At 38.6% G+C, this 70,962-nt stretch overlaps 3 protein-coding genes and 1 non-coding gene across 4 annotated transcripts; 2 read left to right on the top strand and 2 right to left on the bottom strand.

Annotated features, from left to right (window-relative positions):
* Positions 1-22,871: 22,871 nt before the first annotated feature.
* Positions 22,872-25,888, top strand: LOC130975252 (protein MAIN-LIKE 1-like). The gene is made up of 4 exons (XM_057900069.1): positions 22,872-22,943; positions 23,615-24,357; positions 24,441-24,528; positions 24,623-25,888. The coding sequence occupies exons 1-4, from the start codon at positions 22,872-22,874 to the stop codon at positions 25,886-25,888; spliced, it is 2,169 nt and encodes a 722-aa protein (XP_057756052.1).
* A 401-nt stretch (positions 25,889-26,289) lies between these two features.
* On the bottom strand, positions 26,290-28,947 carry LOC130975251 (uncharacterized). Its single transcript, XM_057900068.1, has one exon. The coding sequence runs from the start codon at positions 28,945-28,947 to the stop codon at positions 26,290-26,292; it is 2,658 nt and encodes an 885-aa protein (XP_057756051.1).
* Positions 28,948-30,345: 1,398 nt separating this feature from the next.
* On the bottom strand, positions 30,346-32,562 carry LOC130975250 (L-type lectin-domain containing receptor kinase S.4-like; the record flags this gene model as incomplete). Its single annotated transcript, XM_057900067.1, has 1 exon — positions 30,346-32,562. A coding segment is annotated over one exon (2,028 nt), but the record flags the coding sequence as incomplete, so codon positions are not given.
* A 23,810-nt stretch (positions 32,563-56,372) lies between these two features.
* LOC130977944 (small nucleolar RNA R71) lies at positions 56,373-56,475 on the top strand. Its single transcript, XR_009085613.1, has one exon. It is a non-coding gene; the product is annotated as a small nucleolar RNA R71 (small nucleolar RNA).
* Positions 56,476-70,962: the final 14,487 nt, after the last annotated feature.

The following is a 70,962-nucleotide window of genomic DNA, read 5'->3' as shown; positions in this document are numbered from 1 at the left end:
TGAACACCAAGAACACTTTGAAGATCATGATGAACATCAAGAACATATTTTTGAAAAATTTTTGATGCAAAGAAAACATGCAAGACACCAAACTTAGAAATCTTTAATGCATGGACTCTAACAAACGAAAAATGCACATGAAAAACAATAAACAACACAAAATAAGAAAACATCAAGATCAAACAAGAGGACTTGTCAAGAACAACTTGAAGATCATGAAGAACACCATGAATGCATGAATTTTTCGAAAAATGCAAGAAAAATTTTTAAAGCATGCAATTGACACCAAACTTAAAAGTTGACTCAAGACTCAAACAAGAAACACAAAATATTTTTGATTTTTATGTTTTTCTATTTTTTTGTATTTTTATTAATTTTTTTCGAAAATAAGGTTTGGAAAAAAAATGAAAAATAAAGAAAAATTTTGAAAAATATTTTTGAAAAGAAAATTACCTAATCTGAGCAACAAGATGAACCGTTAGTTGTCCAAACTCGAACAATCCCCGACAACGGTGCCATAAACTTGGTGGACGAAATTGTGATCACATCAATGTAGTATTCTTTGTTGTTGTATGGAATCATTATTATGGCACTTATGTGTGGACACAACTCCATTCAACTTAACCAGCAAGTGTACTAGGTCATCCAAGTAATACCTTACGTGAGTAAGGGTTGATCCCACAGAGATTGTTGGTATGAAGCAAGCTATGGTCACCTTGTAAATCTCAGTTAGGCAGATAAAATGGTTATGGGTTTTGAAAATTAATAATAAATAGAAAATAAAAAGGGATAGAAATACTTATGTAAATCAATAGTGGGAATTTCAGATAGGCGTATGGAGATGCTGTGCTCCTCTCGTATCTCTACTTTTTTTATTTCATTCATCCAATCCTTCTTACTCCTTTCCATGGCAAGCTGTATGTAGGGCATCACCATCATCAATGGCTAATTTTCATCCTCTCGGGAAAATGGTCCTATGCGCTGTCACTGCACGGCTAATCGTGTAGAGGCATCACCCTTGACAATGGCTACATCCCATCCTCTCAGTGAAAATGGTCCAAATGCTCTGTCACAGCACGGCTAATCAGCTGTTGGTTCTCGATCATGCTGGAATAAGATCCATTGATCCTTTTGCATTTGTCATCACGCCCAGCAATCGCGAGTTTGAAGCCCGTCACAGTCATTCAATACCGGAATCCTACTCGGAATACCACAGACAAGGTTAGACTTTCCGGATTTCCGGGATCCTACTCGGAATACCACAGACAAGGTTAGACTTTCCGGATCCCCATGAATGCCGCCATCTATCTAGCTTATACCACGAAGATTCTGTTGGGGAATCCAAGAGAGATATACGCCCGGCCTAAGGTAGAACGGAAGTGGTTGTCAGTCACGCGCGTTCATAGGTGAGAATGATGATGAGTGTCACAGATCATCACATTCATCAAAGTGTTGTGCAACGTATATCTTGGAATAAGAATAAAAGAGAATTGAATAGAAAGTAATAGTAATTGTATTGAAACTTGAGGTACAGCAGAGCTCCACACCCTTAATCTATAGTGTGCAGAAACTCCACCGTTGAAAATACATAAGTGAAAGGTTCAGGCATGGCCGAATGGCCAGCCCCCTGAATGATCAAAAGACCGAATGATCAAAGACTAAACAGTCAAGAGATTAAACTGTCAAAAGATGTCTAATACAAAAGTAAATTATCCTATTTATACTACACTAGCTACTAGGGTTTACATGAGAAAGTAATTGATGCATAAATCCACTTCCGGGGCCCACTTGGTGTATGCTTGGGCTGAGCTTGATCTATCCATGAGCTGAGGCTTCTCTTGGAGTTGAACTCCAAGTTATAACGTGTTTTGGGCGTTCAACTCCGGATCATGACGTGTTTCTGGCGTTTAACTCCAGACAGCAGCATGTACTTGGCGTTCAACGCCAAGTTACGTCATCAATTTCCGAATAAAGTATGGACTAGTATATATTGCTGGAAAGCTCTGGATGTCTACTTTTCAACGCCATTGAGAGCGCGCCATTTGGAGTTCTGTAGCTCTAGAAAATCCATTTCGAGTGCAGGGAGGTCAGATTCCAACAGCATCAGCAGTCCTTTTGTCAGCCTTTTTCAGAGTTTTGCTCAAGTCCCTCAATTTCAGCCAGAAATTACCTGAAATTACAGAAAAACAACACAACTCATAGCAAAGTCCAGAAATGTGAATTTAACATAAAAACTAATGAAAACATCCCTAAAAGTAGCTTAAACTTACTAAAAACTACCTAAAAACAATGCCAAAAAGCGTATAAATTATCCGCTCATCACCTCCCAACAAGCGCTTCTTTAATGTCAATAGCTTGACAGTGGGCTCTCATGGAGCCTCACAGGTGATCAGGTCAATGTTAGGACCTCCCAACACCAAATTTAGAGTTTGAATGTGGGGGTTTAACACCAAACTTAGAGTTTGGTTGTGGCCTCCCAACACTAAACTTAGAGTTTGACTGTGGGGGCTCTGTTTGACTCTGCATTGAGAGAAGCTGTTCATGCTTCCTCTCATTACCAAATAACTTGGCATTTAGCTTCATGATGGCTCCTAGATATTGAGCAACTTACTCTCCAGTTACATCTTCATCCTCTTCAAAGGAAGAATAGTCTTCAGAGCTCATGAATGGCAAAAGGAGATTTAATGGAATCTCTATTGTCTCTATATGAGCCTCAGATTCCTTTAGATCCTCAATAGGGAACTCCTTCTTACTTGAGGGACGTCCCATGAGGTCTTCCTCATTGGGATTCACGTCGTCTCCTTCCTCTCTAGGTTCGGCCATATTGATTATATCAATGGCCTTGCACTCTCTTTTTGGATTTTCTTCAGTATTGCTTGGGAGAGTACTAGGAGGGGTTTCAGTGATTTTCTTACTCAGCTGGCCCACTTGTGCCTCCAGATTTCTGATGGAGGACCTTGTTTCATTTATGAAACTTAAAGTGGCCTTAGACAGATCAGAGACTAAATTTGCTAAGTTAGAGGTATTCTGTTCATAATTCTCTGTCTGTTGCTGAGAAGATGATGGATAAGGCTTGATATTGCTGAGCCTATTTCTTCCACCATTATTAAAGCCTTGTTGAGGCTTTTGTTGATCCTTCCATGAGAAATTCGGATGATTTCTCCATGATGAATTATAGGTGTTTCCATAAGGTCCACCTATGTAATTTACCTCTGCCATTGCAGGGTTCTCAGGATCATAAGCTTCTTCTTCAGAAGATGCCTCTTTAGTACTATTGGATGCATTTTGCCATCCATTCAGACTTTGAGAAATCATGTTGACTTGCTGAGTTAACACTTTGTTCTGAGCCAATATGGCATTCAGAGCATCAATTTCAAGAACTCCCTTCCTTTGAGGCGTCCCATTATTCACAGAATTCCTCTCAGAAGTGTACATGAACTGGTTATTTGCAACCATGTCAATAAGTTCTTGAGCTTCTGCAGGCGTTTTCTTTAGGTGAATGGATCCACCTGCAGAATGGTCCAATGACATCTTAGAGAACTCAGATAGACCATAATAGAATATATCTATCATGGTCCATTCTGAAAACATGTCAGAAAGACATCTTTTGGTCATCTATTTGTATCTTTCCCAAGTTTCATAGAGGGATTCACCATCTTTTTGTTTGAAGGTCTGAACATCCACTCTAAGCTTGCTCAGCTTTTGAGGAGGAAAGAACTTAGCCAAGAAGGCCATGACCAGCTTATCCCAAGAGTCTAGGCTATCTTTAGGTTGTGAGTCCAACCATGTCCAAGCTCTGTCTCTTACAGCAAAAGGGAAAAGCATGAGCCTGTAGACTTCAGGATCTACTCCATTCATCTTAACAGTCTCACAAATCTGCAAGAACTCAGTTAAAAACTGATAAGGATCTTCAGATGGAAGTCCATGAAACTTGCAGTTTTGTTGCATTAGAGCAACTAGTTGAGGTTTCAGCTCAAAATTGTTTGCCCCAATGGTAGGGATTGAGATGCTTCTTCCATCAAACTTGGAAGTAGGTGTAGTATAATCACCAAGCATCCTCCTTGCATTATTGTTGTTAGGTTCGGCTGCCATGTCTTTTCCTATTCGAAAATTTCAGTAAGGTTGTCTCTGAATTGTTGTAATTTAGTTTCTCTTAGTTTCCTCTTCAGAGTCCTTTCAGGTTCTGGATCAGCTTCAACAAGAATGCCTTTTTCCTTGTTCCTGCTCATATGAAAGAGAAGAGAAAAAGAAAAGGAAGAGGAATCCTCTATGTCACAGTAAAGAGGATCCTTATTATTAGTAGAAGAAGAAAAGGGATAATGGAAGGAGAGGGATGAATAGTCTGTATAAAGAGTAAGGATAGGGGAGGTGATAAGAGATGAAGAGAAGTGTTAGTAAATAAATAAATAAATAGAAGAAGATGAGAGAGGGATTTTTGAAAATATTTTTGAAAAGGAGTTAGTAATTTCGAAAATTAAAGATGAATTAAAATTAAAATTAAAATTTGAAACAATTAGTTAATTAAAAATAATTTTTGAAAAAGGGGTGAGATATTTTCGAAAATTAGAGAGGAAAGAGTAGTTAGGTGGTTTTGAAAAAGATAAGAAACAAACAAAAAGTTAATTAGTTAGTTGGAAAAGATATTAAAATCAAATTTGAAAAGATAAGAAGATAAGAAGTTAGATAAGATATTTTAAAATCAAATTTTTGAAAAAGATAAAATTTTGGAAAAGATATGATAAAAAGATAAGATAAGAAGATATGATAAAAAGATAGGATTGAAAAAGATTTAATTTTTAAAATTAAAATTAATTACTTAACTAACAAGAAACTAAAAGATATGATTCTAGAATTTAAAGATTGAACCTTTCTTAACAAGAAAGTAACAAACTTCAAATTTTTTGAATCAAACACATTAATTGTTAGTGTAATTTCGAAAATATGAAATAAAATTAAGAAAAAGATTTTGAAAATAATTTTAAAATTTTTGAAATTAAGATAAAAATGAAAAAGATTTGATTTTTGAAAAAGTTTTGAAAAGATAAGATTTTAAAATTTGAAAATTTGACTTGACTTGTAAGAAACACTAATTTTTAAAAAATTTTTGACCAAGTCAACCCAAAATTTCGAAAATTTGGAGGAAAATAAGGAAAAGATATTTTTTATTTTTGAATTTTTAATTATGAGAGAGAAAAACAACAAAAATGACTCACAACATGAAAAATATGAATCAAAACTCATGATACATGCAAGAACACTATGAATGTTAAGATGAACACCAAGAACACTTTGAAAATCATGATGAACATCAAGAACATATTTTTGAAAAAATTTTTCTGAAAAGAAAATATGCAAGACACCAAACTTAGAATTCTTTAATGCATGGACACTATGAATGCAAAAATGCATATCAAAAACAACATACAACACAAAACAAGAAAACATCAAGACCAAACAAGAAGACTTGTAAAGAACAATGATAGCGCGAAATTGTGATCAATACTTTTCACAACTCAAAGAATCCTAGTAATGGCCCCAAAGACTTGGTGCTCAATACCATGGCATAAACACAACTTCGCACAACTAACCAGCAAGTGCACTGGGTCGTCCAAGTAATAAACCTTACGCGAGTAAGGGTCGATCCCACGGAGATTGTTGGTATGAAGAAAGCTATGGTCACCTTGTAAATCTTAGTCAGGCAGACTCAAATGGTTATGGATGATATATGAATAAAACATAAAGATAAAGATAGAGATACTTATGTATTTCATTGGTGAGAGCTTCAGATAAGTGAATGGAGATGCTTTGTCCCTTCCGTCTCTCTGCTTTCCTACTGTCTTCATCCAATCCTTCTTACTCCTTTCCATGGCAAGCTTATGCAAGGGTTTCACCGTTGTCAGTGGCTACCTCCCATCCTCTCAGTGGAAATGTTCAACGCACCCTGTCACGGCACGGCTATCTAGCTGTCGGTTCTCGATCATGTCGGAATAGAATCCAGTGATTCTTTTGCGTCTGTCACTAACGCCCCACAATCGCGAGTTTGAAGCACGTCACAGTCATTCAATCATTGAATCCTACTCAGAATACCACAGACAAGGTTAGACCTTTCGGATTCTCTTGAATGCCGCCATCAATTCTAGCCTATACCACGAAGACTCTGATCTCACGGAATGGCTGGCTCGTTTGTCAGGCGAGCGCTCGGTTGTCGGGCGATCAACCATGCATCGTGTATCAGGAATCCAAGAGATATTCACCCAATCTAAGGTAGAACGGAGGTGGTTGTCAGTCACATGTTCATAGGTGAGAATGATGATGAGTGTCACGGATCATCACATTCATCAAGTTGAAGAACAAGTGATATCTTGGAATAAGAACAAGCTGAATTGAATAGAAGAACAATAGTAATTGCATTAATACTCGAGGTACAACAGAGCTCCACACCTTAATCTATGGTGTGTAGAAACTCCACCGTTGAAAATACATAAGAACAAGGTCTAGGCATGGCCGTGAGGCCAGCCTCCAGTGATCAAAAGATTCAAAGATCTCAAGATGAAAAATACAATAGTAAAAGGTCCTATTTATAGGGAACTAGTAGCTTAAGAATTACAAAGATGAGTAAATGACATAAAAATCCACTTCCGGGCCCACTTGGTGTGTGCTTAGGCTGAGCATTGAAGCATTTTCGTGTAGAGACTCTTCTTGGAGTTAAACACCAGCTTTTATGCCAGTTTGGGCGTTTAACTCCCACTTTGGTGCCAGTTCCGGCGTTTAACGCTGGGAAATCTGAAGGTGACTTTGAACGCCGGTTTGGGCCATCAAATCTTGGACAAAGTATGAACTATTATATATTGCTGGAAAGCCCAGGATGTCTACTTTCCAGCGCCGTTGAGAGCGTGCCAATTGGGCTTCTGTACCTCCAGAAAATCTACTTCGAGTGCAGGGAGGTCAGAATCCAAAAGCATCTGCAGTCCTTTTCAGTCTCTGAATCAGATTTTTGCTCAGGTCCCTCAATTTCAGCCAGAAAATACCTGAAATCACAGAAAAACACACAAACTCATAGTAAAGTCCAGAAAAGTGTATTTTAACTAAAAACTAATAAAAATATACTAAAAACTAACTAAATCATACTAAAAACATACTAAAAACATACTAAAAACAATGCCAAAAAGCGTACAAATTATCCGCTCATCACAACACCAAACTTAAATTGTTGCTTGTCCCCAAGCAACTGAAAATCAAATAAGATAAAAAGAAGAGAATATGCAATGAACTCCAAAAACATCTATGAAGATCAGTATTAATTAGATGAGCGGGGCTTTTAGCTTTTTGCCTCTGAACAGTTTTGGCATCTCACTTTATCCTTTGAAATTCAGAATGATTGGCTTCTTTAGGAACTCAGAATCCAGATAGTGTTATTGATTCTCCTAGTTAAGTATGATGATTCTTGAACACAGCTACTTTATGAGTCTTGGCCGTGGCCCAAAGCACTCTGTCTTCTAGTATTACCGCCGGATACATACATGCCACAGACACATAATTGGGTGAACCTTTTCAGATTATGACTCAGCTTTGCTAGAGTCCCCAATTAGAGGTGTCCAGGGTTCTTAAGCACACTCTTTTTACCTTGGATCACGACTTTAACCGCTCAGTCTCAAGTTTTCACTTGACACCTTCACGCCACAAGCACATGGTTAGGGACAGCTTGGTTTAGCCGCTTAGGCCAGGATGTTATTCCTGTAGGCCCTCCTATCCATTGATGCTCAAAGCCTTGGATCCTTTTTATTACCCTTGCCTTTTGGTTTAAAGGATTATTGGCTTTTTCTGCTTACTTTTTCTTTTTCTCTTTTCTATTTTTTTTCGTTTTTTTTTGTATTCACTGCTTTTTCTTGCTTCAAGAATCATTTTTATGATTTTTCAGATCCTCAGTAACATGTCTCCTTTTTCATCATTCTTTCAAGAGCCAACAACTTTAACATTCATGAACCACAAATTCAAAAGACATATGCACTGTTTAAGCATACATTCAGAAACAAAAGTATTTCCACCACATCAAAATAATTAATCTGTTATAAAATATGAAATTCATGCAATTCTTTTCTTTTTTCAATTAAGAACATTTTTCTTAAGAAAGGTGATGGATTCATAGAACATTCATAACTTTAAGGCATAGACACTAATGATCATAAGACACAAACATGGATAAACATAAAGCATAATTTTCGAAAAACAGAAAAATAAAGAACAAGGAGATTAAAGAACGGGTCCACCTTAGTGATGGCGGCTTGTTCTTCCTCTTGAAGGTCTTATGGAGTGCTTGAGCTCCTCAATGTCTCTTCATTGTCTTTGTTGCTCCTCTCTCATGATTCTTTGATCTTCTCTAATTTCATGGAGGAGGATGGAATGTTCTTGGTGCTCCACCCTTAGTTGTCCCATGTTGGAACTCAATTCTCCTAGGGAGGTGTTGATTTGCTCCCAATAGTCTTGTGGAGAAAAGTGCATCCCTTGAGGTATCTCAGGGATTTCATGATGAGTGGGATCTCTTGTTTGCTCTATCTTTTTCTTAGTGATGGGCTTCTCCTCATCAATGAGGATGTCTCCTTCTATGTCCACTCCAACTGAATAACAGAGGTGACAAATAAGATGAGGAAAGGCTAACCTTGCCAAGGTAGATGACTTGTCCGCCACCTTATAGAGTTCTTGGGCTATAACCTCATGAACTTCCACTTCTTCTCCAATCATGATGCTATGAATCATGATGGCCCGGTCTAGAGTAACTTCAGACCGGTTGCTAGTGGGAATGATTGAGTGTTGGATAAACTCCAACCATCCCCTAGCCACGGGCTTGAGGTCATGCCTTCTTAATTGAATCGGCTTCCCTCTTGAATCTCTCTTCCATTGGGCGCCCTCTTCACAAATGTCAGTGAGGACTTGGTCCAACCTTTGATCAAAGTTGACCCTTCTTGTGTAAGGATGTTCATCTCCTTGCATCATGGGCAAGTTGAATGCCAACCTCACATTTTCCGGACTAAAATCTAAGTATTTCCCCCGAACCATTGTAAGCCAATTCTTTGGATCCGGGTTCACACTTTGATCATGGTTCTTGGTGATCCATGCATTGGCATAGAACTCTTGAACCATTAAGATTCCGACTTGTTGAATGGGGTTGGTAAGAACTTCCCAACCTCTTCTTCGAATCTCATGTCGGATCTCCGGATATTCACTCTTTTTGAGTTTGAAAGGGACCTCGGGGATCACCTTCTTCAAGGCCACAACTTCATAGAAGTGGTCTTGATGCACCCTTGAGATGAATCTCTCCATCTCCCATGACTCGGAGGTGAAAGCTTTTGCCTTCCCTTTCCTCTTTCTAGAGGTTTCTCCGGCCTTGGATGCCATAAGTGGTTATGGAAAAACAAAAAGCAATGCTTTTACCACACCAAACTTAAAAGGTTTGCTCGTCCTTGAGCAAAAGAAGAAAGAAGAGAGTAGAAGAAGAAGAAATGGAGGAGAGGGAGATGGCTTTGTGGTTCGGCCAAAAGGGGAAGAAGTAGTGTTTAGTGTGTGTGAAAATGAAGGAGTGAAGATGGGTTTATACAGGGGTGAAGAGAGGGGTAGGGTTCGGCCATGATGGGTGGGTTTGGGAGGGAAAGTGGTTTGAATTTGAATGGTGAGGTAGGTGGAGTTTTATGAAGGATGGATGTGAGTGGTAAAGAGAAAGATGGGATTTGATAGGTGAAGGGTTTTTGGGGAAGAGTGGTTGAGGTGATTGGTGAATGGGTGAAGAAGAGAGAGGGTGGTGGGGTAGGTAGGGATCCTGTGGGGTCCACAGATCCTAAGGTGTCAAGGAAAAGGCATCCCTGCACCAAGTGGCATGCAAAAATGCATTCTGTGCCAATTCTGGCGTTAAACGCCGGGCTGGTGCCCATTTCTGGCGTTTAACGCCAAGTGCTTGCCCTTTTCTGGCGTTTAACGCCAGTCTGGTGTCCCTTTCTGGCGTTAAACGCCCAGAATGGTGCCAGACTGGGCGTTAAACGCCCATCTGCTAGCCTTACTGGCGTTTAAACGCCAGTAGGTTCTTCCTCCAGGGTGTGCTGTTTTTCTTCCTGTTTTTCATTTTGTTTTTGCTTTTTCAATTGATTTTGTGATTTCTCATGATCATCAACCTACAGAAAACATAAAATAACAAAGGAAAATAGATAAAATATAACATTGGGTTGCCTCCCAACAAGCGCTTCATTAATGTCAGTAGCTTGACAGAGGGCTCTCATGGAGCCTCACAGATACTCAGAGCAATGTTGGAACCTCCCAACACCAAACTTAGAGTTTGAATGCGAGGGTTCAACACCAAACTTAGAGTTTGGTTGTGGCCTCCCAACACCAAACTTAGAGTTTGACTGTGGGGGCTCTGTTTGACTCTGATTTGAGAGAAGCTCTTCATGCTTCCTCTCCATGGTGACAGAGGGATATCCTTGAGCCTTAAACACAAAGGATTCTTCATTCACTTGAATGATCAGTTCACCTCTATCAACATCAATCACAGCCTTTGCTGTGGCTAGGAAGGGTCTGCCAAGGATGATGGATTCATCCATGCACTTCCCAGTCTCTAGGACTATGAAATCAGCAGGGATGTAATGGTCTTCAATCTTCACCAGAACATCCTCTACAAGTCCATAAGCTTGTTTTCTTGAGTTGTCTGCCATCTCCAGTGAGATTCTTGCAGCTTGCACCTCAAAGATCCCTAGCTTCTCCATTACAGAGAGAGGCATGAGGTTTACACTTGACCCTAAGTCACACAGAGCCTTCTTGAAGGTCATGGTGCCTATGGTACAAGGTATTGAAAACTTCCCAGGATCTTGTCTCTTTTGAGGTAATTTCTGCCTAGACAAGTCATCCAGTTCTTTGGTGAGCAAGGGAGGTTCGTTCTCCCAAGTCTCATTACCAAATAACTTGTCATTTAGCTTCATGATTGCTCCAAGGTATTTAGCAACTTGCTCTTCAATGACATACTCATCCTCTTCAGAGGAAGAATACTCATCAGAGCTCATGAATGGCAGAAGTAAATCAAATGGAATCTCTATGGTCTCAGTGTGATCCTCAGATTCCCATGGTTCCTCATTAGGGAACTCATTGGAGGCCAGTGGACGTCCATTGAGGTCTTCCTCAGTGGCGTTCACTGCCTCTTCCTCCTCTCCAAATTTGGCCATATGATGGCCTTGCACTCTCCTTTTGGATTTTCTTCTGTATTGCTTGGAAGAGTACTAGGAGGGAGTTCAGTAATTTTCTTGCTCAGCTGTCCCACTAGTGCCTCCAAATTCCTAATGGAGGACCTTGTTTCAGTCATGAAACTTTGAGTGGTTTTGATTAGATCAGAGACCATGGTTGCTAAGTCAGAGTGGTTCTGCTTAGAATTCTCTGTCTGTTGCTGAGAAGATGATGGAAAAGGCTTGCCATTGCTAAACCTGTTTCTTCCACCATTATTGTTGTTGAAACCTTGTTGAGGTCTCTGTTGATCCTTCCATGAGAGATTTGGGTGATTTCTCCATGAAGAATTGTAGGTGTTTCCATAGGGTTCTCCCATGTAATTCACCTCTTCCATTGAGGGGTTCTCAGGATCATAAGCTTCTTCAGATGAAGCATCCTTAGTACTGCCTGGTGCATTTTGCATTCCAGACAGACTTTGAGAGATCAAATTGACTTGCTGAGTCAATATTTTGTTCTGAGCCAGTATGGCATTTAGAGTATCAATCTCAAAAACTCCTTTCTTCTGATTTGTCCCATTGTTCACAGGATTCCTTTCAAAAGTGTACATGAATTGGTTATTTGCAACCATTTCAATGAGCTCTTGAGCCTCTACAGGCGTCTTCTTCAGATGAAGAGATCCTCCAGCAGAGCTATCCAATGACATCTTGGATAGTTCAGACAGACCATCATAGAAGATACCTATGATGCTCCATTCAGAAAGCATGTCAGAGGGACACTTTCTGATCAATTGTTTGTATCTTTCCCAAGCTTCATAGAGGGATTCTCCTTCCTTCTGTCTGAAGGTTTGGACTTCCACTCTAAGCTTACTCAATTTTTGAGGTGGAAAGAACTTTGCCAAGAAGGCATTGACTAGCTTTTCCCAAGAGTTCAGGCTTTCTTTAGGTTGTGAGTCCAACCATATCCTAGCTCTGTCTCTTACAGCAAAAGGGAATAGCATAAGTCTGTAGACCTTAGAGTCAACCCCATTAGTCTTGACAGTGTCACAGATTTGCAAGAATTCAGCTAAAAACTGATGAGGATCTTCCAATGTAAGTCCATGGAACTTGCAATTCTGTTGCATTAGAGAAACTAATTGAGGCTTAAGCTCAAAGTTGTTTGCTCCAATGGTAGGGATAGAGATGCTTCTCCCATAGAAGTCGGGAGTAGGTGCAGTAAAGTCACCCAGCACCTTCCTTGCATTGTTGGCATTGTTGTTGTTTTCGGCTGCCATGTCTTCTTCTTCTCTGAAGATTTCTGTTAGGTCCTCGGAGAGTTGTGCCTTAGCTTCTCTTAGCTTTCGCTTCAAGGTCCTTTCAGGTTCAGGATCAGCCTCAACAAGAATGCCTTTGTCTTTGTTCCTGCTCATATGAAAGAGAAGAGAACAAGAAAATGTGGAATCCTCTATGTCACAGTATAGAGATTCCTTGAAGTGTCAGAGGAACAGAAAAATAGAAGAAAGAGGTAGAAGAATTCGAACTTAGTGAGATAGAGTTCGAATTGTGCATTGAGGAGGAGTGATACTCCATAAATAGAAGGATGTGAGAAGAGGGGAAGAGATTTTTCAAAAATTAATTAAAAAGATTTTAAAAACATTTTGAAAAAGATTTTGAAGAAGATATGATTGAAAACTTTTTGAAAAAGATGTGATTAAAAAGATATGATTGAGAAGATATGATTTGAAAAACAATTTAAAAAGACTTGATTTTAAAAAAAATTAATGACTTGCCTAACAAGAAAAGATATGATTCAAACATTAAACCTCTCTCAGCAGAAAAGGCAACATACTTAAAATGTTCAATCAAATCATTAATTGTTAGCAAGTATCTTTGAAAAAGGAGAGAAATTGATTTTGAAAACATTTGATTGAAAAGATTTGATTTGAAAAAGATTTGATTTTGAAAAACTTTGAAAACTTGAAAAAAAAATTGCATTAAAAACAAAATCTTCCCTCTTGTGCCATCCTGGCGTTTAACGCCCAACCAGACACCCTGGCTGGCGTTTAAACGCCAGTTTGTCTTTCTTCACTGGGCGTTTTGAACGCCCAGCTTTTTCTGTGTAATTCCTCTGCTGCATGTTCTGAATCTTCAGTTCTCCTGTACTATTGACTTGAAAATAGAACCAAGATCAAATAAACAATGCATGCAAGACACCAAACTTAAAATGAGACATTAGACTTGACAAGAAACATAAAATATTTTTTTGTTTTTATGATTTTTATAATTTTTTTTTTTGGATTTTTTGAAAATTAAGTGGAAGAAGAAAATAAAGGTATCAAAATTCTTAATGAGAATTCCAGGAATCATGCAATGTTAGTCTAAAGCTTCAGTCTAAAGGAATTAGACATGAATAGCCAAGCTTCAGCAGGACACTGCATTCAAGATCTAAATTGATGAGAATCAATCAGCTTTGGTGATGATAAGAACATCACCTTGAAACACTAGAATTCATTCTTAAGAACTCTGAAAAATACCTAATCTAAGCAACAAGATGAACCGTCAGTTGTCCATACACAAAACAATCCCCGGCAACGGCGCCAAAAACTTGATAGCGCGAAATTGTGATCACTACTTTTCACAACTCAAAGAATCCTAGTAATGGCCCCAAAGACTTGGTGCTCAATACCATGGCATAAACACAACTTCGCACAACTAACCAGCAAGTGCACTGGGTCATCCAAGTAATAAACCTTACGCGAGTAAGGGTCGATCCCACGGAGATTGTTGGTATGAAGCAAGCTATGGTCACCTTGTAAATCTTAGTCAGGCAGACTCAAATGGTTATGGATGATATATGAATAAAACATAAAGATAAAGATAGAGATACTTATGTATTTCATTGGTGAGAGCTTCAGATAAGTGAATGGAGATGCTTTGTCCCTTCCGTCTCTCTGCTTTCCTACTGTCTTCATCCAATCCTTCTTACTCCTTTCCATGGCAAGCTTATGCAAGGGTTTCACCGTTGTCAGTGGCTACCTCCCATCCTCTCAGTGGAAATGTTCAACGCACCCTGTCACGGCACGGCTATCCAGCTGTCGGTTCTCGATCATGTCGGAATAGAATCCAGTGATTCTTTTGCGTCTGTCACTAACGCCCCACAATCGCGAGTTTGAAGCACGTCACAGTCATTCAATCATTGAATCCTACTCAGAATACCACAGACAAGGTTAGACCTTCCGGATTCTCTTGAATGCCGCCATCAATTCTAGCCTATACCACGAAGACTCTGATCTCACGGAATGGCTGGCTCGTTTGTCAGGCGAGCGCTCGGTTGTCAGGCGATCAACCATGCATCGTGTATCAGGAATCCAAGAGATATTCACCCAATCTAAGGTAGAACGGAGGTGGTTGTCAGTCACACGTTCATAGGTGAGAATGATGATGAGTGTCACGGATCATCACATTCATCAAGTTGAAGAACAAGTGATATCTTGGAATAAGAACAAGCTGAATTGAATAGAAGAACAATAGTAATTGCATTAATACTCGAGGTACAGCAGAGCTCCACACCTTAATCTATGGTGTGTAGAAACTCCACCGTTGAAAATACATAAGAACAAGGTCTAGGCATGGCCGTGAGGCCAGCCTCCAGTGATCAAAAGATTCAAAGATCTCAAGATGAAAAATACAATAGTAAAAGGTCCTATTTATAGGGAACTAGTAGCTTAAGAATTACAAAGATGAGTAAATGACATAAAAATCCACTTCCGGGCCCACTTGGTGTGTGCTTGGGCTGAGCATTGAAGCATTTTCGTGTAGAGACTCTTCTTGGAGTTAAACGCCAGCTTTTATGCCAGTTTGGGCGTTTAACTCCCACTTTGGTGCCAGTTCCGGCGTTTAACGCTGGGAAATCTGAAGGTGACTTTGAACGCCGGTTTGGGCCATCAAATCTTGGACAAAGTATGGACTATTATATGATGATGGAAAGCCCAGGATGTCTACTTTCCAACGCCGTTGAGAGCGCGCCAATTGGGTTTCTGTAGCTCCAGAAAATCCACTTCGAGTGCAGGGAGGTCAGAATCCAACAGCATCTGCAGTCCTTTTCAGTCTCTGAATAAGATTTTTGCTCAGGTCCCTCAATTTCAGCCAGAAAATACCTGAAATCACAGAAAAACACACAAACTCATAGTAAAGTCCAGAAAAGTGTATTTTAACTAAAAACTAATAAAAATATACTAAAAACTAACTAAATTATACTAAAAACATACTAAAAACAATGCGAAAAAGCGTACAAATTATCCGGTCATCAAACAACTTGAAGATCATGAAGAACACCATGAATACATGAATTTTCGAAAAATGCAAGAACAATATGAATATGCAATTGACACCAAACTTAAAATTTGACTCAAGACTCAAACAAGAAACATAAAATATTTTTTATTTTTATGATTTTATAATTTTTTGTATTTTTGTATATTTTTCGAAAACATATTTTGGAAAAAAGGGAGTAATGAATTCATAGTCTTCAATCAAAATCCTGTGAATTAGCCATGGCTTAATAGCCAGCCAAGCTAAAACATGTTTTATGAAACACTAGAATTCATTCTTAAAAATTTTGAATAATTTTTCGAAAACAAAGAAAAAAAATTTTGAAAAATATTTTTGAAAAGAAAAATAAAAAAAATTACCTAATCTGAGCAACAAGACGAACCGTCAGTTGTCTATACTCGAACAATCCCCGGCAACGGCGCCAAAAACTTGGTGGACGAAATTGTGATTTATGCTTGAATTGTTGTTCGAAATTAATTCCCCAGTAATGACTCCAAAAAACTTGGTGCTCAATACCATGGTCTAAATATAACCTCACAACTTCGCTCAACTAACCAGCAAGTGTACTGGATCGTCCAAGTAATACCTTACGTGAGTAAGGGTCGATCCCCACAGAGATTGTTGGTATGAAGCAAGCTATGGTCATCTTGTAAATCTCAGTCAGGCGGATAATAATTGATTATTGGGTTTTTGAAAATATAAAGAGATAATTAATTTATTAATAAAGGATAGAAATACTTATGTAATTTCATTGGTAGGAATTTCAGATAAGTGTATGGAGATGCTGTATTCCTTTTGAATCTCTGCTTTCCTACTGCATCCATCCAATCCTTCTTACTCCTTTCCATGGCAAGCTGTATGTAGGGCATCACCGTTGTCAATGGCTACATCCCATCTTCTCAGTGAAAAAGGTCCAAATGCTCTGTCACGGCACGGCTAATCATCTGTTGGTTCTCGATCATGTTGGAATAGAATCCCTTGATTCTTTTGCGTTTGTCATCACGCCCAGCAATCGCGAGTTTGAAGCTCATCACAGTCATTCAATCCCAGAATCCTACTCGGAATACCATAGATAAAGTTTAGACTTTCTGGATTCTCATGAATGCCGCCATCAATTCTAGCTTATACCACGAAGATTCTGATTAAGGAATCCAAGAGATACGCACTCTAGCTTTCGCTTGTAGAACGGAAGTGGTTGTCAGGCACACGTTCATACGGATGGATGATGATGAGTGTCACGGATCATCACATCCATCAGGTTGAAGTACGAATGGTATCTTAGAACAAGAATAAATTGAATTGAATAGAAAATAATAGTAATTGCATTAAAACTTGAGGTACAGCAGAGCTCCACACCCTTAATCTATGGTGTGTAGAAACTCCACCGTTGAAAATACATAAGTGATGAAGGTTCAGGCATGGCCGAGAGGCCAGCCCCTAAGGTCTAAGAACTAAACGTTCAAAGATTGAATAATACAATAGTAAACTATCCTATTTATACTAGACTAGCTACTAGGGTTTACAGGAGTAAGTAATTGATGCATAAATCCACTTCCAGGGCCCACTTGGTGTGTGCTTGGGCTGAGCTTGAACCATCCACGAGCTGAGGCTTCCTTTGGAGTTGAACGCCAAGTTGTAACGTGTTTTGGGCGTTCAACTCTGGTTCGTGACGTGTTTCTGGCGTTTGACTCCAGAATGCAACAACATGGAACTGGCGTTGAGCGCCAGTTTACATCATCTAATCACGAATAAAGTATGGACTATTATATATTTCTGGAAACTCTGGATGTCTACTTTCCAATGCCGTTGAGAGCACGCCATTTGGAGTTCTGTAGCTCCAAAAAATCTATTTCGAGTGCAGGGAGGTCAGATTCCAACAGCATCAGCTGTCCTTTGTCAGCCTCCTATCAGAGTTTTGCTCAGGTCCCTCAATTTCAGCCAGAAAATACCTGAAATCACAGAAAAACACACAAACTCATAGTAAAGTCCAGAAATGTGAATTTAGCATAAAAACTAATGAAAACATCCCTAAAAGTAACTAGATCATGCTAAAAACTACCTAAAAACAATGCCAAAAAGCGTATAAATTATCCGCTCATCATTCGTCACCAAGCCCCACCACTTCCGGTTCATCCTCATAGTCACCCCTTTTTTTCGTTCCACCTTGCTCAATCCTTCGCGGTTGCTCTGCACCTACCCGTGGCTCCGTTCCGCCGCTTCCCCGCCAATCCCACCAACGGCGCCTTCCTTCCACGCACATGGATGCAGGTGTCCTTCCTCCTGCGCCTCGTAATTGCTCGCGCCATCCAATGAAGGAGATGTTGCGCAGCACTCCTCGCGGTCTGCTTCCAATAACGGACCACAGATCTCCTTCCCAGACCCGGATCCGCGTCCAAGCAGCCGACCCGGCCCGCATTCTCTTCCGCGTTGCAGGTCCCCCCCGGCCCAGCTTGCCCTGAAGACCGCGGATATATTTCTTCTGGACTCGACCCAGCTGCCCCCCAAGCCCAGTCCATTCTACCGGCCCAGTTATTAGTTGCCCCACTTGGTGACTTGGTTTGTTTGAAACCTTGTGGGCCTCCCTCATTTGTGAATCCCCAAGCAACATATTCCCACCGTGACAACTTATCTCCACTTGTTTGGCCCCATATCTTTTTTCCAAGCATATCTGAGTAATGGTTCTCTCTAATTCTCCTTCTAAGCAATCATCAGATTCCCCAAAATCAACCTTACCATTATACTCATTAATTTTGATTGGATCCGTCATTCGTTGCGTCTTCAAAGCCAATAAATTATATTGATTGCATTCATTCAAAAAAATATCCGTTATGACCATTGTACCCTTGTTTTCACCACCATCGTTAGCTCGTGACCTGATTAGGTCAGCCACCGGATCCCAAGCTGCCGCCGTCGACACCATTTTGCCGGTAGGTGTGCTATTGTTTACACTTATTGACTTTTCGCTTACGTCTTCCGAAAAGCATTCGTCTCCATATATTTCACGTCCTATTTCCTTCACAAATACATCAAAACCACTGGTCCCAACCGTGATATGAATCTATTCATTGATCACATCAAAGACACAGATATTGATTAACATGCAGCCAACACTGAAGGATAAGACAGATTTCGTCATATCATCTCACTGGAGTAGTTCTCCCTATAAACCGCCTATCGTATTGAATGTCTCCACTGACCAAACATGTAAAGGCACTCCGTGACATTCTAGCCAAACTCTCCTAGTCTCACTACGTTCAGATTCCTCCCATCTCCATACACTGTAGAAGAATTGTAAGAAACTATTCATTTTGAAGGTAAATGCTTCCTCTGCATTCTTCACAGAATCAAACACTAGGAGGGCTTTGTACGCTCCAAGCTCCTTGACTTCAACAACCTAAGGAAAGTTCTTAACAATAACTCTCCATAACGATTTGAAGTCAATAGGGCTTGTGGTTCCGCCTACTAGACTCTTCAATAACCACTCGAAGTTCTCTTTTGCTATCGGCACTTCAACCTTCCTTGTCCAGCCCTTGCCTTGACTGCCCTTGGCGGGTTCTATCCTCTTAGCTTCTTCCATTCTTGTAGAACTTTCACCCTTCTGGAGTTCCCTACTCTCCAACGCCGTTCTTACACGGTCTCCCTTACGTGTCTCCGTGTTCTCCTCTCCCATAGCCCTTCTATACTTGGCTTCACCTACATAGATAATCTTACCCCTTATTCTTGTATGATGCATTTCAGTTATAGCCTTCATCGCTCCTCCTTTTGTTGTATATCGTATAAACACAAACACATACACAACTCCATTTTTCACCTTTCGAGCCAGATAAATGTCATTGATTCGTCCTGTCCAATGGAATAATTGAAATAATTCCTTCTTCGAGATATCACTCGGCAGATTGTTGACAAAAACTGAAAAGGATACGTTTTGCAGGCGTTGGTACTCTTCTCGATTCCAAATTCTTGGATCTCTTGTCTGAAAATTCCTAGTTCTACCCCACTCAGTGTTCCCCCCTTCTCTCTCGCTCTCTCACTCGCACTCATGTTGTCATTAGGATCACTTATATATTGCAAGTTGAGGTTATTGTTGTGAACTGGCTAAATAGTAATACTAAAATTAAAGTTGTTTTTGACTTGTGGAATGGCATACTTATAAAATTAACTTAAAATACGAATTACAAATATTTTTAATAATTTAATTTTGATGCATTGATAATGTAAAGTAGTTTTACACGTGCATCCAATTATATAATAACACATCAGTAAAATAACTACTTTTCACATTGAATGCGTGAATGGTCATCCAAAAGAACGAATGTAATTGCATGACTGTACTGTTAGTATATCAAAATTAAACTCTATTTATAAATTGAACTTATCATTACTTGAAAAAATTTAGTAAAAGAATAAACTAATTTAGTAAAAGAACTATTTCTATATAAGCCGTCTTGTTCTGGGACTTTCTATAGTCTTATAATTCTGGTCTTTATTTTTCATACTTTTTCTTCATATAATTTACTATGGGTGATACTATTGATAGGATAGTAGACAGTAGCTATTAGATATGAAAAAGAAAAAAAAATAGAATACTATTAGATATGAAAAAGAAAAAAAATAGAATAAAGACTATGTCAAAATTATAAAACTTTTAAATAATAAATATGAGAGAAAATTTACTATTAATGTATGTATCAATTTTCTACTAATTATGCTTGATTAAAAATAATAATTGAAAAATAATAATTAAAAATATTAATGATCGACAATTATTATTAAACAATTAATATAATAATTAGTATCAACTTGTATCAACGTATATATCAACTTGCATAATAATTGAGAATTAAATTATATAAATTAATGTAATAATTAGAATGATTAAAAATATTTAATGATTGATAATTATTATAATAATGTATTAAATATTAATTTTTATATAATTATAAAAAAGATATTTTCTTAAAATAGATTGAGAAGATAGTAAATATAAATATATTGAAAGTAGTGCTTTTATTTTGGAATGAAAAAAGTTCATGAAAAATTGATATCTCACTTTCAATATTTCTAAAAATATACTAATATACCAATAATACTAATAGTTGAAAAATAATTGTGGAGACTTATTAATAATTAATATCTAAAATAAGTAAATTAACTAACAATAATTAGAAAGAAATCTTTAACAAACATGAGAAATAAAAATAAAAGAAATTGATAAATAATAAATGTAAATATATTAAAGAATAATATTTTTATTTTAGAGAAAAAAAACTCATCAAAAAATGACACCTCACTTTTTTTAGTTAAAAAAAATTTAATTTTAATAGATTAAGTAGATTATTATTATTATTATTATTATTATTATTATTATTATTATTATTATTATTATTATTATTATTATTATTTTATTATATCATTAAAAAGACTTATAAGTACAGAATAACCGAATAACCCGTACATTGAAAAGAATTTTATTATGATTAGAATAACTCATGCTATTAGCATATTATTATCATATCATATCATATATTTGTAATATAAATGGGTCACCATTAACGTAGTAACTTGCCACTAATAAAATTATTGTATAATGAATAAGAATCAGAACTATATCAATATAATTAAAATTAATATAATTAAAATGATTAAAATTATTCTTGATTGATAATTAATTCAATAATATATTAAATATTAATTTTATATAATTATAATAAAAATATTTTTTAAATTGGTATAATTATGTATTATTTATTAAATGCTAATTGTAGTATAATTATAATAAAGATATTTTTATAAAAGGTTTAATTACTCTGTTGGTTCTTATAATTTCATAAAATTTTTAATTAGGTCCCTATACTTTTTTTCTTTTTAATTGAGTCCCTACACTAATTTTTTTTCAATTAAGTTCTTCTTAGTAATAATTGGCTTAATTTTATAGGGATCCAACTAAAAAAAAGAATTGGTATAGAGACCTAAATAAAAGGAAAAAAAAGTGTAAGGACCCAATTAAAAAAAGAATTTGGTGCAAGAAAAAAAAAAGTGTAGGGACCCAATTAAAAAAAGTGTAGGGACTCAATTAAAAGGAAAAAAAAGTATAGGATCTAATTGAAAATTTCATGAAATTATAGGGACCAACAGAATAATTAAACCTTTATAAAATAAAGTTCGAAGAGAAAATAGTGCATTCATTTTGGAAAAAAAAACTTACAAGGGGATGACACCTCACCTTCATTAGTTGGGAGAAAAATCCAATTTTAATATATTAAGTAGATAAAATAAAAAATAGATAGATAGATATAACAAATGCAAAAAATATTTAAATATATCAAAAATGATATTTCCCTAAAATATTTTATTAGTAGATATTTTTCTTCCTTAGGAATAAGATTATAAAATTCATATAATGTAAAATGCATAACATATATCGTTTAGTAATATATGAATAAAAATACCTGATTAAAATATTTGTTAAAATTAATAAATATCTTGATAAATATCTTTGGTATTTAATGTGGTTAAAATTATAATTATCACGTGATATATTTTATAACCCGGTTATTTTTAATATATCATGAAAGGTTATATTTTAATTAAAGGTTTAAAATATATCACGTAAAAGATAAAAGGGTAAATGTTATATTTTATCAATATTATTATAATTTAAATACATTTTTTTTAAATATTTTTGTATCAATATTTATTAGTATCACTTGATATTAATGATATAATTATTTTAGGTTAAAAATTTTAACATATTTCATTCAAAAGGTTATTAGTTTTTTATATTAATCAATTTTAGTAATCTACATTTTCAATAAATCAGAGATATTATTATTATTATTATTATTATTATTATTATTATTATTATTATTATTATTATTATTATTATTATTATGGGTAAAACACCCAAATAAGCCAAGGAGAGCTCGAAATTACCCAAATCAGGCAAATTAAAAATCCACACCTGAATCCACCAGGACGAATTATTATATAATTCGAATCAATTAGATTTGAATTATACTATCAAGTAATTCGAATTGATATAATTCGAATTACTAGGAAGGAAACAAAATAATGAAGTTCGAAACAACTCGTTTCGAATTATACCTATCTAATTCGAATTTACTTAATTCGAATTACTAGGAGTAGTGCACATTAGAGAGGTTCGAATCTAGTTGATTCGAATTAGGTGAAAATTGATTTGCATAGTAATTCGAATCAAGTTGATTCGAATTACAAGGGATTCGGCTATAAAAGGAGTTCGAGCCAAGTTCATTCGAATCACTTTCTCATTCTCCAACCCCACCAAATCCCAGAGAAAAAGACCAACGTTCAGTACGAGTAAGACCAGAGCGGCTTTTTTTGTCGATGGGGGACGATCCGGAAAGGCTTTATCGTTTGGATGGAGTAGCTCATATCGCCGGTGTGATCAACGACGAGGTTAGTGGTTTATGAAAGCGGTTTATGATAACGGTATTTGTTAATGGTTTTTTATAATGGTTTATGTTACTGTTAGCGGTTTAGGATAGTGGTTTAGGATCGTGGTGTAGGCTAGTGGTTTTTGTTAATAGTTTTTTATAGCGGTTTATTTAAGTGTTAGCGGTATAAGCAAGTGGTTTAGGCCAGTAGTTTTTTTTAGTGGTATTTGAAATTGTTTTTTGTAAGCGGTTTGTGTTAATGGTTTTGGATAGTGGTTTTAGTGATGGTTAGCGGTTTGGGGTCGTGGTTTAGGTTGGTGGTGTAGGACAGTGGTATTTGTTAATGGTTTTTTTTAGCGGTTTATTTTAGTGTTAGCGGTTTAAGCAAGCGGTTTAGGCCAGTGGTTTTTGTAAGCGATTTTTGTACTCGGTTTTTGTTAACGGTTCTGGATAGTGGATTCAGTGATGGTTAGCGGTTAACGGTAGTGGTTTATGATAAATATGAAAATGCATGTGTTTTTGTTAATGGTATTTGCACGTGGTTTGAGTGAGCGGTTTGTGTATGAAATGTCGGTCGTTTGTTTCATATATCTTTTACCCATCATGATTTATTTTATGGTTCCTTATCAAATATATCGCTTATGTTAGTGGTTTGTGCATATGTTCTAATTATGCGGTTTATGTACTGGCCAGCCTCGTCGTTGCATATCCAGCGTTAGGCGGCAGCAGGGGATGCGTCTTGATGAGAGGTACGTTCCGTACTTGCAGATGGCCGGACTGTACCATCTTGCGAGACTGAACGACAGATGGTTCCGACTAGACGAGCCCCTAGTAAGTGCATTCGTCGAGAGGTGGCGGCCTGAGACGCACACCTTCCACATGCCGTTCGGAGAGTGCACTATCATGCTTCAGGACGTCGCATACCGGCTGGGTTTGCCAGTCGACGGAGATTACGTTAGTGGTTGCCTTACCGACTTCCACCTTTACATTGAGGGTGGGAGACCTGCTTGGCAGTGGTTCCATGAGTTGCTCGGTGTTTTACCTCCCGAGAACCAGGTGCAGAAATTCGCAGTCAACTGCACCTGGTTTCAGGAGACATTTGCAGAATGTCCAGACGGGGCAGATGAGGAGACAGTTAGGCGCTTTGCCCGGGCCTATATCATGATGTTATTGGGTACGCAGCTGTTTGCTGACAAGTCCGGCAATCGTATACACATCAGATGGCTACCTTATGTTGCTCGGCTTGAGGAGATGGGTCGCTACAGTTGGGGGTCGACAGCACTAGCATGGCTGTACAGGTGCATGTGCCGAGTCACCAACAGACATGTGGTGAAGTTAGCTGGCCCGTTACAGTTATTACAGTCTTGGATCTTCTGGAGGTTTCCCACTCTTAGACCATCTGGGTATGATGAGATCAGCTGGCCCCTTGCCTCGAGGTACCGTTATTGTTTTGTACTATATATTCTTCTTGTTTTTATTTTCAATTATGCAACCAATTTTTCTGTTTTCTCGTACGCAGATGGTTTGGTTACAATCCTGGGATTAGCAACAAGGGACCTCGGGTACAGATGGCTCGCATGAAGATCGACTTGTTACAGCCTCGGCAGGTAAGTACGCAGAATATTTGTGTATCTGAAATCATTGTTTCAGTTTATAGTGTCTGACATAACTGTACGAACGATTCTATTTTGATTTTTTCAGTTCATATGGATGCCCTATAGCGCACTCGACGTCATCCAGGTTGTCCATCTTGAGGTCTTGGAGCCTCGGCATACGATGTTATGGCGATGCAGGACGTCCCTGATTTATTTTGCGGTTGTCGAGTGGCATCAGGTTGATAGAGTTTTACCTCAGTTTGGCGGCGTTCAGCCCACACCGTCTCCCGCCCTGAACATCGACTTCCTGATGTCAAAGGACGGGAGAGGAGGTGACCGTTGGTTCCCGGCACAGTACCCTGAGTGGCATCTTCACTGGCAGGAGCGTGCGGATCACATTCTACAGTTTGATATCGTGCCCGACCCCGGACCGTCACATGAGTTCTTGACATGGTGGTATCAGCACGGAAAGAGGTTTTTGTCGCCGGAGATGTTATTGGGGGATTCGAGAAGTGTTCCTATTCCAGATGAGGCGACGCAGAGGGGTGCAGGCCGACTTCCAGATATGGACCGGGTCGAGGATGTTCCTGACAGACGTCGTGTTGTGCGGAGAGCACAAGTTGGGACACGTCGTAGCCAGCGTGAGTGGAACTGGGTGGATCGGGCTATGGATGACGTCGACGACCCAGTTAGGGGTGGGGGGAGAGTTCGTGGTCGTGGAGGCAGGAGGAGGGTGGGTGCTGCTAGAGAGGGTGCCCAGATGCCTGGGGGAGGTGATGTTGCGGGGGTTGATAGGGCCCATCATGGCGGGCATGATGGTGGGCTGCGTGGATCTGGTATGGGAGATCCCACGAGTCACACTGATGCTGGGCTTGGTGGTGGAGGTCTTGGAGATTATTTCATAGGTGTTCCCGGTGATGATCATACCCTTCAGGAGAGCACTCCATGGGTGAGTCCGGGCTCGATGTTTGGAGACTTGCTTGCTAGTGATGGCATTGTGGCCGAGTTCGGTGGGCCGCATTTCCTTGATGATATCCGGACCATCATGCAGGAGGATGAGGCTGCAGCTGGACGGGTTCATACGACAGGGGCACAGGCACCGCTGGATGTAGATCTGAATGAGCCTGCCACGGTAGCTGCTGCGCATCCTTTTGCCATGGGTGGGACCCCAGCATCGGCCCAGACTGTTGGGTCACATTCAGTTGCCGGCCCGTCATCATCCAGACCCGTGCATGTTGCGCCTATGACCCCGAGACAGCCAGCTCCGGATGACAGCGACGACTCGATTGAGGATGAGGAGCCACTTATACGTAGGGGTTACCGCACACGGGTCTCACGCCGTTGCGGCACTGGATCGCACCTATTTAGATGATCTATGGATGGTGGTGTATGTCATGTTGTTATATGTATATTGTGTACCTTATTGGTTGGTTATCATTGTTATGGTATGTACTTTGTTGTTATGATATTCGATGTTATGTTATGTACTTTGATGTTTTGTTATGTCATTTACTTTGATGTCTTCTACTTTTATGTTATGATATATAGTTTGATGTTATGTTATTCATTATCAGTCATCCCATGATATAATGTTGTTTATTTTAGATATTAATTTCAATCATTTAAAAGACATTCAACAGAAATATTTGGTACGAATAACAAGTTTCATTACTCATTGGAAACAAGTTAGTTTAACGGAGAACAATGATTGCTAACTGAAGTAGAAGACAAGTGCTAATAGATTAACAACTAAAAACAGACAAACTAAATATCCTATTGATTTGCAGCAGTCCCGCTGGGGCCTGCGGCTTGTGGACAACTACGCCTGGTGTGACCTGGCTGCCTGCAGAGGCCACATCTCTTTGGCCGGTTCGGATCTGCTTCATCCATGTTGGTGCGAATTCTTGTGGATCTAGGACGACCCTCCCTCGCACGCCTCATATTCGGATCCGGTATAACGGTAGGCCCGGTGTAAGGTGGCCAGAAATCCTCTGGAATGGGAGGTGTAAATCCCATCTGATAGACACCGAAGACGGAACTCAGGCGATAGACCTCGTGGACGTAAGGCTGCCATGTAAGTCGTGAATAAGCACAGCATGCCAGTGCGTGCGGACAGAGAAAATGGAGTGCTTGGAAGTATCCACAATCACAAGTCTTAGACCCTAACGAGACCCTGTATGTACCAAGAGAGAATGAACCTGTCGGAGTCGTCTCAGCAACGGTGTACTCCGAGTTATCCCTGTCGTAAACAGTCACCGTGAAGCACCTGGCTGTCCTCAGGTTGGCCTCGATACACTTTACTAGGTATTGACTGAATTGTTGTCCAGTACCCATCTGAGCCTCGGCCTCCCTACCCTTACGGACAAATAGCTCAGCTAGCCTTCCGTATCTGGCCTTCACCGGCGAGCAAACAGGGAGGTTTCTTACCCCCTTCAGGATTGAGTTGACACATTTCGAAATATTGGTCGTCATGTGCCCGAATCTCCGACCCTCATCACAGTACTGTGTCCACAACGAATACTCGATTCGGTTCGCCCAGTCACACATTGCCGGATTCTCAAAGCGCAGAATGTCAAACCAGTAGTCGAACTCCACCTCGGTCTTGGCATATGCGGCGTTAACAAGAAGCCTCCGGGCATCTTTTCCCTTGAATGTCAAGGCAAAATTCGCTGCAACGTGTCGAATGCAGAACGCCTGGTACGCAGCAGGGGGTAGCCATCCCCCATCCGGAGCCTCGAGGGCTGCCTTGATGCCGTTATGGCTATCTGAAATAACTAACAGACCCGGCTGAGGTGTCACGTGCTCACGGAGGTGGGAAAGAAAGAAAGACCATGACTCAGCATTCTCACCCTCAACTAGTGCAAATGCCACGGGGAGGATGTTCGAGTTTCCGTCCTGTGCAATGGCGACTAGCAGTGTTCCCCCATACTTCACATATAGATGGGTGCCATCAATACTCACCAAAGGCTTGCAATGACGGAATGCCTGGATACAAGGGGGGAAAGTCCAGAACAGCCTATCAAAATAAACCTGAGACTCGTCAACCTGTCCCCCAACTCGAACAGGGCAAGTCCTGAGGACGGCTACAGTGCCAGGCATCGTCAGCTGAACTCCTAAAACCCACCTAGGGAGCTCATTGTACGACTCGTCCCAGTCCCCATATATGACGGCAACGTCCTTCTGCTTCGCCATCCATACCCTCCTGTACGTAGGCCTGAACCCAAAGTGTGCGGCCGTGGCGTTTTGAAGCACCTTGATGTTCACAGCTGCATCAGCCCTAACAATCGGCATAATGAAGGTGGATATGACATGGTAGTCCAGACTCCTATGGTCGCTGGAGATGGAGCTGGCAAGACATGTATGCGGTCCGTTGTATCGCTTCACTTTCCAGATACCCTTCCGCTGTCGGAGACTCAACCGAATTAGCCATGTGCACCCATTCCCAAACTCAAAACACTTTCCCACATACCTGCGGTAGTCAGACTCAACGACCTTGTACTGGACCCCTCGACGGATACTGTACGTCTTCACACTCAACAGCGCCTCATCTTTATCCTGAAATTGTTGGCCAACCTGGAACTCGTTCATACCGGCAGACCCCTCGGTATCTCTAGCGCCAAATCCTGAGGGCTGCAGAGCATTTTCGTCCTGCCACATGGTATCCAGGTCCAACGAGGAAAAATGGGGTGGATACTGCTGTGTGCCAGAACTAGATCCACCTGTAGCCCTTCTCGGAACAGTAGTTCCAACATCATCGCCACTTTCATCAGCGATCATATCCGGCTCCACGTCATCGTCATCTGGATCATCAAACATACCATCACCAACACCAGCCGGTGTGGGACAATGTACCTCGGTGGGAATATGTTCCCCATACCGAACCTCGGTGGGAATATGTTCCCCATACCGAACCTCCTCTCCAACATTGCCGCTCAGATCAACGGCAAACGAAGGGGACGCAACAGGCTGCATCGGTGGCTCATACACAGGAGCAGAGGATGAAGCAACAGCAGGTCTCGAGCTCGAGCCGGCAACCGCGGCTATAGTATTGGCATTCCGGTTCGAACCACCCGAGCTAGATACCACATCAACCAACTTTGCCAACAGCTCTGGTGTCCTTACCTCGGGAAACTGCCTACGAGAAAGAAACATAACCTGCAAGTCCTCGTCACTACCGATTGTGAAACAATCAAACTTCACGGTGTCATGGAGCACCGCTGTTGGAATGCGGTAGAAAAACTTCTTGACCCTTTTAACTCCTTCAAGACCAAGCTTCTCCAGCACAGAGCTAACAAGAGCATCGTAGGTGGTTGTTGGCGTCACGATAATACATAGGGGATCCTTATCAGTGAACTTCACGCCGGACCGAGTTTTTCTCTTAATCGACCCTCTGTAATGTATTAGAACTAGGAAACTCTCCTCACTAGCCATCTCCCCTCTTTGTTGAGAGCATCATGAGTTCACAGCATATATATACAGCTCTGGCTCACACTATATATATGTAATTCGAAACAACTTATTTCGAATTAGGTTGTATCACAAACTAACCTAGTAATTCGAATTAACTAAATTCGAATTTGATAAGTATAATTCGAAACAACTTGTTTCGAATTACTTTATTTTGTTTCCTTCCTGGTAATTCGAATTAACTCAATTCAAATTACTTTAATTCATTGCCTTCCTAGTAATTCGAATTATATCAATTCGAATTACTTGATAGTATAATTCGAATCTAATTGATTCGAATTATATAATAATTCGTCCTGGTGGATTCAGGTGTGGATTTTTGATTTGGCTGATTTGAGTAATTTGGAGCTCTCCTTGGCTTATTTGGGTTTTTTACCCTATTATTATTATTATTATAAATAAAATTATTAAAAATATTTTTAATTGATAATTGATAAGTAGTTTAATAATATGTTAAATATTTAATTTGATATAATTATAATAAAATTAATTTCTTAAATTAGTATACTTATGTATCATTCATTAAATACTAATTATAATATAATTATATTAATTAAAAATATTTTTCTAAAATAAATTTAGAAGAATAAATAGTACAATCATTTTAAAAGAAAAATAGATTAATAAAAAAATGATACCTCACCATCGTAAACCGGAAAAAACTATTAAGTAGATACAATGGCATTCCTTGATATTTAAGTAAATAATAATAGACTTAATTCACCGTTGTGTTTTATAAAAGAAAACACTCGGAATATTAGTACTTTGTTAATTTACTAATTATTTATTTGGTCAATGAGTCTCCCATGACATGTGAATATGTGTGTATCAATAGACATTGATACATGGAATGTCAACCACACCAATATAATTCCCAGTCAAAATTAATTCTCCTGGTCATGCTCCGTGCCTTAGATTTTCCCTCATCCGAGGAATAAGATATTATGATTATACGCAACATCTGATTATTTGTACAAGGAGAGCAACATCCTTAATCAGTTTACACATCCATATCTTTCTTTTATATCAATCCACCTAAGTTATCAAAATTGATAATTGATGTTTAACAATGTACAAAAATAATGATAATAATGATCCATTACAAATATGGCCTCCTCTTCTAATTAAATACATGAATTTTGAATAATATCAATTCATTAGGAACAGGTAAAACAAAAATATTGAAAAAAAAATCAGTTCAAAATAATCCAAAATTATCTTATTTGCAATCTTTAACTATCATTTACTTTACTTTGTATTCTTTAAGTTTTGTCAAAATAATTGACTAATATGTAAATTACGGATAGGAGTTAAATAAAATATCTTGTCACCCTAATATAACCGAACACCAAAACACAGAGGAAAACAAAAATAGCTAACTGTATTTAGTGTATTATGAAATGATGGGTCAGAAACTAATTGGCATTGCAACTTCAATAATTCATTCATGTGATGAGGTACAAGACTGCGTATAATTGAGACACCATTGGGTGTTAAGACAAATCACATTTCTCTGAGATTGAAAAGAGAGAACAATGGAGGAGAAATGAATCACCTTGTTTCTCCTCTAGCTTGAGGAAGTGACTGAGGAGAATAACCAAAAGAAGTAAAACTATTATCCATGTCTCTATTTCCAATATAGGAGCCAGTATCAAATGACGAAGAAGCAAGTGAATGCAAGAACTCATCAAACCCTTCATGATTTGAACTTATATGCTTTCTCATCTCATCTGGCAACTCAACCTCTCCATCCAAATACCTCATAACTTGCCTTATGTTAGGCCTAGCATTTGGATTATCATTTGAACATATCAACCCTAATTTCAGCACCATAAGAATCTCATTTTCATCAAAATCCCCATTCAACCTTGGATCCACCATGTCAAGTATTCTCCCTTCTTTGAACTTCTCCCACAAGCAATCCACAAGAACCAACTCCTCTGGCAACGCCTTCGGCTCGATAGGCCTGCGCCCGCATGCTACCTCTAGCAGAAGCGCGCCGAACGCGAACACGTCGGAGCTTGTGGTTGCCCTTCCTGTTCTAGGCAATTCTGGTGCCAAATACCCCAATGTACCAACAACTCTTGTTGTGCTTGGATTAGCACCATGTTCATACAATCTCGCTAACCCGAAATCGCCTAGTCTCCCATTCATTTCCGAATCAAGCATCACATTACTAGCCTTCACATCTCTATGTATAACTACTTGCTCATAGCCCTCATGAAGATACAAAAGGGCTGAAGCAACACCCTTTATGATCTTGAACCTTTGTTCCCAATTCAGGACAATCTTTGGCTCATCAAACAAGTACTTATCCAAACTCCCATTAGCCATAAAATCATAAACAAGCAAAAGATCTCCGCGGCGCCGGCACCATCCCAATAATTGAACCAAGTTCCGGTGCCTGAGTCGGCCTATACTCGCAATTTCCGATACAAATTCCCTCAACCCCTGCTTTGATTCATGTGAGATCCTCTTTACAGCCACTTGTATCTTCGAATTCGGCAATATCCCTTTGTAAACCCTTCCAAATCCACCCTGTCCAAGCAGCTCCTTGTCCCTGAATCCTCTGGTAGCTTTCTTCAGCTCTTGGTACGAGTACCTATGCGGCCCAATCTCGAGCTCCCACGCTTCGATTACATCTGCATTCTTCATCTTCCAGAAGAGGTAAACCCCAATTGCAACTCCAAACAAAACCAAAACCGAAATCGAAGTAGAAATCCCAATTATCAGAGAGTTATGCTTCTTCTTTGGACCTGGAAGTTGCGGTAGATTAGCAAGATCAAGAACTGGTGCTGTACCATTGATTTTAAAGCTCCAACCCAATATATAATGAGAACTAGCAAGCAACCCTGTTGAAGAAGAGAATCCAACATACATAGTATCAAGAAAGATGGGTGAGAGATCCACATCAAATGACAAAGTTACCCTTTTAGGCTTAGAAGAAGTTGGAGACATTGCCACACTCAGAACATTCTTCACAGAATCATAATCAACCCAAACCATGATGGGTTTCCCACTCTTGAGATTCAAATCCTGCAATTTCCCTGACCCATTATCATCAAGATAGTAACTTGCATTAACAGAAGCATTGGATTGCAAGCTATTGATATCAATCCCAACATGGTTATCATTTATATCATCGAATTCAAAGTCTTGAACAGTGTCAAACTCAACAGCAAAACGATGGTTAGTTAAGTTACCAACATCGTCTGGGTTGAAGAGACCCAAGTACTGGCTTGGGTGAGCTTTGAAATCTTTCGAAGTGGCTATGGTGAAGGCTAAGCCATGGCCACCGAGCTTGGGATACTCAGGAACAATAGCAAGAGCGAAGGAAGTTGAAAAAGAAAGAACTTTACCACTGGTTTTGTCTTTGACCTGAAATGGTGACGGGTAGAAAGCGTGACCCATTAATCTGCTTGTTTCGTTTGTTAATCTTAGCAAACCGTTTTTCTCGATTCTGCTATGCCGTTTAAGGATGTTGGTTGCATCACAGTTCTTGAATCCGGAATAGAGAAGCTGATCCGGCTGAGATGAAACTAGGATAAGAAGGAACAGCAACACAGAAGAGTTGTTGTTTCATGTTTCTGGCCATGACAACTACAGAAGGTTATTGAAAGAGATCCGGGAAAAGGGTGCAGATTTGAAAAGGTTGGTGGTGGTAGAACAAAACAAACAGTAGAATAATCAATCAGAAAAACGAACATATAATATATAAATAATAATAAGATATCGTTTGGTTTGGAGAATAAATGCATATGGGAGAAAGTGGAAAGCATAGAGAAGACAGAAGAGATTAAATTTTGGTCACATGGAAGGGTCAGAATATACGAGACAAGAGAAGAGCGATGCATAAAGAAAGGAAATGCTTGTTTGGGTTTTTTGGGTGTTGCAGCTCACAAAGGTGTAGTACAGTGTAAGTCAACAACTGGAAGGAAAAAACAGAGGTCTAAGGATAAAGATTAGAGTGGGATGGGGGAATTGAATGATGGTGCTTTTTCTGAGAGTTGAGAGTGACGCGTGCAGTACGGTGATGGAGACGTCGCATTGTTCTACTTCTACAGTACACAGCTTTGTCTCAAAGATTTTTTCAATTACGATAGAAAAAAGCACTTATTCATGGCATTAGAATTTTCAGAAATTGTTTTTAAGGATAAATCACCTCAACAAAGTGAATGGGTTTCAATTTTGCGTTCCAACCTTCTTAGATATCTAACAAGGATGTAACTAATAACAACTCAATAAGTATTTTTAAATTATATTCTATAATAATTAGTAATTATTTAAATTTTATTTTTTAAAAATATAAAAATAATAATTATTAAATAAAGAGTGCTAAAAAGTTAGTAAGTTTTATAATTTATAACCGTCAATTAGTTATTATTAGTACTTTTAATAGTGTAAAATTTCATTAAATAGTATAAAATTACTCAATTCTCTTTTACTGGTTAAAAGTGCTGGCCTCCTAAACTTTCTCATATTAAATACAATTGTTTAAAATTAGCTGAGTAGAAATTATTTACTTGTACTTTTCTTTTACATAAATGTCCTAAATGCAATAAGTTTATATGCATATTTCGTTTTGACTATAAAACTATGTAAATCGAATCTATATCATTCGAATTAGCTAGATGTAACAACAAACCAATGTAAATTGAATTCACTAGATTCGATTTACTAAAAAATAATATAACGTATATTAAATCGAAACAACCTGTTTCGATTTATAGCATTTCAAAAATCATGGTAAATCGAATCTAATTGATTCGATTTACTAGTACAGGTATGCATTTTGATTAAATCGAATTTATTTAATTTGATTTATTAAGGAGTATGTGCTATATAAATAGGATCAGAACGTGGAGTATTCAATAGAATGGAATTGACAATGGGTAGTGAAGATAACTTTTTAGTTCTAGTATACTACAGAGGGACGATTAAAAAAATGCGAGAGGGATAAAATTTTTTGATAAAAATCCATTGAGTGTCTTTATCAAATCTTCTAAGAGTTTTGTTGATTTTCAAAATACTACACTCCAGAAATTGGGATTGCATGAATGAAACGGATAGAGAAGTTATTTTATAGAATTTTGATTTCTGTTGATCACGATGGAGTGAAGTACTCGTTTGTGAAAGACAATTGATGCGTGAGCATCTTTCCTATCTTTTTCTAGTGAATTTGTATTTAAATTGTTGAGTTTAATCAAGAATTAAATATCTTTTAGCCACTATGAATGCTACTTTGAGTCTTGTACAATTCTGTTTATTTTAGGTAGCATTTGGCTGGATTTGATGGAGTTTTTGTAGAAAAAGAGATGAAGGCGAATGATGCTGTCAACTCTGACCTCTCTGTACTAAAACTTGGAAAGCTAACTTCCAGAGCTTTCCAACCCTGACGTCTCTGCACTCAAACTTGACTTCTCTTCCATCAACTCTGCCAAGACTACGCCTAACTTGAGAAATACCAAGTTAGGCGGAATGCACAACAACAACACGCAAGATTGGTTCTGTCCACTTCAAGTTAGCAGTGTTGTAAAAATCGGATCGGACCAGTCGGTTTGACTGGAAAACCAGTGAATCGGACCCTAAACCGGTCCGGTCTGATAGCTAAACCAAACAAGAAAGCGAACCGGTGTGAACCGATTAAACCCGGAATGAACCGGTAAAAATCGGTCAAACTCGGTAAAACCAGTCCAACCGAACCGCTGGAAATTAAAATTTTCAAAATGGGTGGGGTGAACCCCTGTCCTCAATGAAAAAAGAGCAAGTCACAACCACCAGGCTATCACAATTCTAATTAATATGTTTACAAATTATTATTATTATTATTATATATATATATATATATATATATATATATCTTTTATCAAATATATTTACTTCTATTTAATTTATTTTAATTTTAGTTATAAGCTCATTTATTTTAAATTAATTATATTTTTATTTAACAATAATTATAAATTTACTTATTTTTTTCTTTTCATAAGTATATAATATCTATTAATATCATTTTTTAATAAATACTTGTAGTATATAATAGTATAATAGATATAAATTTATAAATTATTTAAAATTTGAAAATAATTTTATTTTAATATAAAACAAAATAAAATATTTATGATAGAGTAAAATTAACAAAATACTTATTATTTCTGTTTCATCTTATTTTAGAATAGGAATATTCTTAAAATGTTAGTAAAAATATGTATTTTAAATTTAACTTTAAATTTTTTACTATTTTTTATTTATATAGGACCGGGTTAATGATGCGTGAGTATCTTTTCTATCTTTTCCTAGTGAATTTGCATGGATTTTGTTGAGTTTAATCAATAATTAATTATATTTTAGCCACTATGGATGCTATTTTGAGTTTTGTGCAATACTTTTTATTTTAGGTAGCATTCGGCGAAATTTGATGGAGTTTCTACAGCACCAGAATCAAAGGAGATGGCTGCGAGGAGCGACGCGCACGCGTGCGCGTGAATTGGAGGTATCCATGGCGACGCGTGCGCGTGACTGACGCGCACGCGTGAATTGAAGATTTGCTCAGCGACGCGTCCGCGTGACTTGCAAAGAAGACCAGCGACGCGTACGCGTGACTGACGCGTACGCGTGACGTGCGCGATCTGCAGAATTTACAGAAATTACTGGCATGGATTTTGGGCCGCGTTTTGACCCAGTTTCCAGCCCAGAAAACACAGATTGGAAGCTGTAGAATGGACAAACAAGTGGTCCCCACCCATTAGCTGAAGACTTGTTAATTAATTCGAATTTAAATTCAAATCTTATTTTTAGGAAAAGATATTATTTTTAATTTTAGATAATTAGATTTTAAATTATTAGGATTAGTTAAATAGGAATTCAGATGTCATTAGAAAAAGGAGTACATTTTTACCAGAACCCTTATTTTTCTTCTCTGAACCATGAGCAACTAATCCTCAATTGTTAAGGTTAGGAGCTCTGTCTATTTGTATGTATTTATTCGTTTGATCTTTCTAATTTAATCCATGTTTAGATTTTTATTTCAATAATTATTTTCGCTCTTTATTTTATGAATATGGGTGGAATAAAGTATGACCCATGTTCTAATTGAGTTCTTGTAAACTTGGAAAAGCTTTTACTTGAACAACAGCTTGAAAACATATTACTGAATTTCTAATTGTTTGTATTTAATGGGATACGTGATATATAATCCCCTTATTTTTGGATAATTATTCTTTTGGCATATAAACTAGAAATTGATCATCACCCTCTAATTGGAATTAACTGACCAAGAAATTGGCAGTTAATGAATTTTAGAGAGACTATGAAGGTCTAAGGAATTAGGATTTAGTCACATATAGTTTGCCATGAATTAAATCTTGCATGATTAAATTAGTTAGTAAGAAAAGTTAATCTGAAAAAATAGATAACTCTAAAGCTTTAACGGTTTTCTCAATATTTTATTCCCAACTTATTTATCTACCTGTCTTTAATATTTTCCGAATTTACTGTTAATGCTTTGAACTTCCAAACACTATTTTCTACTTGTCTAACTAATCCTATCAAACGCCATTATTACTTAATCCATCAATCCTCGTGGGATCGACCCTTACTCACGTAAGGTATTACTTGGTACGACCCGGTGCACTTGTCGGTTAGTTTGTGGGTTGTAAAATACCGCATCAAGTTTTTGGCGCCATTGCCGGGGATTGACTGTGATTAACAACTATTAGTTGTTCGATTGCTTAGATTAAGCGTTTTATTTTTTTTATTTTATTAAAATCTATTTTAAAAAAATTTCGAAAAAAAATATTTTAAATAAATAAATAGCACTATTATCTTTCTTAATTTCTGAATTAAGTTTGGTGTTACCTAGTTATTTTTTTTTAACTTCTTTCTATTATTTATTTATTTTATTTAGTATTTTTTTTTTTTTACACAGGTTACCTCACTGGAAATTCTCTGTACTCTGACGTAGAGATTCCCTTCTTTCTTATTTTCTGTTTTTTATACGCAGGAACAGAGACAAAGACATCTCTTAGACTTTGATCCTGAACCTGAAAGGACTTTCAGGCGGCGTTTACAACAAGCAAGATTTTACAAGGCTACAGAATCCACTATGGATCCAAATAATACTGATAATGCCAATGTGGCAAACCCGAATGGGAATGAACAACAAAGGAGAGTACTTGGTTCTTTCTTCTTCGCTCCTACATTAGATCTTTATGGAAAGAGCATTGTGGTGCCTCCTATTGCTGCAAATAACTTTGAGTTGAAGCCTCAACTGGTCACTTTGGTGCAACAAAACTGCCAGTATCATGGTCTTCCCCACGAAGACCCAAATCAATTTATTTCTAGTTTTCTGCAAATTTGTGATACTGTGAAGACAAATGGAGTAAACCCAGATGTGTACAAACTCATGCTCTTCCCGTTTGCTCTGAGGGATGGAGCAAAGCTATGGCTAGATTCCCAACCTAAGGAGAGTTTGGATACTTGGAACAAGGTGGTTACAGAGTTTCTCATGAAATTTTTCCCACCAAAGAAGCAGACTAAGCTTAGGGTGGAGGTTCAGACCTTCAGGCAGAAGGATGGTGAGACTCTGTATGAAGCTTGGGAGAGATACAAGCTACTGATTAGGCAATGCCCTCCAGACATGTTCTCCAAATGAACTCAATTAGATATCTTTTATGAAGGCTTGGGTGAAATGTCCAAGATGTGCTTAGACAATTCTGCAGGAGGTTCATTGCACAAGAAGAAGACACCGGGAGGAGACTATTGAGCTTATTGAATTGGTTGCTAGCAACCAATATTTATACTCATCTAACAGGAATCCTGTGAACTTTGAGGCTCCTCAGAAGAAGGGCGTCATGGAAGTGGAAGCTCTTAATGCTATTCTTGCTCAGAACAAGCTTATGTCTCAACAAATAAATCTACTTACTCAACACATGGATGGCATGCAAGTCTCAGCTATCAACACCCAAAATCCACCTCAAGAGATATCCTATGACATGGGAGAAAATTTAGTGCAAAATAATAATTATGATTATGCTCAATCCTCTTCTGAACAGGTCAATTACATGGGGAGTGATCTAGAAATTCCAATAATGACCCCTATTCTCAGACCTACAACCAAGGGCAGAGAAATCACCCAAATTTTGGGTGGAGAGACAAACCTCAGAGACCTCAGAACTTCAATAATAATTCTCAGGGTGGCTTCTAACAAAACAATTACAATAACCGCCAATTTCAATCTCATCAACAACAACCACCACCACAGGCAAATTCTAAATCCCAAGAAGATTCTAATTGGGAAATGATGAAGAGTTTTGCGCAGGAAACCAGAGCATCAATCAAGAATTTGGAGATTCAGATGGATCAAGTAGCCATAAAAGTTAATGAGATTGATAAGAGGACCACTAATAGCCTTCCGGGTAACACAATTCCAAATCCAAGAGAGGAATGCAAGGCTATCACCTTGATAAGTGGACAAGTGGCAAGTATGGAAGCACAAGTTATGCAGGAAACCATAGCCTCCATTAGAAATTTAGAGGTGCTAGTGTGCCAACTGAGCAAGCAATTACTTGAGAGGTCTGCAAGTACATTTCAAGGTGATACAGTGGTGAACCCAGGAGAAGATTGCAAGGTTATTCAATTGAGAAGTGGTAAAGTAGCTGGCTCTGAGACCAAGGCCAATGAAGAGCTAGTTGAAAAGGAAGCTCCAGAAGAGAAGAAGGGAGAATTGGAGCACGCCCCTCCAAAGCGTGCGGACAACCCATTCCCAGACTCTCTTGACACTTATCCTACATTGCCAAATACTTCTGAGTACAAGCATAAGATGCCATATCCTCAGAGACTTCAATAGGACCAAGGACAAGCAGTTCTCAAAGTTCTTGGAAATCTTCAGAAAGTTACAAATCAATATTCCTTTTGCTGAGGTTTTGGAGCAAATGCCTATCTATGTCAAATTCATGAAGGAGCTTGGTGCACGAAATTGAAAATCACAATTCTTGACAATTCCGCACAACTAACCAGCAAGTGCACTGGGTCGTCCAAGTAATACCTTACGTGAGTAAGGGTCGATCCCACGGAGATTATTGGTTTGAAGCAAGCTATGTTTATTTTATTATTCTTAGTCAGGATCTCAATTGAAATTATCAGTAGGAATTATTAGATAAATAAAAGAGCGTGAAATAATAATGTTACTTTATTAATGGAGAATATGTTGGGTTTTGGAGATGCTTTGTCCTCTGAACTTCAACTCTTCCTTGAAATCCTTTTCCACACGCAGCTCCTTCCATGGCAAGCTGTATGTAGGGTGTCACCATTGTCAGTGGCTACCTCCTATCCTCTCAGTGAAAATAGTCCAGATGCTCTGTCACAGCACGGCTCAGCTGTTGGTTCTCGATCATGTTGGAATAGGATCCATTGATCCTTTTGCGTTTGTCATCACGCCCAGCAATCGCGAGTTTGAAGCTCACAGCCATTCAATCCTTGAATCCTACTCGGAAACCACATACAAGGTTTAGACTTCCGGATTCTCAAGAGTGGCCGACATCAATTCTAGCTTATACCACGAAGATTCTGTTGGGGAATCTAAGAGAAGCTTATTCAGTCTAATGTAGAATGGAGGTGGTTGTCAGGCACACGTTCATGGATCTGAGGAAGGTGATGAGTGTCACGGATCATCACCTTCTTCATGTTTAAGCGCGAATGAACATCTTAGATAGGAACAAGCGTGTTTAAATGGAAAACAAAGGTAATTGTATTATTCATCGAGACGCTGCAGAGCTCCTCACCCCCAACAATGGAGCTTAGAGACTCATGCCGTCAAAGTGTATAAATTCAGATCTAAAATGTCATGAGGTGCAAAATAAGTCTCTAAAAGTTGTTTAAATAGTAAACTATGATAGATAGTGCAGAAATCCACTTCTGGGGCCCACTTGGTGTGTGCTGGGGCTGAGACTTAAGCTTCTCACGTGCCTGGGGCTGTTTTTGGGCGTTCAACGCCAGGTTGTAACCTGTTTTTGGCGTTGAACTCCAACTTGTAACCTGTTTCTGGCGCTGGACACCAGACAGCGCATGATACTGGCGTTGAATGCCAGTTTACGTCATCTATCTTCGCGCAAAGTATGGACTATTATATATTGCTAGAAAGCCCTGGATGTCTAATTTCCAACGCCGTTGAGAGAGCGCCAATTGGACTCCTGTAGCTCTAGAAAATCCATTTCGAGTGCAGGGAAGTCAGAATCCAACAGCATCAGCAGTCCTTTTTCAGTCTAACTCAGATTTTTGCTCAGCTCCCTCAATTTCAGCCAGAAAATACCTGAAATCACAGAAAAACACACAACTCATAGCAAAGTCCAGAAATATGATTTTTGCCTAAAAAAATAATATTCTACTAAAACTAATTAAAAATGCTAAAATCTACATGAAAATACCCCAAAAAGCGTATAAAATATCCGCTCATCACAACACCAAACTTAAACTGTGCTTGTCCCCAAGCAACTAGATGAATAAAGAGAATAAAAAGAAATCAAAAAGCAATAATATCTCAGAGTTTTAAGTGAAGCTCAGATTCTAATTAGATGAGCGGGGCTAGTAGCTTTTTGCTTCCAAACAGTTTTGGCATCTCACTTTATCCTTTGAAATTCAGAATGATTGGCATCCATAGGAACTCAGAATTCAGATAGTATTATTGATTTTCCTAGTTAAGTATGTTGATTCTTGAACACAGCTACTTTTATGAGTCTTGGCCGTGGCCCTAAGCACTTTGTTTTCCAGTATTACCACCAGATACACAAATGCCACAGACACATGACTGGGTGAACCCTTTTCAGATTGTGACTCAGCTTTGCTAGAGTCCCCAGTTAGAGGTGTCCAGAGCTCTTAAGCACACTCTTTTTGCTTTGGATCACGACTTTAACCACTCAGTCTCAAACTTTTCACTTGGGCCTTCATGACACAAGCACATGGTTAGGGACAGCTTGATTTAGCCGCTTAGGCCTGGATTTTATTTCCTTGGGCCCTCCTATCCATTGATGCTCAAAGCCTTGGATCCTTTTTACCCTTGCCTTTTGGTTTTAAGGGCTATTGGCTTTTTCTGCTTGCTTTTTCTTTTTCTTTCTTTTTTTTTTATTTTTTATATATTTTTTTGCCACTTTTTTTTTCGCAAGCTTGTTTTTCACTGCTTTTCTTGCTTCAAGAATCAATTTCATGATTTTTCAGATCATCAATAACATTTCTCTTGTTCATCATTCTTTCAGGAGCCAACAATTTTAACATTCATAAAATTCAATATCAAAATATGCACTGTTCAGGCATTCATTCAGAAGACAAAAGTATTGCCACCACATATAAATAATTAGAATTTCCTTATTAAGAACTCGAAAAAAAAAATATTGCCTCTTTATTCTAAAATCTACTACTTTATTCATGTTTGATGATGATGAGAAAAATAAATTATAGCTTAATTGGAGATAAAATCAAAATAGAGATACTAATTACTACTACTCCTATATAACTTCTAAGGTAAATTTCTATAAAAAATACTATCACAGAGTTAAAGCTTAAAATTAGAACTTAACAACCTGTATTTTGGGAAGTGGATTTTCTCTAGTCTGGGGCTTGGTCCTTCAAGGAATAGCTTCTGACGCTTTAGTTCCTTCAATTCACATCCTTGCTCTTCATGTTCCCTTAGGTGCCATGATCTTGATGAGTTTTAGCTCAGTGATCATGGCAAATCACACCAAACTTAGAGGTTTGCTTGTCCTCAAGCAAAAGAAAGGAAAGGAGAGGAATAGAGGAGAGGCAATTTCGAAATCCAAAAGATATGATGAGTTGAAAAAGATTTGAAAAAGATTTGGATTGGAAAAAGATTTGTGTTTATGAATTAAGATACATTTGACATTTTTGAAAAAGGGATTTTAGAAATTAGTGTTTTTAGAAATTAGGATTAAAATTTTTGGAATTGAAGGATGATATTTTAAAACATGTTTATGCAAGAAATTATGAATTGAAACATAAAAATTAGAAAATTTGTGAAGAAAAACGAATTTTACCTTCTCCCCACCATTCTGGCGTTAAACGCCCAAATGCTGCTTGTTTTGGGCGTTTAACGCCCAATTGCTGCTTCTCCTGGCGTTCAACGCCCAGCTGTTGCTTCTTTTTGGCGTTGAACGCCAGGAAGTCCTTTGTCATTGGGCATTTTTCTGAACGCCCAGGACGCTGTCAATCTGGCGTTAAACGCCCAGAAGGTGCTTCTTTCTGGCGTTCAACGCCCAGAAGATGCTCCTTTCTGGCGTTTAATGCCTAGATGGCTACCCTTATTGGCGTTGAACTCCCAGTGGGTGCTTCTTTTGGGCGTTCAATGCCCAAAATGTTTCTTACTGGCTTTTTCACGCCAGTGAGCTTCCAAATTCCTTTGTAACTCTGTGAATCCAATCAATTGCTATTTTACCTTTTGAAGATACTTTGACATATACCTGTAAATTAATTAGCAAAAACAAATAAAATTAAATTTTGTGAATGGCTGGGTTGCCTCCCAGCAAGCGCTTCTTTATTGTCCTTAGCTGGACAGTGGCTCTCATGGAGTCTCACAGATAATCAGAGCAAGGTTGGGACCTCCCAACATCAAACTTAGAGTTTGAATGTGGGGGTTCAACACCAAACTTAGAGTTTGGTTGTGGCCTCCCAACACCAAACTTAGAGTTGGACTGTGGGGGCTTTGGTTGACTCTGCAGTGAGAGAAGCTTTTCATGCTTCCTCTCCATGGTTACAAAAGGAGAACCTTGTGTCTTTATAGTTTGCAATGTCTGCAAACCACAGAGCTTCCTGAACAGCAAACAATTGCTCATCCGGAAAGGTTTCAGAGATCTCAGTAGGAGGGAGGGATGCTCCTGCTACTGGTTCTATCCGGACAGGTGATCAGCTACTTGATTCTCTGTTCCTTTCTGTCTCTTATTTCTATATCAAACTCTTGCAGAAGCAACACCCATCTTATGAGCCTGGGCTTTGAATCCTGCTTTGTGAGTAGATATTTAAGAGCAGCATGGTCAGTGTACACAATCACTTTTGATCCTACTAAGTAGGATCTAAACTTATCAATGGCATAAACCACTGCAAGTAATTCTTTTTCTGTGGTTGTGTAATTTTTTGGGCATATTTAAAACACTACTAGCATAATAATGACATGCAGAAGCTTGTTAGCCTCTGCCCCAATACTGCACCAATGGTATGGTCACTGGCATCACACATTAGTTCAAAGGGTAATGTCCAGTCTGGTGCAGAAAAACTGGTGCTGTGACCAACTTAGCTTTCAGGGTCTCAAACGCCTGCAGAAACTTTGTGTCAAACACAAACGGCGTGTCAGCAGCTAGCAGATTGCTCAGAGTTTTGCAATTTTTGAAAAATCCTTTATAAACCTCCTATAGAATCCTGCATGCCCCAGAAAACTTCTGATTGCCTTAACATTGGCAGGTGGTGGTAATTTTTCAATTACTTCAACGTTAGCTTGATCCACCTCTATTCCCTTGTTTGAATTTTATGCCCAAGGACAATCCCTTCAGTCACCATAAAGTGACATTTTTCCCAGTTTAAAATTAGGTTGGTCTCTTGGCATCTTTTCAGAACAAGTGCTAAATGGTTAAGGCAAGAGCTGAATGATCTCCAAATACTGAAAAGTCATCCTGAAGACTTCCAAAAATTCTCTACCATATCAGAGAAGATAGAGAGCATGCACCTTTGAAAGGTTGCAGGTGCATTGCACAAGCCAAATGGCATCCTTCTGTATGCAAATACTCCAGATGGGCATGTGAATGCCATTTTCTCTTGATCCTGTGGATCTATTGCAATTTGATTATAACCTGAATATCCATCCAGGAAGCAGTATTCATGACCTGCTAGTCTTTCTAGCATCTGGTCTATGAATGGTAAAGGAAATGATCCTTTCTGGTGGCTGTATTGAGCCTTCTATAATCAATACACATATGCCACCCTGTAACTGTTCTTGTAGGAACCAGTTTATTTTTTCATTGTGAACCACTGTCATGCCACCTTTCTTAGGGACAACTTGGACAGGGCTTACCCAGGGACTGTCAGAAATAGGATAAATAATCCCAGCCTCTAGTAATTTAGTGACCTTCTTCTGCACCACTTTCCTTCATGGCTGGATTCAGCCGCCTTTGTGGTTGAACCACTGGCTTGGCGTCACCCTCCAATAGGATCTTGTGCATGCATCTGGCTGGGCTAATGCCCTTAAGATCACTGATGGACCACCCAAGAGCTATCTTGTGTGTCCTTAGCACTTGAATTAGTGCTTCCTCTTCCTGTGGCTCTAGAGTAGAGCTTATGATTACAGGAAAGGTATCACCTTCTCCCAGAAACATGTTTCAGGGATGGTGGTAATGGTTTGAGCTCGGGTTTGGAGGTTTCTCCTCTTCCTGAGGAATTTTCAGAGGTTCTATTATTCTCTCTGATTCCTCCAAATCAGGCTATCTTTAAAGATGTCCTCTAACCTGATTCGAGACTCTCAGCCATATTGACCTCTCTTACCAGAGAGTCATGATATCAACACTCATGCAGTCATTTGGTGTGTCTGGATGTTGCATGGCTTTGACAACATTCAACTTGAACTCCTCCTCATTGACTCTCAAGGTTACTTCCCCTTTTGGACGTCAATGAGGGTTCGGCCAGTTGCTAGAAAAGGTCTTCCTAGAATGAGAGTTGCACTCTTGTGCTCCTCCATTTCCAGCATCACAAAGTCAGTAGGAAAGGCAAATGGCCCAACCTTGACAATCATGTCTTCAATCACGCCTGATGGGTATTTAATGGAGCCATCAGCAGTTGAAGACATATCCGGGTTGGTTTGACTTCATCAGTCAAACCAAGCTTTGTGATAATAGATGCAGGTATTAGGTTGATACTTGCCCCAAGATCACATAGAACTTGGTTGGTACAATTACCCTCTAATGTGCATGGTATCATAAAGCTCCCGGGGTCTTTAAGCTTCTCAGGTAAGCTTTTCAGAATGACTGCACTGCATTCTTCAGTGAGGTAACTTTTTCAGTTTTCTCTCCAATCCTTCTTATGACTTAAGATCTCTTTCATGAACTTAGCATAATAGCGTATTGCTCAAGTGCTTCTGCAACGGAATCTTTATTTCAAGAGTCCTGAGATAGTCTGCAAAGCGGGCAAATTGCTTATCCTGTTCCGCTTGGTGGAGTTTTTGAGGATAAGGCATTTGGCTTTATATTCCTCAACCTTAGTTGCTGCAGATTTATTACTTCAGAAGTGGGTTGGGAAGCCTTTTTAGAAGGTTTGTTATCAGCACTTGTATGTGACTGATACCCCACTGGCGTTTGAATGCTAGGGGTGGAAGCTGGAGTGGCGTTAGACGCCAACTCCTTATCTGTTACTGGCGTCTGAACGCCAGAACTGAGCTCCCTTTGGGCGTTCAACGCCGGATTCATGCTTGTTTCTGGCGTTGAACGCCAGGAATGAGCATGATCTGGGCGTTTAGCGCCAGCATTATTCTCTCTGGGCTCTGATTGTCCTCAGGGATTTTGAGTAGCCATTTGTTCTTCTTGCTTCCTGCTACTTTGAAGTGAGGTATTTAATGTTTTCCCACTTCTTAATTGCACTGCTTGGCATTCTTCTGCTATTTTTTTCACGTTGCTTTTCTGTTTGCTTTAACTGTACTTCCATATTCCTGTTAGCCATTCTTGTTTCTTGTAGTATTTTCTTGAATTCGGCTAGCTGCTGGTTAGAAAGTCTAATTGCTGATTGAATTCATTAGCCTGATCCACAGGATTGAGTTCAGCAGTTACTGTTTAGCTTATTCTTTCATGGAAGATTCACTGCTTAGGTACAGATGCTGATTTCTGGTACTGTATCAATGAGTTCTTGGGCCTTCTTCAATTGTTTTTTTCTCATATGTATAGATCCACCAGCTGAGTGATCTAGAGAAATCTGAGCTTTTTCTGTAAGCCCATAGTAAAGATGTCTAATTGCACCCATTCTGAAAACATCTTAGAGGGGCATTTTCTTAGCATCTCTCTGTATCTCTCCCAGGCATCATAAAGGGATTCATTATCTCCTTGTTTGAAGCCTTGATGCTTAGCCTTAGCTGTGTCATCCGTTTTGGAGGGCAATAGTGATTCAGGAATTTTTCTGATAGCTGTTTCCATGTCTTTATGCTGTTCTTAGGTTGGTTATTTAACCACCTCTTAGCTTGATCTTTTACAGCAATGGAAATAGTATAATCTAGACATCCTGATCTACTTCCTTATCATGTACTGTGTCAGCAATTTGCAAAAATTGTGCCAGAAACTCTGTAGGTTCTTCTTGTGGAAGACCGAATACTGGCAACTTTGCTGCACCATGATAATGAGCTGAGGATTCAACTCAAAGCTACTAACTCCAATGGAGGTATACATATACTACTCCCATATGAAGCAGTAGTGGGGTTAGCATATGACCCCAGAGTCCTCCTGGACTGTTCATTTCCACTTAGTTCCATGATGGAATAAAGGAGATGGTATGGTTGTTGATATTATTTATTTTATAAAAATTATTTATAAAAGTAAAAATAGAACAAGTAAAAACGAAATAAAATAAAATGAAAATATTTTTTTGAAGATTTTCGAAAAATTTGAGGAAAAGGAGAAAGTGGTTAGGATAAAATTTTTGAAAAAGATAATAAATATATTAAAAAATAAGAATTGAAAAATTTTGAAATTGAAATCTGAATTTTTATATAAAAAATTTCGAAAATATAGTTTAAAATTAGTTAGAAAAGATATTTATTTATTTATTTTTTTTTGAATTTTGAATTTTATGATGAAAGAGAAAAAACACACAAAAGACACAAACTTAAAATTTTTAGATCTAATGCTCCTTATTTTCGAAAATTTTGGAGGGAAAACACCAAGGAACCAAACTTAAAATTTTAAGATCAAATACAAGAAGACTCAAGAACACTTTAAAGATTCACAAGAACACCAAGAACAAAAGAAAGAACACCAACTTAATTTTTAGAAAACCAAGATAATTTTCGAAATTAAAGAAAGATCAACAAGAAATACCAAACTTAAAGTTGGCACAAGATTAAATTAAGAAAATTATTTTTAAAAAAGATTTTAAAAAGAGATGCCCAATTGCCAAGAATCAACCAACGCTAACCAACTGAGCTAAAAATGTAACGTATTTTAAAGATGTATTTTTTTATGGATAAAGTATAATTTTGAAAGTTAATATTTTGAAAAAGCACAAAAACAAGAAAGACACACAACAAAAAACTCAGGATCAAACAAAAACAATAACAACTTGAAGATCAATGAAGACAAAGAACAAATTCGAAATTTAAAGAAAATATAAAATATGCAATTAACACCAAACTTTGAACAAGACACTAAACTCACGAAAAGAAATTAAAAATTGATAAGAAAAATAATATTTTTGAAAAAAAATTTTTTTGAAAAAATTATCCTATCAAATTTAATGACTCTATAGTAACAAAATAAATTATTCCTAATCTAAGAAACAAAATAAACCTTTAGTTGTTCAAACTCGAATAATCCCCGGCAACAGCCAAAAACTTGGTGCACGAAATTGAAATCACAATTCTTGACAATTCCGCACAACTAACAGCAAGTGCACTGGGTCGTCCAAGTACCTTACGTGAGTAGGGTCGATCCCACGGAGATTATTGGTTTGAAGCAAGCTTGTTTATTTTATTATTCTTAGTCAGGATCTCAAAATTATCAGTAGGAATTATAAAATAAAAGAGTGTGAAATAATAATTGTTACTTTATTAGGAGAATATGTTGGGATTTTGGAAATGCTTTGTCCTCTGAACTTCAACTCTTCCTTGAAATCCTTTTCCACACGCAAGGCTCCTTCCATGGCAAGCTGTAGGGTGTCACCATTGTCATGGCTACCACCCATCCTCTCAGTGAAATAGTCCAATGCTCTGTCACAGCACGACTAATCAGCTGTTGGTTCTCGATCATGTTGGAATAGGATCCATTGATCCCTTTTGCGTTTGTCATCACGCCCAGCAATCGCGAGTTTGAAGCTCGTCACAGCCATCAATCCTTGAATCCTACTCGGAATACCACAGACAAGGTTTAGACTTTCTGGATCCTCAAGAGTGTCCGCCATCAATTCTAGCTATACCACGAAGATTCTGTTGGGGGAATCTAAGAGAAGCTCATTCAGTCTGATGTAGAACAGAGGTGGTTGTCAGGCACACGTTCATGGATCTGAGGAAGGTGATGAGTGTCACGGATCATCACCTCTTCATGTTTAAGCGCGAATGAACATCTTAGATAGGAACAAGCGTGTTTAATGGAAAAGAAAGGTAATTGTGTTAATTCATCGAGACGCTGCGAGCTCCTCACCCCCAACAATGGAGCTTAGAGACTCATGCCGTCAAAGTGTATAAATTTCAGATCTAAAATGTCATGAGGTGCAAAATAAGTCTCTAAAAGTTGTTTAAATAGTAAACTAGTAACCTAGGTTTACAGAAAATGAGTAAACTATGATAGATAGTGCAGAAATCCACTTCTGGGGCCCACTTGGTGTGTGCTGGGGCTGAGACTTAAGCTTCTCACGTGCCTGGGGCTGTTTTGGGCGTTTCAACGCCAGGTTGTAACCTGTTTCTGGCGTTGAACTCCAACTTGTAACCTTTTGGCGCTGGACACCAGACAGCAGCATGATACGGCGTTGAACGCCAGTTTACATCATCTATCTATCTTCGCGAAAAGTATGGACTATTATATATTGCTGGAAAGCCCTAGATGTCTACTTTCTAACGCCGTTGAGAGCGCGCCAATTGGACTCATGTAGCTCCAGAAAATCCATTTCGAGTGCAGGGAGGTCAGAATCCAACAACATCAGCAGTCCTTTTTCAACCTAACTCAGATTTTTGCTCAGCTCCCTCAATTTAAGCCAAAAATACCTAAAATCACAGAAAAATACACAAACTCATAGTAAGTCCAGAAATATGATTTTTGCCTAAAACTAATAATATTCTACTAAAAACTAATTAAAACATGCTAAAATCTACATGAAAATACCCCCAAAAAGCGTATAAAATATCCGCTCATCAGAGCTGTTGTCAAAGAAAAGCGTTAAAGGGAGATGAGACAGTAGTCCTGACTAAGGAATGTAGTGTTGTAATTCGGAATAACTTGCCAAAGAAGATGCTAGATCCAGGGAGCTTTCAAATTTCATACACTATTGGGAGCACAACCTTTGAGAAAGCCCTATGTGATCTGGGGGCAAGCATAAATCTAATGCCCTTATCTGTGATGAAGAAGCTGCAAATCCAAGAGGCATAACCCACAAAGATAGCATTACAGATGGCAGACAAATCTATGAATCCTGCATAGGGATTAGTGAGAATATCTTGGTCAAAGTGGGTAAGTTCTTCCTCCCAGCAGACTTTGTTATTCTTGACATGGGGGAGGATGAGAGTGCCTCTATAATTCTAGGAAGACCATTTCAATCCACGAGAAGAGCTCTAATTGATGTAGAAGTGGGTGAATTAGTGCTTAGAGTGCATAATGAGCAGCTGGTCTTTCATGTCTTCAAAGATATACATTCAACATGAAGAAGAAAGGTGCATGCAGACTGAGCTTATTGATCCAACCCTTCAAAAACCCCCTGATGATACACAGCAAATCTACAGCTCAAACCTCCCTTGGCAACAATCAATAAATTTCTCCTGACATCAAATCTAAGTTTGGTGTTGGGAATGCATCATCTACTGGTGGACGAAATTGTGATCAATGTATTCTTTGAGTAGTACTTATAGAAATTGAAATTGGCACGAGTGAAATCACAACTCCGTTCAACTAACCAGCAAGTGTACTGGGTCGTCCAAGTAATACCTTACGTGAGTAAGGGTCGAATCCACAGAGATGTTGGTATGAAGCAAGCTATGGTCACCTTGCAAATCCCAGTTAGGCGGATTGAACATTTGTAATAGTGATAATTGGATTGTTCTAATAAAAAATAATAAAAGGGAGAGATACTTATGCAGATTCATTGGTAGGAATTTCAGATAAGCGGAATGGAGATGCTGCAAGCTCTCGGACGCCTGCTCTCCTATTCCTTCTACCCAATCCTTCTTACTCCTCTCCATGGCAAGCTTTGTATAGGGGTTCACTATCAGCTGTGGCTACTTTCATTCCTCTCGGGGAATAACCTGCACGGCTGTCACTCACTCGCACAGCTAACCAGTCTGGAGGGCATCACCCATGGTTGATAGCTACATCCCATCCTCGCAGTGAAAGCTATGCACGCACTCTGTCACAGTACGGCCAATCACCGGTTGGTTCCCGCTCCTACTGGAATAGAATCCCTCTTTTGCGTTTGTCACTAACGCCCAGCAGGTTAAAGTTTGAAGCACGTCACAGTCATTCATGAACGGAATCTACTCGGAATACCACAGACAAGGTGAGACTTTCCGGATTCCCAAGATCCTACTCGGAACACCACAGACAAGGTTGGACTTTCCGGATCTAGATGAATGCCGCCATCTATCTAGCTTATACCACGAAGATTCTGTTGGGGAACCTAAGATATAAACATTCAAGCCTTGTTACACGCAGAACGGAAGTGGTTGTCAATCACGCGCGTTCATAAGTGAGAATGATGATGAGAGTTATTAGCTCATCACATTCATCATGTTCTTGAGTCGAATGAATATCTTGGAATAAGAATAAGATAGAGAATTGAATAAAAGAAAATAGAACTTCATTAATCTTTGAGGTACAGCAGAGCTCCACACCCTTAATCTATGGTGGCAGAAACTCCACCGTTGAAAATACATAAGCAAGAGGTTCAGGCATGGCCGAATGGCCAGCCCCCTAAACGTGATCATGATCTCCTAAGATGAAGAATAAACAAAACTGAGACCAAAGATGATTGATACATTAGTAAATCCTATTTATAATAAACTAGCTCCTAGGGTTTACATGTAAGTAATTGATGCATAAATCCACTTCCGGCCCACTTGGTGTGTGCTTGGGCTGAGCTTGATCTATCCACGAGCAGAGGCTCCTCTTGGAGTTGAATTTCGAGTTATGATGTGCTTTGGGCGTTCAACTCCGGATTATGACGTTTTTCTGGCGTTTAACTCCAGAAAGGAGCGTGTACTTGGCGTTCAACGCCAGTTTGCGTCGTCATTCTTCGAATAAAGTATGGACTATTATATATTGCTGGAAAGCCCTGGATGTCTACTTTCCAACGCCGTTGAGAGCGCGCCATTTAGTTCTGTAGCTCCAGAAAATCCATTCGAGTGCAGGGAGGTCAGAATCCAACAGCATCAGCAGTCCTTTGTCAGCCTTTTTCAGAGTTTTGCTCAAATCCCTCAATTTCAGTCAGAATTTACCTGAAATCACAGAAAAACACACAAACTCATAGTAAAGTCCAGAATGTGAATTTAACATAAAACTAATGAAAACATCCCTAAAGTAGCTCAAACTTACTAAAAACTATATAAAACAATGCCAAAAAGCGTATAAATTATCTGCTCATCACAACACCAAACTTAAATTGTTGCTTGTCCCCAAGCAACTGAAAATCAAATAGGAAAAGAAGAGAATATACTATAAAGCCAAAATATCATGAATAATAATTTAATTACATGCGGGACTTGTAGCTTTTTGCTTCTGAACAGTTTTGGCATCTCACTTTTTCCTTTGAAGTTCAGAGTGATTGGCATCTTTAGGAACTTAGAATTTCAGATAGTGTTATTGACTTTCCTAGTTAAGCATGTTGATTCTTGAACACAGCTACTTTTGAGTCTTGGCCGTGGCCCAAGCACTTTGTCTTCCAGTATTACCACCGGATACATAAATGCCACAGACACATAACTGGGGTGAACCTTTTCAGATTGTGACTCAGCTTTGCTAGAGTCCCAGTTAGTGGTGTCCAGAGCTCTTAAGCACACTCTTTTGCCTTGGATCACGACTTTAACCACTCAGTCTCAAGCTTTCACTTGGACCTTCATGACACAAGCACATGGTTAGGGACAGCTTGGTTTAGCCGCTTAGGCCTGGATTTAATTTCCTTGGGCCCTCCTATCCATGATGCTCAAAGCCTTGGATCCTTTTTACCCTTGCCTTTTGGTTTTAAGGGCTATTGGCTTTTTCTACTGCTCCTTTTTTTTTTTTTTTTTTTTTTTTTCGCAAGCTTTCTTTTCACTGCTTTTTCTTGCTTCAAGAATCAATTCCATGAATTTTTCAGATCATCAATAACATTTCTCTTGTTCATCATTCTTTCAAGAACCAACAATTTTAACACTCATAAACACAAGATCCAAAGACATATGCACTGTTCATTCATTCATTCAGAAAACAAAAGCAATGTCACCACATCAAAATAATTAAACTAAATTCAATAATAATTTCAAAAATTATGTACTTCTTGTTCTTTTGAATTAAACATTTTTCTTTTAAGAGAGGTGAAGGACTAATGGATTTATTCATAGCTTTAAGGCATGGTTACATACTAATGATCATGAATAAAGACACAAAACATAGATAAACATAATAATTAAAAACCGAAAACAGAAAGAAATAAACAAGGAATGAATCCACCTCTAGTGGCGTCTTCTTCTTGAAGGACCAATGATGTTCTTCAACTCTTCTATGTCCCTTCCTTGCCTTTGTTGCTCCTCCCTCATTGCTCTTTGATTCTCTTATTCTTGGAGAGTGAGGGCGTGTTCATGGTGTTCACCTTAGTTGTTCCACTTATGGCTCAAATCTTCCAAGGAGGTATTAAGTTGCTCCCAATAGTTGTTGGGAGGAAGTGCATTCCTGAGGCATTTGTTGCTGGTGAACCTCCTCTTGTTCTCCTGAGGGCCGTGGGGAACTTCCCTTGTTTGCTCCATCCTTTTCTTGGTGATGGGCTTGTCTTCTTCTATGGAGGCATCTCATCTATGATACTCCGGCTGAATAACATAGATGGCATATGAGGTGAGGGAATGCTAGCCGCCATGTATGAAGGTTTGTCAGCTATTTTGTAGAGTTCATTGGCTATGACTTCATGAACCTCTACTTCTTCACCAATCATGATGCTATGAACCATGATGGCCCGATCCACAGTAACTTCAGATCGGTTGCTTGTGGGGATGGATCTTGAATGAACTCCACCATCCTCTACTACAGGCTTGAGGTCCAGTCTTCTTAGTGGACTGGCTTGCCTTTGGAGTCAACTCTCCATTGGGCGCCTTCCACACAAATGTCCCTAAGGACTTGGTCCACCTTTGATCAAAGTTGACCCTTCTAGTGTAGGGGTGTTCATCACCTTGCATCAAGGCAAATGAAATGCCAACCTCACATTCTCGGACTAAAATCCAAGTATTTCCCCCTAACATGGTGATATAGTTTTTCGGACTTGGGTTCATACCTTGGTTATGGTTTCTAGTGATCCATGCATTGGCATAGAACTCTTGAACCATTAAAATTCCAACTTGTTGTATGGGGTTGGCTATGACTCCCAACCTCTTCTTTGAATTTCAAGTCGGATTTCCGGATACTCATTCTTCTGAGTTTGAAAGGGACCTCATGGATCACTTTCTTCTTTGCCACAACATCATAGAAGTGGTCTTGGTGCTCTTGGAGATGAATCTCTCCTTCTCCCATGACTCGGAAGTGGAAGCTTTTGCCTTCCCTTTTCCTTTTCTTGAGGAAACTCCGGCCTTGGGTGCCATTGATGGTGAATGAAAAATAAAAAGCTTAGGCTTTTTACCACACCAAACTTAAAATTTGCTTGTCCCCAAGCAAAAAGAAAAGAAGAGTAGAAGAAGAAGAAGAAAATATGGAGAGAGGGAGAAGAGAGGGTTCAGTTATGTGGGAGAATGGGTTTGTGTTGTGTGAAAATGTAAAAGAAAAGAAGGGTATTTATAGGGAGGGGGGAGGGTATAGGTTCGGCCCTTTTGGGTGGGAAAGGGTGGGAAATTGAATTTGAATTTTTATGGAGGTAGTGTGGGTGTATGGGGAAGAGGGTATGATGTGAATGGTGAAGGGGTAATGGGAAGAGGAATTGAGGTGATAGGTGAAGGTTTTGGGAAGTGTGACATTGAGAATGAGATTTGGATTAGAAGAATGTGATTAGGATTAAAGAAATGTGGTAGGTGGGATCCTGTGGGGTCCACAGATCCTAAGGTGAGGATCCTGTGGGGTCCACAGATCCTGAGGTGAAAACAAATACCATTCCTTCACCATATAGGCATGTAACATGCCTTGATGCATCATTCTGGCGTTCAAACGCCCATTGATGCTAGTCTGGGCGTTAAACGCCCATGTTATGCATGATTCTGGCGTTGAAGCCAGTTTCATGCTTGTTTCTGGCGTTCAGCGCCAGATTGTCCTCTGTGTGCGCATCCTGGCGTTAAACGCCAGGTTTGTTGCTTGTTTTGGGCGTTCAACGCCAGAATGGTGCTCTGTTCTGGCGTTGAACGCCGGCCAGATGCACCTTCTGGGCGTTGAACGCCAGCCCGTGCGTCCCCAGGGTGAAAAATTTTTTTTTTCTGTTTTTGACTCTGTTTTTAATTTTTTTGATTTTTTCGTGACTCCTCATGATCATGTACCTAATGAAACAAAAATAACAAAGAAACAAAATAAAATAAATTAGATAAATAAAATTGGGTTGCCTCCCAACAGCGCTTCTTTAATGTCAATAGCTTGACAGTGGCTCTCATGGAGCCACATGGTGATCAGGTCAATTTAGTGTGTAGTGTTCCCAACACCAAACTTAGAGTTTGGATATGGGGTTTGAACACCAAACTTAGAGTTTGGTTGTGGCCTCACAACACCAAACTTAGAGTTTAACTGTGTGGGCTCTTCTTGACTCTGAACTGAGAGAAGCTCTTCATGCTTACTCTCTTTTGTCATAGAGGGATGGCCATGTGCTTGAAACACAAGGTAGTCCCCATTCAATTGAAGGACTAACTCACCTCTGTTGACATCTATCACAGCTCCTGCTGTGGCTAGGAAAGGTCTTCCTAGGATGATGCATTCATCATCTTCCTTCCTAGTATCTAGGATTATGAATCAGTAGGGATGTAAAGGCCTTCAAACCTTTACTAGCACGTCCTCTACTAATCCATAAGCTTGTCTTATGGACTTATCTGCCAATTGTAATGAGAACAAGGCAGGTTGTACCTCAATGATCCCCATCTTCTCCATTACAGAGAGTGGCATAAGATTTATCCCTGACCCAGATCACATAGAGCTTTTTTCAAAGCTCATGGTGCCAATGGTACAAGGTATTAAGAACTTGCCAGGATCTTGTTTCTTTTGAGGTAGAGTTTTCTGAATCCAAGTGTCTAGTTCACTAATGAGTAAGGGAGGTTTACTTTCCCAAGTCTCATTACCAAACAGTTTGGCATTCAGCTTCATGATAGCTCCTAAATATAGAGCAGCTTGCTCTCCAATCACATCTTCATCCTCTTCAGAGGATGAATATTCTTCAGAGCTCATGAATGGCAGAAGGAGATTTAATGGGATCTCTATGGTCTCTAGATGAGCCTCAGATTCCTCTGGATCCTTAATAGGAAACTCCTTCATGCTGAAGGACGTCCCAGGAGGTCTTTCTCCTTAGGATTTTCGTCCTCCTCCTCCCTAGTGCATTCGGTCACTTTGATTAAATCAATGGCCTTGCACTCTCCTTTTGGATTCTCTTCTGTATTGCTTGGGAGAATACTGGGAGGAGTTTCAATAACTTTCTTACTCAGCTGGCCCACTTGTGCTTCCAGATTTCTAATGGAAGATCTGGTTTCATTCATGAAACTGAAAGTGGCCTTTGACAGATCAGAGACTATGTTGGTTAAATTAGAATTGTTTTGTTCAGAGTTCTCTGTCTGTTGCTGAGAAGATGATGGATGGCTTACTATTATTCAGCCTTGCACGTCCACCATTGTTAAAACCTTGATGGGGTTTTTTGTTGATCCTTCCAGGAGAAATTCGAATGATTTCTCCATGATGAGTTATAGGTGTTTCCATAAGGTTCACCTAAGTAATTACTTCTGCCATGGCAGGGTTTCAGGATCATAAGCTGCTTCAGAAGCTACCTCTCTAGTACTATTGGATGCATGTTGCAATCCATTCAGATTCTGAGAGATCATGTTGACCTGTTGAGTCAACACTTTGTTCTGAGCCAGTATGGCATTCAGAGCATCAATTTCAAGAACTCCTTTCTTCTGAGGGACCCCATTATTCACGGAATTCCTCTCAGAGGTGTACATGAACTGGTTGTTTGCAACCATGTCAATGAGTTCTTGAGCCTCTTCAGGCGTTTTCTTCAGGTGAATAGATCCCCTGCAGAATGATCCAATGACATTTTCGAAATTCAGAGAGACCATAGTAGAATATATCTATATGGTCCATTCTGAAAACATGTCAGATGGACATCTCTTGGTCAGCTGCTTGTATCTTTCCCAAGCTTCATAGAGGGATTCACCATCTTTTTGTTTGAAGTTTGAACATCCACTCTCAGCTTGCTCAGCTTTTGGGGAGGAAAGAACTTGTCTAAGAATGCAGTGACAAGCTTATCCCATGAGTCCAGGCTATCCTTGGGTTGTGAATCCAAACCATACTCTAGCTCTGTCTCTTACAGCAAAAGGAAAAGCAAGAGTCTGTAGACTTCAGGATTGACTCCATTTGTCTTTACAGTGTCACAGATCTGCAAGAACTCAGTTAAAAACTGATAAGGATCTTCAGATGGAAGTCCATAAACTTGCAGTTTTGTTGCATCAATGCAACTAGTTGAGGCTTAAGCTCAAAGTTATTGGCTCCTATGGCAGGAATGGAGATGCTTCTTCCATCAATCTGGATGTTGGCTTTGTGAAGTCACCAAGCATTCTCCTTGCATTATTATCATTATTTTCGGCCATCTCTTCCTCTTGTTCGAAATTTTCTAAAAGGTTGCTTCTGGATTGTGTAATTTAGCTTCTTTTAATTTTCTCTTCAGAGTCCTTTCAGGTTCTGATCAACTTCAACAAGAGTGCCTTTGTCCCTGTTCCTGCTCATATGAAGAAAAGGGAATACAAAAAAAAAAAAGAAGGAATCCTCTATGTCACAGTATAGAGATTCCTTTATGTTAGTAGAAAAAGAAAGGGGTAGAAGAAGAGGAATGGATTCGGATTTTTGATGAAGAGGGGTGAAGAGAAGTGTTAGTAATTAAATAATTAAATAGAAGAAAAGAGAAGAGAGAATTTCGAAAATAAATTTAAAAAAAGAAGTTAGTAGTTTTCGAAAATTATAATTTAAAGTTTAAATATGAAACAATTAATTAATTAAAAGAATTTTTGAAAAAGAGAGAGATATTTCGAAAATAGAAGAGGGAAAAGTAGTTAAGTGGTTTTGAAAAAGATAAGAAACAAACAAAAAGTTAGTTAGTTGATTGAAAAAGATTTGAAATCAAAAGATAAGAAGATAGTAAGTTGGATAAGATATTTTAAAATCAATTTTGAAAAAAGATAAGATTTTTGAAAAGATAACATAAAAGATAAAAAGATTTAAAAGAGATATTTGAAAAAGATTTAATTTTAAAAATTACTTAGCTAACAAGAAACTACAAGATAAGATTCTAGAACTTAAAGATTGAACCTTCTTAACAAGAAAGTAACAAACTTCAAATTTTGAACCAATCACATTAATTATTAGCTAATTTTCGAAAATATGTTGTAAAGATAAGAAAAAGATTTGAAAATATTTTGAAAAGATTTTTGAAATTTTCGAAAATTATAAAGAAAATTGAAAAGATATGATTTTTGAAAAAGATTTTGAAAAGATAAGATTTTTAAAATTGAAATTTTGACTTGACTTGTAAGAAACAACTAATTTTGAAAATTTTTTTTTTGACCAAGTCAACCCAAAATTTCGAAATCTTGGAGGGAAATAAGGAAAGATATTTTTGATTTTTTGAATTTTTAATTATGAAAGAGAAAACAACAAAAATACTTTTATGCATGAAATTTTTAGATCAAAATAATGAATACATGCAAGAATGCTATGAATGTCAAGATGAACACCAAGAACACTTTGAAGATCATGATGAACATCAAGAACATAATTTTGAAAAATTTTTGATGCAAAGAAAACATGCAAGACACCAAACTTAGAAATCTTTAATGCATGGAAAATATGAATGCAAAAATGCACATGAAAAACAAGAAAAGACACAAAACAAGAAATCATCAAGATCAAACAAGAAGACTTGTCAAGAACAACTTGAAGATCATGAAGAACACTATGAATGCATGGGATTTTCGAAAAAATGCAAGAAAAATTTTTAAAGCATGCAATTGACACCAAACTTAAAAATTGACTCAAGACTCAAACAAGAAACACAAAATATTTTTAATTTTTATGATTTTCTAATTTTTTTGGATTTTTATTAATTATTTTCGAAAATAAAGTTTGTAAAAACGAAAAATAAAAGAAAAATTTTTGAAAAAGATTTTTGAAAAGAAAATTACCTAATCTGAGCAACAAGATGAACCGTCAGTTGTCCATACTCGAACAATCCCCGGCAACGGCGCCAAAAACTTGGTGATGTTGCCGGAATCTTGAATAATAGCTGGCTTCAAACTCGAACAATCCCCGGCAACGGCGCCAAAAACTTGGTGGACGAAATTGTGATTCAAATTCTTGTATCATTTGTGATCAATGTTCTAATTATGGCTCTGGTGGAATTCACAACTCCGTTCAACTAACCAGCAAGTGTACTGGGTCGTCCAAGTAATAACCTTACGTGAGTAAGGGTCGAATCCACAGAGATTGTTGGTATGAAGCAAGCTATGGTCACCTTGTAGATCTCAGTCAGGAGGATAAAATTGATTGATGGTTATTGGAATAAATAATAAATAAAAGGAATAATAAAAAGGATAGAAATACTTATGCAGATTCATTGGTAGGAATTTCAGATAAGCGGAATGGAGATGCTGTAGAGCTCTAGGACGCCTGCTCTCCTATTCCTTCTACCCAATCCTTCTTACTCCTTTCCATGGCAAGCTTTGTATAGGGGTTCACTATCAGCTGTGGCTACTTTCATTCCTCTCGGGGAAATAACCTGTACGGCTGTCACTCGCACAGCTAACCAGTCTGGAGGCATCACCCATGGTTGATAGCTACATCCCATCCTCGCAGTGAAAGCTAATGCACGCACTCTGTCACAGTACGGCCAATCACCGGTTGGTTCCCGCTCCTACTGGAATAGAATCCCTCTTTTGCGTTTGTCACTAACGCCCAGCAGGTTAAAGTTTGAAGCACGTCACAGTCATTCATGAACGGAATCCTACTCGGAATACCACAGACAAGGTGAGACTTTCCGGATTCCCAGGATCCTACTCGGAACACCACAGACAAGGTTGGACTTTCCGGATCCAGATGAATGCCGCCATCTACTAGCTTATACCACGAAGATTCTGTGGGGAATCTAAGAGATACACATTCAAGCCTTGTTACACGCAGAACGGAAGTGGTTGTCAATCACGCGCGTTCATAAGTGAGAATGATGATGAGAGTTATTAGCTCATCACATTCATCATGTTCTTGAGTACGAATGAATATCTTGGAATAAGAATAAGATAGAGAATTGAATAAAAGAAAATAGAACTTCATTAATCTTTGAGGTACAGCAGAGCTCCACACCCTTAATCTATGGTGTGCAGAAACTCCACCGTTGAAAATACATAAGCAAGAGGTTCAGGCATGGCCGAATGGCCAGCCCCCTAAACGTGATCAATGATCTCCTAAGATGAAATAAATAAAACTGAGATCAAAAGATGATTGATACATTAGTAAAATCATCCTATTTATAATAAACTAGCTCCTAGGGTTTACATGAGTAAGTAATTGATGCATAAATCCACTTCCGGGGCCCACTTGGTGTGTGCTTGGGCTGAGCTTGATCTATCCACGAGCAGAGGCTCCTCTTGGAGTTGAATTTCGAGTTATGATGTGCTTTGGGCGTTCAACTCCGGATTATGACGTTTTTCTGGCGTTTAACTCCAGAAAGGAGCGTGTACTTGGCGTTCAACGCCAGTTTGCGTCGTCATTCTTCGAATAAAGTATGGACTATTATATATTGCTGGAAAGCCCTGGATGTCTACTTTCCAACGCCGTTGAGAGCGCGCCATTTAGAGTTCTGTAGCTCCAGAAAATCCATTTCGAGTGCAGGGAGGTCAGAATCCAACAGCATCAGCAGTCCTTTTGTCAGCCTTTTTCAGAGTTTTGCTCAAATCCCTCAATTTCAGTCAGAATTTACCTGAAATCACAGAAAAACACACAAACTCATAGTGAAGTCCAGAAATGTGAATTTAACATAAAAACTAATGAAAACATCCCTAAAAGTAGCTCAAACTTACTAAAAACTATATAAAAACAATGCCAAAAAGCGTATAAATTATCCGCTCATCAACCTTCTAATGTGCATGGTATCATAAAGCTTCCTGGATCTTGAAGCTTTTCTGGTAAGCTTTCAGGATGACTGCACTGCATTCTTCAGTGAGAAATATTTTTTCAGTTTCTCTCCAATCCTTCTTATGACTTAAGATCTCTTTCATGAACTTAGCATAAGAAGGTATTTGCTCAAGTGCCTCTGCAAACGGAATCTTTATTTCAAGAGTCCTTAGATAGTCTGCAAAGCGGGCAAATTGCTTATCCTGTTCCGCTTTGCGGAGTTTCTGAAGATAAGGCATCTTGACTTGATATTCTTCAACCTTAGATGCTGCAGGTTTATTCCTTACAGAAGTGGTTGAAGAAGCCTTTTTAGAGGGATCACTGTCAGCACTCTCAGGTGTCTGATCCTCCCTTGGCGTCTGAATGCCAGGAATGGGTGAAAGATTGGGCGTTAAACGCCAACTTTTCTCCCTTTTCTGGCGTTTGAACGCCAGAACTGGGCAAGGAATGGGCGTTTAACGCCAGCTTTCCTTTCCCTTCTGGCGTTTGAACACCACTAGCATTCCTCTCTGGGCTCTTACTGTCCTCAGAGGGATTTTTAACAGGGGTTTGGTAATCCTCTGTCAATTGTTCCTTATTTGACTTTTTGCTCTTTTGAGTGGTGTTGTTCAGTGTCTTTCCACTCCTCAGTTGAACTGCTTGACATTCTCCTGTTATCTGTTTAGATATCTGCTGTTTTGCTTGATTCAACTGCAGTTCTATGTTCTTGTTAGCAACTTTAGTTTCATGGAGCATCTCCTTAAATTCTGCTAACTGTTCTGTCATCAGGAACAATTGTTGATTAAGCTCAATCATCTGCTCTTGAGGATTAGGATCAGTGACTACTGCCATGACTTCCTCTTTTGGAGAGAACTCATTGCTAGAGTATAAGTATTGGTTTCTAGCAACAGTGTCTATAAGCTCTTGAGCTTCTTCAATTGTCTTCCTCATGTGTATAGAGCCACCAGCTGAGTGGTCTAAAGACATCTGAGCTTTTTCTGTAAGCCCATAGTAGAAGATGTCTAACTGTACCCACTCTGAAAACATTTCAGAGGGGCATTTTCTTAGCATACCTCTATACCTTTCCCAGGCATTATAAAGGGATTCATTATCCTCTTGTTTAAAGCCTTGGATGTCCAGCCTTAGCTGTGTCATCCTTTTTGGAGGGTAAAAATGATTCAGGAATTTGTCTGATAACTGTTTCTATGTCTTTATGCTTGCTGTAGGTTGGTTATTCAACCACCTTTTAGCTTGATCTTTTACAGCAAATGGAAACAGTAATAGTCTGTAGACATCCTGATCCACCTCTTTATCATGTACTGTGTCAGCAATTTGTAAGAACTGTGCCAGAAACTCAGTAGGTTCTTCTTGTGGAAGACCGGAATACTGGCAATTTTGCTGCACTATGATAATGAGTTGAGGGTTTAGCTCAAAGCTGCTTGCTTTGATGGGAGGTGTACAAATGCTACTCCCATATGCAGCTGTAATGGGGTTAGCATATGACCCCAGAGTCCTTCTGGACTGATCAATCCCACTTAGTTCCATAATGGATAAAGGGAAATGATATGGATTGCAAATAGATAAATTTTGTGTTTTTTTTTTTGAATTAACCGAAAAAAATAGAAATAAAATAAAATAAAACAAAAGGAAATTAAAATAAAAAAAATTCGAAAATCAAAAAGAAAGTAAGATCAAAACAAATTGAAAACTGAATCAATTAGTTGATTAAAAAGATTTTGAAAATAGCAATTAAAAAGATATGATTGAAAATTTTTTTTTTTTGAAAAAGATTTGATTTTTGAAAAAGAGGAAAGAGAAAAACAACAAAAAGACACCAAACTTAAAATTTTTAGAAAATCAAACACTACTTTTCGAAAATTTTAAAGGAAAACACAAAGAGGACACCAAACTTAAAATTTTTATGAATCAAAAAGGGACTAAGAACATGCAAAGTCGAAAATTAAAAGAAAAACAAAAGCATGCAATTGACACCAAACTTAAAATATGAAACTAGACTCAATTAAAAGACTCTAAACCTACAAAAATAAAACAGTCCTAATCTAAGCAACAAGATAAACCGTCAGTTGTCCAAACTCGAACAATCCCCGGCAACGGCGCCAAAAACTTGGTGCACGAAATTGCAATCACACTTTTGCAATCCCGCACAACTAACCAGCAAGTGCACTGGGTCGTCCAAGTAATACCTAACGTGAGTAAGGGTCGATCCCACGGAGATTGTCGGCTTAAAGCAAGCTATGGTTATCTTGTAAATCTTAGTCAGGATATCAGAAATTATCAGGATTGATTGTGAAAGGCTAAAGAACATGAAATAAGTACTTGTTTTGCAGTAATGGAGAATAGGTTGAGGCTTTGGAGATGCCTGGCCTTCTGAATCTCTGCTTTCCTACTGTCTTCTTCCTCAAACACGCAAAACTCCTTCCATGGCAAGCTGTGTGTAGGGTTTCACCGTTGTCAGTGGCTACCTCCCATCCTCTCAGTGGAAATGTTCAACGCACCCTGTCACGGCACGGCTATCCCTCTGTCGGTTCTCGGTCAGGCCGGAATAGAATCCATTGATTCTTTTGCATCTGTCACTAACGCCCCGCCTGCTAGGAGTTTGAAGCACGTCACAGTCATTCAATCATTGAATCCTACTCAGAATACCACAGACAAGGTTTAGACCTTCCGGATTCTCTTGAATGCCGCCATCAGTTCTAGCTTATACCACGAAGATTCTGATTAAGGAATCCAAGAGATATCTACTCAATCTAAGGTAGAACAGAGGTGGTTGTCAGGCACACGTTCATAGTTGAGAATATGATGAGTGTCACGGATCATCACATTCATCCGGGTTAAGAACAAGTGAGATCTTAGAATGGAAGCAAGCATGATTGAATAAGAAACAGTAGTAATTGCATTAATCCATCAAGACACAGCAGAGCTCCTCACCCCCAACCATGGGGTTTAGAGACTCATGCCGTGGAAGGTATACAAAGAAACGTGTAAAATGTCATGAGGTACAGATACAATGTCAAAAGATCCTTTTAATAGTAAACTAGTAACCTAGGGTGTACAGAAATGAGTAAATGACATAAAAATCAACTTCTGGGTCCACTTAGTGTGTGCTTGGGCTGAGCAATGAAGCATTTTCGTGTAGATACCTTTTCTGGAGTTAAACGCCAGCTTTCATGCCAGTTTGGGCGTTTAACTCCAAGTTTTATGCCAGTTCCAGCGTTAAACGCTGGAAATTCTGAGGCTGATTTGCCACGCCGGTTTGGGCCATCAAATCTCGGGCAAAGTATGGACTATCATATATTGCTGGAAAGCCCAGGATGTCTACTTTCCAACGCCGTTGAGAGCGCGCCAATTGAGCTACTGTAGCTCCAAAAAATTTACTTCGAGTGCAGGGAGGTCAGAATCCAACAGCATCTGCAGTCCTTTTCAGTCTCTGAATCAGATTTTTGCTCAGGACCCTCAATTTCAGCCAGAAAATACCTGAAATCACAGAAAAACACACAAACTCATAGTAAAGTCCAGAAAAGTGAATTTTAACTAAAAACTAATAAAAATATACTAAAAATTAACTAAATCATACTAAAAGTATACTCAAAACAATGCCAAAAAGCGTATAAATTATCCGCTCATCAGCAACCCAGCCATTTACAAAGCTTATTTGTTAATTAATTGATATTTACAGGTTTATGTCAATTATCTTCAAGGTAAAATAGCAATTTCTTGAATTCACAGAGTTACAGAAGGATTCGTAGGATAAAACAGCAAAAAGGAAGCTCACTGGTGCGAAAAAGCCAGTAAGAGCTGTCTTGGGCGTTGAACACCCAAAAGAAGCATCCATTAGGCGTTCAACGCCAGTAAGGATAGCCATCTGGGCGTTAAACGCCAAAAAGAAGCATCTTCTGAGCGTTGAACGCCAAAAAGAAGCACCTTCTGGGCGTTTAACGCCAGATTTACAGCGTCCTGGGCGTTCAGAAAAACACCCAGTGACAAAGGAGTTCCTGGCGTTCAACGCCAGCTAGAAGCAACAGCTGGACGTTGAACGCCCAGGAGAAGCTGCAAATGGGCGTTAAACGCCCAAAACATGCAGCGTTTGGGCGTTTAACGCTAGGATTGTGGGGAGGAGGTAATTTCATTTTTAATTCACATTTTTCAAAATTTTTATATTCCAATTCATGATTTCTTGCATAAACATGTTACAAACTCTCATCCTTCAATTCCAAAAATTTTAATCCTAATTTCTAAAATCCCTTTTTCAAAAATATCAAATGTATCTTAATTCATAAACACAAATCCTTTTCAAATCCCATCCAACTCCTTTTCAATTTTTTTTTTAAAAAAACTCAATTATCTTTTAAAATCTTTTTCAAAATAAAAATTTAGATTTATCTTTTTCAAATATCATTCACAACTTCTTAATTTTCAATTATATATTTTTCTTATCATATTTATCTTTTATAAAGCATATCTTCTATCTTATCTTTCTTCAAAATTTTCGAAAACCCACCCCCTCCCTTTAAATCCACATTCGGCCTCCCTCATCTCATCCACCATTCAATAATAGCTCTCCTTCTATCCCTCTTCTTTCCTTTTTTTTTGCTTGAGGACAAGCAAACCTTTAAGTTTGGTGTGTTCATCCGTGATCACTAAACCATATTCACTAAGATCATGGCTTCTAAAGAAAAACAACCAACTCCAAGAGGCAAGAAAGAAAGTATTCCAAAATCACTTTGGAATCAAGGGAAGTTCTTAACCAAAGAACATTCAGACCATTACTACAAAATAATGGGTCTAAGGTCAGTGATCCCGGAAGTTAGATTCGATTTGAAAGAAGACGAATATCCAGAGATTCAAGAGCAAATTCGAAACAGGAACTGGGAAGTCTTAGCTAATCCTAAAACAAGGGTGGGAAGAAACATGGTTCAGGAATTCTACGCTAATCTGTGGCAAACAGACAGGCAGAGAATATCTGGAACTGCCCTCTATGACTATCGGACCTTAGTCAGAGGAAAGATTGTTCACATTTACCCTGACAAAATCAGGGAGATCTTTAAGCTACCTCAGCTGAAAGATGATCCAGACTCCTTTAATAGGAGAATGATGAGAACAAATAAGGGCTTGAACAAGATTCTAGAGGATATATGCATCCCTGGAGCCAGGTGGACCACCAGCACCAAGGGCGTCCCAAATCAACTCAAGAGAGAAGATCTCAAACCAGTCGCCAGAGGCTGGCTGGACTTCATTAGGCGTTCTATATTGCCCACTAGCAACCAAGAGAAGTGGAAGTTCATTGAAAGAAGTGGAAGTTCATCAACTGGTTTCATGTGAACTTTACATAATCGCAAACAAGAACTCCAAAGATGCCAAATTGGCTTATCCAAGCTTAATTTCTATGCTCTGCAAAGATGCTGGAGTGAAGATGGGAATAACTGAGTATATCTCAGTTGAGCGACCAATCACCAAAATATCCATGGAAAAACAAGTGCAGGATGACCCCATCAAGAGGAGAGCACAGGAATTCCTCCCGGAAATCCCTCAAATTGAATACTCGGAGCATCTTGAAGCATCCGTTACCAAGTTGCAAGAAGCTATGGACCAAATAAAGGAAGAACAGAATAATCAAAATAGCATGCTTTGTAAACTGCTTGGGAAACAAGAAGAGCAAAGGCGTGACTTGAAGGAACTGAAGCGTCAAAAATTATCTCTTGAAGGATCAAGCACCCCACAGACTAGAGGAACATCCACTTCCCAAAATAAAGGTTGTTGAGTCCTAATCTTAGCTTTACTCTGTGATAGTTACGTTATAGATTTACCTTAGAAGTTATATAGGAGTAGTAGTAATTAGTATATCTATTTTGATTTTATTTCCAATCAAGCTATAATTTATTTATCTCATGATCATCAAACATGAATAAAATAGTAGATTTTTAGAATAAAGAGGCAATTTAATTTCGAGTTCTTAAAAAGGAAAATTCTAATTATTTATATGTGGTGGCAATACTTTTTGCTTTCTGAATGAATGCCTGAACAGTGCATATTTTTTATATTAAATTTCATGAATGTTAAAATTGTTGGCTCTTGAAAGAATGATGAACAAGAGAAATATTATTGATGATCTGAAAAATTATGAAATTGATTCTTGAAGCAAGAAAAAGCAGTGAAAAAAAAAAGGAATCATTGGATAAAGAAAAAGAAAAAGCCAATACCCCTTAAAACCAAAAGGCAAGGGTGAAAAGGATCCAAGGCTTTGAGAATCATTGGACAGGAGGGCCCAAGGAAATAAATCCAGGCCTAAGCGGCTAAATCAAGCTGTCCCTAACCATGTGCTTGTGGCATGCAGGTCCAAGTGAAAAGCTTGAGACTGAGTGGTTAAAGTCGTGATCCAAAGCAAAGGAATGTGCTTAAGAACTCTGGACAACTCTAATTGGGGACTCTAGCAAAGCTAAGTCACAATCTGAAAAGGTTCACCCAGTTATGTGTCTGTGGCAGTTATGTATCCGGTGGTAATACTGGAAAACAAAGTGCTTAGGGCCACGGCCAAGACTCATAAAGTAACTGTGTTCAAGAATCAACATACTAAACTAGGAGAATTAATAATACTATCTGAATTCTAAGTTCCTATAGATGCCAATCATTCTGGATTTCAAAGGATAAAGTGAGATGCCAAAACTATTCAGAGGCAAAAAGCTACTAGTCCCACTCATCTGATTAGAATCTGAGCTTCACTTGAAACTCCGAGATATTATTGCTTCTTAATTTCTTTTATATCCTATTTTATTTATCTAGTTGCTTGAGGACAAGCAACAGTTTAAGTTTGGTGTTATGATGAGCGGATATTTTATACGCTTTTTGGGGGTAATTTCATGTAGATTTTAGTATATTTTAGTTAGTTTTTAGTATAGTTTTATTAGTTTTTAGGAAAAATTCATATTTCTGGACTTTACTATGCGTTTGTGTGTTTTTCTATAATTTCAGGTATTTTCTGGCTGAAATTGAGGGAGCTTAGCAAAAATCTGATTTAGGCTGAAAATGGACTGCTGATGTTGTTGGATTCTGACCTCCCTGCACTCGGAATGAATTTTTTGGAGCTACAGGAGTCCAATTGGCGCGCTCTTAATTGAGTTGGAAAGTCGACATCCAGGGCTTTCCAGCAATATATAATAGTTCATACTTTGCGCAAAGATAGATGACGTAAACTGGTGTTCAACACCAGTTCCATGTTGCAGTCTGGCGTTCAGCGCCAAAAACAGGTTGCAAGTTGGAGTTCAACGCCAGAAACTGGTTACAACCTGGCGTTCAACTCCACAAACAGCTCAGGCACGTGAGAAGCTTAAGTCTCAGCCCCAGCACACACCAAGTGGGCCCCAGCACACACCAAGTGGGCCCCAGAAGTAGATTTCTGCACTATCCATCTTAGTTTACTCATTTTCTGTAAACCTAGGTTACTAGTTTAGTATTTAAACAACTTTTAGAGATTTTTTTTGTATCTCATGACATTTTTTGATCTGAATTTTATACTCTTTGACAGCATGAGTCTCTAAACTCCATTGTTGGGGGTGAAGAGCTCTGCAGCGTCTCGATGAATTAATGCAATTATTAATGTTTTCCATTCAAACATGCTTGTTCCTATCTAAGATGTTCATTCGCGCTTCACTATGAAGAAGGTGATGATCAGTGACACTCATCACCTTTCTCAATCCATGAACGTGTGCCTGACAACCACCTCCGTTCTACATTAGATTGAATGAGTATCTCTTATATTCCTAAATCAGAATCTTCGTGGTATAAGCTAGAATTGTTGGCGGCATTCATGAGGATCCGAAAAGTCTAAACCTTGTTTGTGGTATTCCGAGTAGGATTCTGGGATTGGATGACTGTGACGAACTTCAAATTTGCGAGTGTTGGGCATAGTGACAGACGCAAAAGGATCAATGGATCTTATTCCGACATGATCGAGAACCAACAGATGATTAGCCGTGCTGTGACAGAGCATTTGTTCCATTTTCACTGAGAGGATGGGAAATAGCCATTGATAACGGTGACACCTTACATACAGCTTGCCATGGAAGGAGCCTTGCATTTATGAAAGTGAGGAAGCATTATGTTACAGAAATTCAGAAGACAAAGCATCTCCAAAACTCCAACATATTCTCCATTATTGAGTAACAATTATTTATTTTATGCCCTTTCACTTTTTACAATTGAACTTAAAAAACACTGTTGTTGGTATTCTGACTAAGAATAATAAGATAACCATAGCTTGCTTCAAACCAACAATCTCCGTGGGATTCGACCCTTACTCACGTAAGGTATTACTTGGACGACCCAGTGCACTTGCTGGTTAGTTGTGCGGATTGCAAAAGTGTGATTGCAATTTTCGTGCACCATTGGGCGCAGTGACAATGTGCAAAAGGATAGAAAGATCCTATTCTAACACAAGTGAGAACCGACAGATGATTAGCCGTGTGGTAGCTATGCCTAGTATTTTTCATCCGAGACGAGAAATCTGATAGTTGATTAGCCATACAGAAACCGTAGCCTGGACAATTTTCACTGAGAGGATCATACAGCTTGCCATGGAAGGGAGCACGCATGATTGGATGAAGACAATAGGAAAGTAGAGGTTCAGAAGCAACAAAACATCTCCAAACGCTTATCTGAAATTCCCACCAATGAACTACATAAGTATCTTTATTTAATTTACGTTTTATTTATCTTTAATTATCAAAACCTCATAACCATTTGAATCTATCTGACTAAGATTTACAAGATGACCATAGCTTGCTTCAAGCCGACAATCTCCGTGGGATCGACCCTTACTCGCATAAGGTTTTATTACTTGGACAATCCAGTGCACTTGCTGGTTAGTTGTATCGGAGTTGTGAAAAGTGTGAATCATAATTCCGTGCACCACACGCTTTTGTGGGTGAGCGTAGCTTCTGTTGGATTTGGCCCAACTTGTAATACTTGTAAGCCAAAAAAAACTTGCATGTGTAGCATAACTGTAATTTAAATAGCATAGTGTAACACCCCAATTACCCTAAGCTTTACCTCTAGCCATAAGGCAAAGGTTAATCAGAGGTTATGACAATTCTAAAGCTTATACATATTTATATATAGAAAGAAATAATATACTCTAGAAGCCTGATGAAGAAGGAAGCTCAAAAATAGAATTTTAGAAGCGCGAAACATTCACAAGAAACTAACACACAAGACACAAGATATAGGTGCAAGAGAATAGAACAAATGTATAGATATAGTAATATAAACATAGGAAACTAGCCGCAGCTTGCGATGTTTAAGCCGACTAGTTACAAATAGAGAGATATAGAGTTTTAGAATCAAAATAGCTTATACATCCTATCTCTCAAGTAAGCCTCTAAACCCATAAAGATAAATATACAAAAGATGAGAGATTACTACGACGAAAGTAAAACCGAAATAAATAAGGAATGAACCATGCTCCGCTCTGTCACCATATCTGCAATCTCACTGAAGTAGATTACGACCTGCATCTGAAAAACAACAACAAAGTATGGAATGAGAACCAGAGGTTCTTAGTATGGTAACAGTGCCCAATGATGTAAGATGTAAGGCCCCGGGACGCCAAAGCCAATCCTAGAACTCTATATCACATACGGATATTCAAGCTTAATGATATAAATAAATAAAGAACTTAAACCATAAACCGGGTTATCTAACTTAGGGGATTTCTAACTAATACTAATCACACCACTGTAAAACACAGTCAATCATAGTTAATGCAAACAAGTAAAACACAAGTAGAAGCATATAAAGCAAGTAGTTCAAGTAAGCAAATAGGCATGTTATACAATTAGGAAAACCATTACAAGTAAATAAAGTATACAAACAGATAGAAAATGTATATGATGAATGCCTACCCTACTGGCTGTGATATCACATTGTCGGTTGAACTGCCAACCCAACACATCTCCAAGGAGACGTCGTCCTTCGGATTTTCTTATATGGGAGCCACCAAGATATAGTTCTCGGATCACTGTCCAGGTATCGGCACATACACGCCTTATAGATTCGAAGGGATGTGAGCGGGATCTCTTGCCTCCGTCCTCACATCTAAGCGCAAGCAGGATTAACCACCGTCCTTACGCCGCCGCTGCTACCTTGACAGGCGGGATTAACCATCGTCCCTGCCGGGCGCATAGCATCTCACAATCACAGTAAAAACAACATACCAGTGGTTTTAGAAAACACTTTCAGTATACATAGATCCATCATCTCAATCTGAGTCCTCGACTCAACTCAAACACTGTCCATTCATAACTCAGTTTTCAAATATCAAAGTTCATCATTCCTCATTGAGTCTTCAACTCATCATAACCATCATCAATTCATCACTTCCATTCTGAGCTCATTAGTTCATCAATTTCCCAATTCATTGTCAATAATCACTATATGCACCACTCTTCCTTCTCCCTCAACTAACTCATCCACAATACACCAGAAGCCTAAACCTCCGTTTGCTAACTTTTCAAAGGAAAACCCAAATTAA

Source organism: Arachis stenosperma, chromosome 4, assembly GCF_014773155.1.
Source record: "Arachis stenosperma cultivar V10309 chromosome 4, arast.V10309.gnm1.PFL2, whole genome shotgun sequence".
Lineage (NCBI taxonomy): Eukaryota > Viridiplantae > Streptophyta > Magnoliopsida > Fabales > Fabaceae > Arachis > Arachis stenosperma.
The sequence above is the reverse complement of the archived record's forward strand: the minus strand, read 5'-3'. Positions and strand labels throughout refer to the sequence as shown.

Coding starts and splice junctions, on each gene's coding strand:
- LOC130975252 (XM_057900069.1), top strand. CDS start 22,872: ATGGGGGACGATCCGGAAAGGCTTTATCGTTTGGATGGAGTAGCTCAT. Junction 22,944..23,614: donor CCGGTGTGATCAACGACGAG/GTTAGTGGTTTA, acceptor TGTACTGGCCAG/CCTCGTCGTTGCATATCCAG. Junction 24,529..24,622: donor ACTTGTTACAGCCTCGGCAG/GTAAGTACGCAG, acceptor TGATTTTTTCAG/TTCATATGGATGCCCTATAG.
- LOC130975251 (XM_057900068.1), bottom strand. CDS start 28,947: ATGGCTAGTGAGGAGAGTTTCCTAGTTCTAATACATTACAGAGGGTCG.